Source organism: Ornithodoros turicata, chromosome 1 (assembly GCF_037126465.1).
Source record: "Ornithodoros turicata isolate Travis chromosome 1, ASM3712646v1, whole genome shotgun sequence".
In the NCBI taxonomy this organism is placed as follows: domain Eukaryota; kingdom Metazoa; phylum Arthropoda; class Arachnida; order Ixodida; family Argasidae; genus Ornithodoros; species Ornithodoros turicata.
This window is the reverse complement of record NC_088201.1, coordinates 206341789-206411857: the sequence shown is the minus strand read 5'-3', so window position 1 is coordinate 206411857 and position 70069 is coordinate 206341789. Positions and strand designations below refer to the sequence as shown.

Below are 70069 nucleotides of genomic sequence, written 5' to 3'. Positions count from 1 at the left end.
AAACAACAACTTTATTTGAAAATATATTCCAGAAGCCGGGTGACAACCTCATAATGTAGCGTCCTTTACTGCAAACACCGCTCAACACAACGAATAAAAACAGAGCGTAAACGTTTTGTCGCCTATCCGGGTGGCATCATCAGTACAACAGAGGCCAAAGATGAGCACATCAGCCTATCTAAGAGGGAATCTTACACATCCGATAGGGGGCCACGGTATGTACAGGTATTACAGGCTGAAGCATCACGCCTGATAAAGCAGGATTCTAAGAACTTTCTAGGGTCCCATCGCTAGTCATGAGCAAAGGTTACTGCACCATCAAAATATATGTCCCTTAGGACAGCAGTGGTAGACTGATTCGGTCCTGTTTAGTTAAGCTAAGCATTAGTAGCCCTGGCTCTTTTAGTCTTGTCCCACGTCTTTTGTCTATCTCGCCAATGTAGGTTGTATCAGATTCTATGCACTCAACTTGATATGCACAGTCAAAATGCCTGATGGGCACAGTGCCCTCCAAATAGCGTATGAAATACATTGGATGAAAGGAATGCGGACCACCGATTTGACTCCTTTGATGTTGTTTTTGATTGTTCTCTGTTGGAGGGATGATGCCACCTGGATAGGCAATGAAACGTTTACCCTCTTTATTCTTAATTGTTGTGTTAAGCCAGTGTTCTGAGTAAAGCATTTTACATTATGAACTTTGTTTGAATGATGATTAGTGGCGAGCTTCATACCCTGGGCCACTACTCTAACAATTGCTTGTGGTAGTGTGGCGAAATGGAATAACGAGCCTTGTAGACAATTTACTTGGCCATATATTTATTTCTCTCTCATAGGTTGAAGAACCCAGTGTGGTGTTACATAACGGAGGGGCACGTAATTATACAAGACCGATCACCAAAAGGCCTTGCTTTTGACTAGATTAAAATGTGAAGCGATTGTAATATAACAAATGCTGCATGGTGGCGATATGATAGGTTCTCCTCACGAGTTGTCGCCACAGTTACGGTTAGTTGAGAAACTGCATATCCAGGTAGCAGGATCAAATTTTAATTAGGCTACTTTGGCCAACACGCGAGCGTAGAGCACAGTGTCAAAAGCCCTTACAAAATAAAAAGAATACTACATCTACATGGACCCAGAAATCAAGACAGTTTGAAATGCTGTGAACGAATTCCACTACGTTAGTTTTGCATAAATTCCCTTTTCTAAAGCCATGCTGGAATTTAAAAAAAAGAAATTGACAGAGTCATCTTGGTTGACAACGTGGTAGTACATGATGTGCTCCATTAGTTTACAGGGAACCCTAAAAAGTGGAGCTCGTTAATAGATAGAAGGAAGTCACCTCTTCTGGAGACAGGAATAAGCTTGAGACCTATGTCCTCGACTCGCACACATACTAAGAACCTTTGACACAGATTAACGTATCTTCATTCCAGCTCTTTCACTTTCAGATGTTCATCTCTGTTGAGTGGTCTGTCATTCTTGTAATACAGATTGGAATTGAAATGCAGGTGCATAAGGGATGCTCTGAAAGAAAAAGTGTTTGGTTTTAGTCCTCTTAATGTTTCTGAAAACGAAAACAAACTTCACGGTGACTACTCTTCTGAAATTAGCAATTCCAGGATGACAGCAAAAAAAATATCTTGCCATACCATTATATCCACCTGGCACTTCAATTGAATAATGGCAGTTGAAGATGACGATGATTCAATTTAATGACGCATAAGTAACTCGGGCTATAGTGTGCCAAAACCATGGTAAAACTGTGACTTGTTAAATATCAGATGATTATACTAAAATAATATACTTTGTTGGTTGGTAAATTGAGATATAGACAAAAACATGATATGATAAAAATAAGCAATTGAAGAAAAGGCAATTGTTGGCTTCGTGTGACTGATGTCGAGTTTGCCACACTACGTGTTGAATAATAATGTACGCTGATACGCTGTAGCATATAAAGTACAATCATACACACGCTCAATATGTGGTGGATATGTGAAACCAATATACACATACTTACATTTCAAACTTTCTTGAAAAAGGCAGTCCAAGTCTGTCGGATTTGCCGGACTCTATACAAAGCCAGTAAGCACAGTGTGGAATGACTGATTCATCTTTCGAAGGTAGAGGGTGCAGCTACCACGACGCTTCGTCATCTCAATGCTTCGGAGCGGCATAGCCTAGTAAGAAGCCATCAGAAGGATCTCATAACCATATCTTGGTCGAAAAAGTGGAGGGTTCTGTGGGATATGTAAGAAAGCATACGCGTTACACAACAGCTACGAGAATGATCGACTGCACCTGCATGGTTTTCAGTACGTAGACTTGGAACTGAAAAATAAATGTGCTAACCTTGTTGATACTACTTTTCCGTCAGGACCACACGAGAGCACATTTGGTTTTTTTTAGTTGAAGGTATCATCAGGTCCCCATGCTCCTTTGAGATGCAGCAGACAGAAGTTCGCTGAGGCGAGTGACTGCCGTTGCGGTTCGTCGCTTCGCAGCAGATCAAGAACAGTACACCGCAACGATAGGTGAAACGTTCAGAATATGGTGACCAACTCCAACACCAACCCAATGACCGAACAAAGAGGATGAACCGGGAGTCACACAAGTTCGCAGTTAGCAAGCTCGGCATACGGCATCCATTACAGCTGACCGGATACGGTAGCATATATCGAACGCCGTGTACAGATTGAAAAGAAAATCGTAGAAACTGTTGCAGGTGATAAATGCAGGGTATATTTTTCTTCTTGAGGCTCTGTAACAAAAACATATTAACGTAGAAATGCCATTTCACGAAGGAAATTGACAGATATTGCGTGACCACGTGACGCGTTTGAGCCAATTGTGGGTGTTGCGAGTGGCCCCCGTGTTGACGTCATCTTGATGGTGGGCCGGGGTGGATATTCTATATAAACGTATGTTTTCTCGGTTTGACGCTAGGCGTGCTGCACTCGGATGAAGTCGAATGTTTAAAATTCGAGTTTAGAGAAACCGTGGGGTTTTAATGCATGAATTTTTGCATGGAGAGTCCTTGTTGGGTGCTTTATCGACTACAAGTACGAAAGAGCTCCCTCAGTTTCTGGTCAGAGTCCCTTTAAGCTTGTCAGGACACTCTGTGACAAGAAGGTCATAATTGATCCAGCTGGGAGGATGGTTTCTTGGCACTACATAGACAAGCTGCACCAGATCCAGAGGGACCAAGGTCTCCACCTGGCCAACCATCTCCGTGCTGCACACATCAACCGGCGCAAACAGCCAATGAAGGTTAGCTCGGCAGCCCAGGTTTTGAGTACATCCGTCGCAGATGCTCTGGCCGAGTGCCGCTGCAACCATGTACAGGGCTTTGAGGGGTCTCAGGCGACAGAACAGTTTCTAAGACACATCAATGATATCTTTGACGGCTGAATTCCCAGAGTATTCATCAGAAGAACTTGAAATAACCACTAAACAGCAGCAACATTGGAAGGGTGACATGCTTGTTCGAATTAGTGCAACAGTACTTGTCCAACCTCAGAGAGTACCCAAATGGACCTAAGACTCTCAACACAAATCGAAAGACTGGGTTTCTGGGATTTAAAATTGCTATGCATAGCCTGCTGCAGCTATATGAAGAAACAGTTTCAAGAAAGAAGGTCCTAAAGTACATTCCAGCACATAAGATATGCCAAGACCACTTGGAACTCTTTTTTGGCGCTATCAGATCACATGGTCGTCAGAACGATAACCCAAATGCAAGACAGTTCAGCTCTGCTTTGAAACGTCTAATCGTCCAGAACGAGATACAGCAGGTCACCACGGGGAACTGTTGGCCACTAGAGTCAGCATCCATTTTGATTGTCAGTAGCGCAAGTGTACCATCTCCCGAACAAGTCATCAATTCGACAACTCCGCGCAGACAGCTCCTGACATCTTCTGAGGAATCAAACATTGACGACACTACTGACCATGATTATTGCTTGGACCCAGGACGAATAACAGACATTGCTGGAAGGGCAATCACCTACATTGCGGGTTTCGTTGTGCGCCAGTTGCAGAGGTCCTTGATGTGTAGCGCATGCTCAGACGTTCTACCTATAGACGCAAGTGATTCATCAACATACTCCTTAATTCATCGCAAGAGCAGAGGAGGTCTGTTATTTCCTTCAGACGGAGTAGTCAAGATTGCAAGAAAATGTGAGAAAGTTGTCCGTCACGTCATCTCTCGAAACCAATTATCCACGGCAAACCTTTCTCAGGCACTAATTGCAGAGGTTGTTCATGACCTGCACGACCAGAACCTCTTTCCATCTGTCCACGGCCACATGTTTGAAAGTTCACCTCTTGATAACCACCTTATCAAATCAGTAGCACATAGATATATCAAAATAAGGCTGCACCTTGCTGGCAAAGAAGTGTCCCAAAACATGCACGTACAGAGGGTCCGGCAAATGTACACAAAGTTAACACAGTTTAAGGGACAGTTTGATACGTTCAGTAGTGGGAGTGCAGGCTGTGCAGCTAACCGTACCATAAACGGTGCGGAATGTGTCCACAAAAGCGGCGCCCTGCCAGCTGTGCCAGATTTCTCGCTTCCCTTCTGTAACCACGGTACGCTCAGCGCCCGGATACCTATGTACAGGGTGTGTGCTATAAAAGATCAGTCACATTTTCGCGCGTGACGCTATATCTACTTGACAGACAGACTTCTGCTGCCACACACTGAATAATTTATGCCAGAGAAACGTACGAAAAAATCGTGGTTACCAGCCACTGCGCAACAAAAGAAATACGACCACGCAAACTTCATGTTTTTCCTATGCGCAGTACCCATGGATGGAGGCGAATGTTTGTGTGGTCATATTTATTTTGTTACACAGTGCTAGGTAACCACAAATTTTTCGTAGGTTCCTCTAGCATAGGTTCTTTAAGCCTGTGCGTAATAGAAGTACTCGTCAAGGAGGTATCATTCTTGCACAAAAATGTGACTGACCTTTTACAGCACACACCCTATATCTTACATTTCAAATATACGTTCTTAGATTTCTTTGTGTACTCGTATGTATATATTTACATGACCACGACTTGAGCAGACTACTTTATTTTATTGACATCTTTCATCGCATTAAACAGTAATCGTGTTGTTCACTTACATCACACGAACTGAGGAAGATGAAATCCTTGTTTAATCACCGTCTTCTTCAAAGACTGTCCACAATGTTCCTTTGCGGTATGCTCGGGGTAAGTAATCTACTTTTGAGCAGCTTCAACGTCCGTCTTGTGTTTCCCTCGTGATAGCAATTTGCTTGCCCACAACAAATGGCGGCACTAAAGACCCGCAAATTTACATTGGCTGGCCGGCCGAGTCACGTGATAACCTCTGACGTCACTTCTGCCACACCCTTAGTCGGCGAGAAAAGCACGCTGCGCACCCTCCTTAGCTTTCCTTCCTCCATGCCTCTAATCATAGCTCAAGGTCAGGCAGCAACCCCCTTGCTCTCGACGGCTCCGCGGTTTCGAGGAGGAAACCGTCACTTCCATAAAGGAGAGCAAGGAGGGCGAAAAAAAAAAAAGCGAGCATAAAAATTTCTCCCGCTCGCCAAACAGGCGTCACAGATCGGGAGCGCTTCGCCTTTACACATTCCGCAAGATCGTGTACAAAACATGAAAGAGGAACAGCCCGAGTAGAACCTTGAGGTACACCAGACGTAGGCACATAAATATCCCGAAGCACACTGGAAACAGAAACATAAGAGGAACCCAGCAGTAAGTAGCAATCAAAAAACCATACCGGAGAGTCGCAAATCTGCGCATAAGCAGGTCATATGGTTCATCAAAGGGAGCGCCTTCGACACACCAACATAGATTACATCAGCCAGACAACGAGAGTGAGGGACAGGTGCAACAGTGGTCATTAACTGGACCACGTCAGTCTACTTGGTGATTGTATGCTATTCTACGTTTGAAAAATTTAATAAATTTGAACAAATTTTGAATGAAAATAGTTCATTCAAAAACCTTCCAAAATTACACGATATGCTGTCAGCCCTGGAATTCTTTACAAGCCACACACTTTTAAAAATGAGCTTCACCGCATAGCGCGCTCCTAGCCAACCATAATCTCGAATGATATCGCTATCTGCCCTGATTTGTTGAAAACGGGGGATGTACGCCTTTTCTGTAGCAATTATGAATAGCATAAGCGTCACAAAAATGGCGTACGCCTCCCGTTTTCAACAAATCGGGGCAGATACCAATATCATTCGAGATTATGGTTGGCTAGGAGCGCGCTATGCGGTGAAGTTCATTTTTAATACTGCACACTCGCAGACTTGTGGATAGTGACAACTAATGAAGACTTGCACTGATTTGGGAATCTAATGCACTTGAGCTACAAGTTGAATAGACGGTCGCGCACAATAACTACAGAATAATTTTTATATCAGAAGAAATCATTTTGAAAAGCGATCATCACCGTTAAAAGCGATCATGACATGTCCTACGCAAACAGCGTTACCTTAAAGGGGCACTAAAATGCAAAAACAACTTGTTCTCAAATGCAAGTCCGTGTTTCAATTAGTATAATACAAGCAAAATTAGTTCACACAGCGCTACCGTTCAGGAGAAAAACGCAGTGAAAACAGAGCTGTCACTGGCGGCAACGAATGGTATCCAGAGGAAGCGACGATTGGCGGCATCCAATGAGACAGCAGGACAAGCGCGCGCTTACCTATCGACGCCATGCGGATATGGAACGGGTCCGATCGTAGTGTTCCTATACATGTGCGGCATGATGCGCACTGCATCATTTGTCAACACCGACTCACTGAAGTGTAGCTTACATCAGTACGCGTTAGTAATGGAATCAAAGTTTTCAATTATGATAACAAGTACCAAATTAGCATACCGTGGAACGTGGTTCGAAGTGAACCTGTTTTTGCATTTTAGTGCCCCATTAGGAGGGCAGCAGCAACCATCTTAGTTTGTGTACTAATGTACTTTGTTGATTAAGTTTTAATTATTGAATAGCTAAGTCGTCTGTACTTAGCGCCGGCACCATATATATACGTAAGTACGGTTGAAAAAGTCCGCAGTATGCTTCAAGGAAGGCTGCAGAAGCGCCATCAGGGTTGCGTGCAGTCGTTGGATTAAACTCGAATTGCAGCGCGGATACTCTACTCAGTGATCAGGAGTAGAAGGAAATTTTCAGCGAAGTACGAGTACGTAAAAGCGGCAGGTTGACTTAAGCAAGCAGGGTTACGATACACAGATGCAAAGTGAGTCGCAAAAAATTCGACACAGTTAAGGGATCGGACTGCACCATGTTGCCGTCATGAAATGAAAGCATAGCACGATACGAATAGATTGGAGCTGTAAGGACAAGGGACATAAAGAACACACCACAATTCTTCGTATATAGATATGTACCAACAGGCCCACTCAGCCCTTCTAATAAAGCATAGTACCACGGTCACGTTCACCATGTTTATGTCGCTTTCATAATTTCCATGGGTTATAACATACGTCATCCTTCCCACTGTGCCGGCAAACCCCAAGTGGGTGGGCAAACTTAAGGAATTGCAACAAAGCGCCACGGTTTATTGGTGGTTATTATTAATAGTATTATAAATATAGAAGTCCTGCCTGCACAATCGCGGGCTGAGCTCGAATACGACATGTTGAGAACCAATTGGTGAGCTGACGTCTGAGGAACACTTGTGAGCGCCGTCGCATCTTCAAATGCAGTCACAACGGAGACAGGATTCGGTGTCCACGTGACAAGCATTTCCCACTTCGTTGTAACCTTCGCAATACAACCAACGAAAGGGGATGCTCACCGTGAAATCGCATGCACTCGTGTGAGCGTCGCGTCGCTCGCTTCTAGGAGCAAACTGTGTGTATATGTTTTACGAGTTCGAACTTGGTCAGCGAGCTCAACAATTTGGACTCTGTACGCACGGTGAATATTTGTGTCAGACTATTGAGCCAGTACGATATTTCAAATAAACATGTATTTTGTACAAAATTTGCCTAGTTGTTCTGGAATACGGAATAACGAGCGTCGGGCATGAAAACCAGTACAAGTAAAAGCCGATGGTAGCCAGTACCGGGCCCAAAGGCGAGCCAAACTGAGAGACTTCTGATTGGTCGAATGGTAGGCATTATAGTTCATTTTCATTGATTGCATGCCCAGTGTTGCCTGAATTATCTCAAACTATGGGCTCTATGGGGAGCTGTGGGAGCCTGGTCCAGCCAGCCCTATCATCTAAGATAATTATTTCATATTGATACTATTGGAAAGCTATCATTTGAAGATCGGAAATCATTGGAAAGATCGTAAGTTAAATCTAATTGAACGCTTACTTATAGATCGACAACTTAGAGATCAGCAATATACTAAAAATAACAATGGAAATATGAGAATTGATAGAAGAATAGCTAAGGGGAGAACCTGGCAATGTTCCTTGGAAATTGAAATATGCTCTTTTTTTCTGTTGCGACATCCATTGGAGACAATGCAAGCAGAGTCAAGGCGGCAGGTGCAGTACGCGCTAGGACTTCTTTTCAAACTCTCTCACTCTTTCTTCGAAATTATTTATAAAACAATAAAGGCACGACACGAGTGGGTAACACATCTTTAAAAAAAAAAGAGACAGATTATCTGAGGTGTATGCTATTATTAATATTCGAACCAATGAACTGAACAAGCACATCACAGGATGGATGGAGCATACCAACCAACGCCTTATATTATTTCAATCAAGTTAGTTATTCCCTATTCATATTAAGGAAAGCTATCAATTCGCATCGATCAATTCAAAGAGCATAACTTCGATGGACATGTCGTTATAGATAAGCAAGGTTAGAGATCAGCATTGTCGTGAAATCCATTGAAGACAATGCACGCTGTGTCAAAGCGATAGATACACAACACACTTGTTTTTGCCAACTCTCTCACGACTTCTTCGAAGCCAATGGGAGAATGTAGACTATAAATTTACAGATCGCGGTCTCATGACATGTTTAGCCATTTTTCCCAATTATACTCGCTATCACCCATATATTAGCCTCATACATATTGGGACACTGGCAGTTTCATTTGACACTTTGTGTTCATATCTGGCGGGATTTGAAAACAACTTCAATGTGAACACCCCCAAAATAGACAAGTATTGTCGTCTGACCATGATATGTTGTAAGCATAACTACGCTACACATCACGACGAGAAAAAAAGAAGACATATAACGATTTAGTTAATTAATTATTTAACTAAATAAATTTAACTAAATTAATTAAATTAATTTAGATGGCATGGCACGAGTGGGTGACGTTTGCAAAAAAGGGAGCGAGAGCCAATTTTTAATGTCTCTTCTCCCTGGAAGAAAGATACCAGGTGTCTCTTCTGCTTTTCATTTCTTTTCAAAGGGATGACCTTGTTTGCCACGGAAACGACAGCGTACGATAGACGCACACCAAGAAAGAGATAAGAAAATGAAACAAACTGAAACTTCTTCAATGTGACTAGTGTGTACATATTTCTATTCGCCAACAAATTCGCGCAAATGAAACTACTGATTCTCCGATTATATATTTTTACTGGGTGACTCCAACAACGATATAACTGCTTCCCTTCGACAGTGGGACACCATATACAGAATGATTTCGACCAATTGTTCGATCGAGGCTGTATATATTTTTGGCCTGCGAGGAATTGTTAGTTCCCTCTCTACTCGAGAGTGAACTTGTTGCTTGCCGATCGTACATTCTGTGTTATTAATCGCGAACAATTCGATGTGTCAAAAGCTGCATCGAGAAAATAGGTTTATATATTTGACAGCTGAATAAAGTACGTGCTTGATAGTGTATATCAAGCACGTACTATATAGTGTATATGTAGCGGCACCTGCTGACAACGACGAGCCCTGTCTCTGCCCTGCTCGTGCTGACTGTTCGTGCGATAATTCGTTAGTTGAGATCCGGCACTCACACAGTAAAGTGGTTGTTGCCTTTGTCTCCTTTATTGTCGTGCGTGTAGCTTCTCGACAATCTGGTGACCCGAACACTGAATGCCGATGCCTGATCCTCCTGCCTCTATGCCACTGCTCCGATCTGGTACCGACACCTCAGCGGCAGCCACAGCTGCGGCGCAGATTGCTCAACGCAGCACCACAGAAGCTCTCGGGGGTCCCGAAGATTCTATTCGTCTCCGTTTTCCGCCGTTCTGGACCCAAGACTCCGTGCTCTGGTTTGCCCAAATCGAGCGGCAGTTCGACGCCCGCCGCGTCACTTCCCATGCCGCCAGGTTCGGACATGTCGTCAGCGCTCTGCCCATGGATGCCACTGCCGAAATTCGTGATATCATTCTCCGTCCGCCGGCAGAAGCGCCGTATGATACCCTGAAACGGGAATTGCTTGCCCGTACTCTCTCTACTCATCGACGTCTTCAACAGCTCCTTAGCGCTGAGGAGTTGGGCGACCAGAAGCCGTCTCAGTTACTCCGCCGCATGGGCCATCTCACAGGTGACACACCTCTCGACTCTACTATCCTGCAAGAACTCTTTCTCCACCGCTTGCCATCCGACATTCGAGTGGTCTTAACCGCAGCCGGCGAGATGACGATGGGCGACATGGCGCTGCTGGCGGATCGTATCCTCGACTTACGCTCAGACTCCGTTGCAAGCGTTACCCGGAGCGGGTAACGCATGCATAACGGTTCATGCATACGGCAATCCGGACCCCGTACCTCCCCCGGCTCACACGGTGCCACCCATTCCGGCCATCACACCTTTTGCCGAGTATCCTGATGGTCAGCGCTCTATCTCAAGTCTTTCCGTCACTGTCAACACCCTACAATCCAGCGTTGATCGGCTCACACAGCTTGTAACTGGATTGACCACTCTGGTTGCCTTTACAACCGCGTGACAACATCGATCGCCTTCACCGCACTACCGGGATCACCGTCGCCGACACGCTCGCTGGCCGGACGATACCGCTCTCCATCTCCAGCTCAGTCTTCACCTTACTGTTGGTGCCATGCCAAGTTCGGTCCCCGGGCCCGTAACTGTCAACCACCATGTACGTGGCCGGGAAACCACAGCCCCGGCAACTGAACGCGGCCGAAGTCGCTGGGCCTGATAACAGCCGCCTCTTTTACGTCAACGACACCATCAATCCTCTTCGCTTTCTCATCGACACTGGCGCTGAAGTCAGTATCATTCCACCCCATCCTTCGGACCGTCATCGCACTTCTCAGCATTCATTGCAAGCTGTAAATTCTTCACCAATTAGATGTTTCAGTGAGCGATCCCTCACCCTGAACTTGAGCCTGCGTCGGAACTTTCAATGGATCTTCATCATAGCCGACGTCTCTGATGCCATCATCGGTGCGGACTTCCTCAAGCACTTCGATTTCATGGTCGATGTGAAGGGACGACGCCTCATTGATAACGGCATGCGCCTATCTGTCCGCGGACTTCGTGCCTTCTGTAACCCCATTGGCCCTCTCTTCACCCGCCCATCGGCACCTGTGCAGTTCCGTGACATCCTTAAGGATTTCCCCGACATCGCCCGTTTGCCACCTACAGATGCACCCCCTCTCCATACCACCACGCACCACGTCCTCACCAGAGGCCCCCGGTGCATGCAAAGCCTCGCCGTCTTCCGCCTGATCGCCTTGCGATCGCCCGTCGCGAGTTCGACCATCTCCTCGCCTTGGGGTACATTCGTCCGTCCAGCAGCCCATGGGCTTCGGCATTGCATATGGTGCCCAAAAAGGACCCGGGAGATTGGTGACCGTGTGGGGATTACCTGGCGCTGAACGCTGTCACCATACCCGACCGTTACCCTTTACCACATCTTCACGACTTCGCCGCAAATCTCCACGGTGCATCACACTTTTCCAAGATCGATCTTATAAAGGCTTACCATCAGATCCCCATGGAGCCCAGTGACATTCCGAAGACCGCAATCACGACCCCGTTCGGGCTCTTCGAATACGTTCGAATGCCCTTCGGTCTTCGCAACGCCGCGCAAACTTTCCAAAGATTCATTGACGAGATCCTTGGCGGTCTGCTTTATTGTTTCGCCTACCTCGACGATATTCTGGTGGCTAGTTCCACTCCTGAGGACCACGCCGAACACCTTCGCCAATTGTTCCAGCGTCTACATCAGCATGGCATCAATCCGGCTAAATGCGAACTCGGTGTTCCTTCCCTCGCCTTCCTCGGCCATCGCATTGACAGTTCCGGCATCACCCCTCTGCGGCAGAAGGTTGACGCCATTGACCGCTTTCCCCGTCCTACCACACGGCGGAAGCTTCGTGAATTTCTGGGCTTGGTGAATTTTTATCGCCGCTTCATACCGCACTGCGCACACGCCATCAAGCCGCTCTGTCATTTGCTGGGTGGCCTTGGCGGTCCGTCGAAAACCATCGAGTGGATGCCATCCGCTGACCAAGCTTTCTGGAAGATAAAGGAGGATATCGCCTCCGCTTCATTCTTGGCTCATCCCATCCCAGACACTTCACTCGCACTCTTCGTGGATGCCTCTTCAGAAGCCGTTGGGGCTGCTCTGCACCAGCTCGGCCCGCACGACCAGTTACAGCCGCTGGGTTTCTTTTCAAAACCCCTCAAGCCCGCCGAAGCACGGTACAGCACTTTCGGGCGCGAGCTGTTGGCGGTGGACCTGGCTATCAAACATTTTCGCCACCTTCTCGAGGGACGCCAGTTCATTGTTTATACCGATCGCAAACCTCTCACCTACGCAATCACATCTGCATCTGCTTCTCACTCGCCCCGAGAGATCCGTCACCTGACCTACATCGCCGAGTTTACGACCGACATCAGGCACGTTCCTGGTCATGCTAACGTCGTTGCGGACGCTCTCTCTCGAGCTCACATTGCTGGCCTGGCCCACCATCTGTCACCAGACATTGACTATGTTGAGCTTGCAGAAGCGCAAGCGAACGACCCCGACATGCCTGCCATGGTTCAGTCATCCCCGTTCCTCGACATCCACAAGCTTCCCTATCCTGGAACCTCGAGCCTCTTGTTATGCGACACCTCTACGGCTACCCCACGTCCTCTGGTTCCCCACGACTTCCGTCTCCACATCTTCAACCGCTACCACTCTCTGCATCACCCCGGCATCAAGTCGACGCAGAGGCTCATTGGCACCCGCTTCGTCTGGCCGTCCATGATTCGGGACATCCGCCAGTGGGCTCCGAATTGTTTGGCCTGTCAGCGTTCCAAGATCCAGCGCCATACGACATCCCCGTCGATGCCCTTTCCCACCCCTGATGCCCGCTTTCGCCATGTACACTTAGATCTGGTGGGTCCTCTTCATCCGTCGGCCGTCTACGCCTACCTCTTCACCTGAATTGACAGGTACACCCGGTGGCCTGAAGCGGTACCTATCAATGATATCACGGCTGAGACAACCGCTCTCGCGTTCCTGTCCTCCTGGGTGGTGCGTTTTGGAGCTCCCGCCGTTATCACGACCGATCGCGGACGCCAATTCACGTCCCGCCTCTTCGCCGACGTCTACAGATTCCTTGGCGCTCGCCATCACTTCACCACGGCCTACCATCCAAGAGCCAACGGACTGGTCGAACGGTTCCATGGCACGCTCAAGACCGCTTTACGTGCCGCTGAAGACCCGACCCATTGGGTCGAGCGCTTGCCTTTAACGCTCCTTGGTATTCGACCAACCTCCAAGGCAGACTGTGGCGTTGCACCATCCACCCTGGTCTTCGGGTCTGCCTTGCGTCTCCCAGGGCAGTTCTTCGACGCAGCGACTCTAGCCCAGACCGCACACGACCCTCTTCACTTCGCCACACGCCTCGAAGAACATGTGGCTGAGTTTCGCTCGCCAGTCCCACGCCATTCATCTTCTCGTCCGATATTCGTGCACCCAGACCTTTCCACCGCCACCCATGTCTTCCTTCGCCACGACGCCATCCGCCGTCCACTCCAGCCTCCTTACGACGGCCCCTTCCTGGTGCACTCAAGGCAAGACAAGGCCCTTACCCTCATATTTCCGGTTCGTCTCGAGGTCGTATCCATAGACCGCGTCAAGCCGGCATTCCTGGACACTTCTCCAGCACCGACCCCTGGGCTCCTGTCCCCTCGCCCTTTACCCCCGCAAGCTGCCCTGACAGCTCCGCGGTGCGTCCATTGGGCTCCAGACTCCTCGCAAATTCACACCTTTCCCGCTTCGTACCCATCCGGGAATCTGCGGTGACGACCCAGCCGTCCGCGGCCTTCCCGACTTCCGCCACGTCTTCCGGCCTTGCCTTTGTCAACCTCCTGTCTAAGCGGGGGACCCTTGTAGCGGCACCTGCTGACAACGACGAGCCCTGTCTCTGCCCTGCTCGTGCTGACTGTTCGTGCGATACTTCGTTAGTTGAGATCCGGCACTCACACAGTAAAGTGGCTGTTGCCTTTGTCTCGTTTATTGTCGTGCCTATAGACTTCGCGACATATATCAAGCACGTGTATATTGCTTTGCAGCAAGTTGTATCGTCTCGAAGCGAGTGGAATACTCAAACAGTTTCACTCGTTTTTCCGTGTCCGTCCGATTAGTAAAATGAAGGATGTACCTTAAAACAAAATAAAATAAAATAAGAATCGACTGTATGAAGCGCGGAATATAGTTCCTTTGGAGTTCCCCAGATGACTTGATTTGGACGATTATTCACTAGAGGTTCAAACAGCACAATATTCGTCTCAACTTGAAATGGTTGTTCCACTAAATGTGTCCGCTTGACTGGTGTTAAGCTAACTTTGATAGGTTCTTTCCAGCAAGGTATGCTTTCTGATTAGATGGAGTTATCCGGTCTGGCGCTCTCTTTTAACCATAAATTCATTATTTTGATGTCGAACACTTTTTTCTTGAAGTGATCTTGCAACTGACGAATCCTTCGTTTGCTGTCCTTGTCCTGAGTAGTATGGAATAATTAACTCGAACGAAATAATATCAGCCGTTGGTTGGTATGCTCCTTCTATCCTGTGAAATGCTGTTCAGTTCGTCGGTTCGAATATTAATAATAGCATACACCTCAGATAACCTGTTTTTAATTTAAAGATGTGTTACTAACTCGAGTGTCTATTTTTTTAGAAGTAATTTCGAAGAAAGCTGGGAAATAAGTTCTAGCGTGCAGTACGTCTGTCGCTTTGACACTGCTTGCATTGTCTCCAATGGATGTCGTAACAGAAAGAAAAAAAAGAGCATATTTCAATTCCCAAGAAAAAATAGCAGGTTCTCCAATCTTCTATCCTTCTATCAATTATCTGATTTTTATTGTTATTTTAGTAGATTGCTGATCTCTATGTTGTCGATCTATAAGTAAGCATTCCGTTAGATCTGAATTACCATCTTTCATCTGATAGATTCGAATGATAGCTTCCCAATAATATCGATATGGAATAATTATCTTGGATGATATAATATAAGGCATTGGTTGGTGTGATTTATCCATCCTGTGGTGTGCTGTTCACGTAATCGATTTCTAATAAAAATAGCATAGAATAATGAATTCCTTACACATACCGGCTTTGCGAATCGTTCACATGTTCCTACATGTTGGTACATGTAACTACATTCGATTATTATGAATATGAAATAATTAATTCTCTTGTGAGTATCTGTATAGCTTGAAATGGGATTTTATTTACACGTGTTGTCTAGAATGATTGGAATGCTTTGTCTGCGTGTGGACATTAAGTCTATCCACTTGTTCTCCTGTTAATGTATGATTTCTATCTTTGACTATTTATAATCATTGCTAAGATTGGTTGCAGGTCCATCTATCGGTGTCTCTCGTCAAAAGCATAGAGGATACATATTTGAATATTCGATGTCCTCTATTAAAAAAATGCAATTTGTTTGTCATCGTACGGATTGAAAACCTCTTAATTTAACTAAAAGCTATGTTCTTGACGTAAAACAATTGTCGCTAGCTTTGATTTCATTCTTGAGATAGCAAAACAGTGGTGGTGGTGGTGGTGGTGGTTCGTTTCGATAGATTGCTTGAGTCTCACTCCTCTGTAGTTGCTTGAGTCTCACTCCTCTGTAGATTTCTTGATGACTGCCTAATATACTGTGATGGACTTGTTGTGGGTGGTCGGTTTCTATAATAAAGAATCATTATTGCTAGCATGTATTTTGATTTTTGAGATTGTAAAAATGGTTGGCGTATAGAAAAATAAGTGATTGGTTTGCAGGACACATCGCTGGGGATTGGTTCCTCTGTCGCTGAATAATTACAGTTAGCTCTGATTTTATTCCCTATATGTGATAGAAAGTGTGGTGTGTGGTGTGGTGTGGTGTGCTTGCCTGCATGTCATACGATGCCAATTAAAGTTTCACTTCATACATTCGAATTGGTAACTGATTCTAAATAGTTAACCTGGATGAAATAACGTCATGTATTGTTTGGACTGCTTTAATCCATCCTGTGCTGTGTTGCTCTGTTGATTGATTAGATTAACATGAACAACGTATTATGACAAATGATTGTCATCGTATTGCTTGAGAATGTCTTATTGAAACTAAAAGCTGTGTCCTTGACATAGTGGTTGTCGTCGTTTCTTTTCATAGATTGCATGCGTATAACTTCTGTGCCATCTTGAGTCCCTGACATTATTCTTTAGATGCTATACAAATTGTGTGTCGATAGGACAACATTTTACTTTGTGGGAATCCTACTGCCTCTTCTAGGCAGGCGAAACCCACAACCAGGACCCGCCGTCCGTTTACCGGCGAAAGGAGGTACTACACGAACAACACGTAATACAAAGGCAACGATTTATTACATACTAGCGAACGCAGGAAAGAACACGAGCGATACTAACAGTTCCCTGCCAGTTCCTCAAACAGCCGTCTGCCTGGTCCGGGGAAAAAGGAGCCTCTCCCTAAGCTAGGCCATGAGCCTCGTTTTTAACCGTTTTGGCCCCGCCCCCTGTATGCCCTTGCCTAGAACTTCGGCACATTTCACGCCAGCCACCTCCGTTCGCGACAGTTATCAGTCCTTTGATAACAAGAGTTCCACAACTTGTACAGTTGTGCTTGTCGACACATCGTACGACCCCACGTGAAGTTTCAGTCGATAGATTCGAATTGGTAGCTGAATATCGAATAATTAGCCTCGATAAAAATATATAATGTGTTGTATATTCTGCTTTATTCATCCTGTGCTGTGTTGTTCAGTCGATCGTTTGGAATAATATTAGCAACATACCATAATAATTAATTGCCAACATGTTGATTGAGAATCGCTTATTTGAACTAAAAGTTGCGCTTTTCACATATTATAATTATACCTTGCTATGATTTTTATTCCTCACATAGTAACTAGCGTTGGTGGTTGTTCGTTTGATAGACCGCTTCAGTCTCACCTGTGTCAATTCTTTGATGACTGAAATAATATGATACAGGAGATTGACTGTATCTGGTCAGCTATTCTGATAAAGAATAATTAGTGCCAGCATTGATTTTCATTAAAGAATAATTAGTGCCAGCATTGATTTTCATTCTTAGATATTAAAAAAATAGTTGTAATATAGAAAAGTGAGTGTTCGGTGATGACCTATTGCTGGGGCGGTTGACATAGAAAAATTATTGCTAGTTCCGACTTTATTCTCTAGATATTATAGAAATTGTAGAGGTATGTACGTTGCACGCTGCCAATATTCCTTACAATGTCGATTCGATGCTGTGTCAGGTTGACAGTGTCATGTAACATCAATTGAAGAAATACAGGGTGTCTCACGTAACGCGTCAAAAATTATATTTAAAAATCTACGTGCCAGAAAATTACGGGGTCAACGGCATTCACCTTCAGACAGTTTTTGCCGTCGTGTGAGATCACTTTTATGAATTTTTCGCTATGGGAAATTTAATTTCCCGAATTAAAGTCCGGAAATTGCCTAGTCAACCTAACATTTTTTCAACAGATTCGAGAAGCAGGGATCGCGTTTAGCCTACTACCGAAAAATTCATTGCGTGGTACAAAAGTAAGCAGCGAAAAAAAAAAAATGGAAAATCCGCTTTTTCTGACGCGCGTATTTCGACGGCGCACGAAATCGGTGGCACAGATGCGATGAGAGGAGGATATGCCCCTGCCCAGATGATAAACAGAACACTGAAAAAAATGAAAAAAAGAAAATAAGAGGAAAGGGAAAAGAAGTGCAAATATTTGTGCCTATGTTCCCAATGTGTCATAGGTTAATGCCACATAAGTCTCATTTCCACACAAATGAGTGTGTCTGTGCCTGATGACGTACGCAAGAGCACGAAGTTTGGGTAATTGGTATCTTGACACATTGTGCTGTCTGTGCAGGAGATAGCACATCTGCATACGATATAGACTCCGGAAGCGGAACAATATGCACGGTACCTTGTCAAGCACGTGTGACGGTGTTTGATTGTGGCGTGTTTATGTGTTAAGTATGTGGCAGAAACAGTGGCGGGAGCAGTGCAGCTGATTCTTTCTTTCTGTTTTTTTTTTTTTTTTCAAACCTGTTCATTAAAGGTGACATTGTTTTCCTCGTCTGGTCTGAATGAAATATTCTGTTAGTTGTGAGTAAGCAGCCGTGACGTCTACTTCGTGTGTTCCCTGTGCTGTCTATTGCCGCATTCAACAATATCTCTGTTGTCCCATATGCGTTTGATTCTCCTGTCATATTTTCTTTCACAACATCCCGTGATTTTTCGGAAGGGCTCCCGGGACATTCGGACGTGCAAAATTGGCCGAGATCGTAGGATTTCACGATTTGGGACATCCTGATCGACAGCCCCAGTCACGATGCAGTGGAACTCATGCATGCACTCCCCGTTTTTATTATGCACTTACCATATCCTTTGAAGGAGAGGTTTTTCTTTGCGGTATGTGGAAGGGCGAGAACCGCAAGCGGAAATTATTGGTTTTCAGGAAAAGGCACACAGAGCTCGATTTGAAGAAAAGGGTTGTTCAGAAACGTGGGAATCCCTACTCTGCAATCTCAGAGAAAACGGTAACAGACGGGAACAAAATGAGGATTTGATACCCTCGTGAATAAAGATGGTGTATTGGCGACTGACTCCCCAGAACGACATTGATTGCACAATATACGTTGGTAGAAGTCGCAAGGGCTCACTGGAGCTTCATTGATGATTAGACACGTCTGGTGAATATCAGTTGTAGACGAGCGTGATCGAGCAAGCGCGTCGTTCATAAAGTTCGCACCTCCGTCATTCAAGCTCCAAAGTCCCTGCCGTGTTACTCGACCAATGTCAATTTCCGAGAAACGATTTATGATGTCGGGACATGCGTGGACTAGAAAAAAAAGGATTTTTTTCTCTAAAGGCAGAGTAGAACACCCGTAACGCGAGATCAAATGCTGGCTCTCGCCAAAAAACCCAGGCGCGCTTCGGCGCTTGTAGAGGCGACGCGTCAGTAAATAAATAAAAAAAAAATTGTCGTTTTGAGGAAGCATAATGTAATCTCTGACAGCTTCCGCACCTCACCATCTGCTCATTAAAACATACTCGACAAGCAAATTTAGCACACATTGTGGGATGTTCGCAGATTTTTCTCAGAGAGTAAAGTACCAGAAACTTCCTTTTTAAACCTGGACATGTACATACGTGCGGTTTAGAAGGATATCATTAACGCCTACAATGAATCATCCAACCGGAAATCGAAACCAAATCTAACGCCAGCAGAACAGCGCAGCCTTTCTGATCTTCAGAATCGTAGCAACTTAGTTATCAAAAAAGCTGATAAAGGCGGCGCAATCGTGGTAATGGACAAAAACAATTATGTTAACGAAGGTCTTCGACAACTATCGTGCACATCATTTTACAAACTCGGGACACTTTACAAAAACGGGAAGGTTGCCAAATTTGGGATGGTAAAAGACCTAATTGTTTACCGAACTGAGGTGTTCGTAGTTCGGGTCACCAAATGTAGAGGACGGTGGCCTATCTCCATGGCCGCGCCTGTGTAACTGAAGCGGGTGCTCCATGCGCGTGGCCATCCTTGTCGTTGCCCAGCGTCCGCTACAATACTAAACTTGCCATCCCTTACAACCAGGCACTTCGGTACAGGCGTATCTGTTCCAGTGACGACGACCTGAGCAGCGATCTAGCTGAACTTAAACAAACATTCCTCGATCGCCAATTCCCACCTAATTTGGTTGACGACGCTCTAAACAGAGCCCGCAAAGTAGATCGCAAAGCCCTGTTCCGAAACCAGAAACGCATGATTGATAATAGTTCCGTAAACCTCATTTTAACATTTAGCAGCAATATTCCAAGCGTTAACAGTATACTAAACCGTCACCACAGCATCCTTCTCCAATCAGAGCGCATGGGACAAATTTTCCCTCAGCCACCGCGGGTTACGTACAGATGCCCACGCAACCTGCACGATAATCTAGTTAGCTCTAAGGTTAGCCAGCCAGCACATCCAGGAACCGGTTGCCGCCCGTGCGATGGTCGCAGGTGTCAAATATGCAAATTAATGCAAAGCGCCCAAGTACTTAAAAGCACTAATTCTAATTTTTCCGTCAAAATTAATGGTGACTTTGACTGTAATTCATCTAACGTCATTTATGTCATTCAGTGCGACATGTGACAAGCACAATACGTAGGTCAGACCAAAACATCATTTCGGATCAGGTTCAACAACCACCGGTCTGACGTTACAAAAAAGCCAAACCTCCCGGTCTCTCGTCATTTCAAACAACCAGGTCATTCCCTAAATAATGTCTCACTTTTCATTCTCCAGTCAAATTTTAGCTCACATCGGTGCAGAGAACAATGCGAATCCTGTCTCATTCACAAATTCCAATCAACCATTAACGAAGATCTCGGAGCACTGTCAACGGTAAGACTGGCCGCCTAGTTGAGCTTGTTTCTTTTTCGCTCTTTTTTTTTCAGCAAAGTCCGAAGCAGCACTCACCCTGCCTAGGAATGTTTTCCCCGAATACGGAGAGGGACCAAAGGAGAATGACCTCACAACCCGGACTTGACCTTCTGGAATATTCCCATACCTGACTCACCGACAACCGCCTGTGGCGTGCCTTGTACCGATGATGACGTCACACAACAACCCTATTTAAGCAATCTGTAGCCCCCTGCGCATCTTTTGTCCTGACGAAGACAGTGCCACTGTCGAAACGTCGACGCCGTTTCTCATTCAACTTTTAATTTCTGCCCATTAAATGAAGTAGTGTTTCTAACTTCCCTAAAATCTGTTGTCAGCGTCTTTTCCCTTCCACAACTGTAAAACTTCGTGGCCCTTTGACTTTTGTACTTCCCTCGACCTATATATATATATAACTAATGACGGGTCTCCAAAGATGCGCAATGAACAAAAAAAAAATGGTGTTCCTTCACGGCTACGATATGAGGTCACCGAAAGGAACAGATGTTCTCATTGGGACAACTTCGTAGCTTTAATCATTAAAAATGTAATTAACTATTTTTACGTAATTAGGCATTTGGCGGTTGAGCAACATATGGTCAAGAACGTCCGCCTGCCCAGCGATGATAGAAGTTGTGTTGGATTTGATTGAGGTTTACTGGCGCATGAACAACTAAGGCTAGTGCGCCAACACTGTGAGGTATGATGATAGAAGTGGAAACAGCATATCTATAGCCCTTATAGTTTTCTTAATGAAAAATCTGTATCGAAAATAGGACAACCTGTGTATATGTACATGGTGTTTCACGAAAATCCCCCGGCTCAATATTTCGTGAACAGGTGGCGCTCCCTAATAAATTTCTTTTTGGTATAGATCCATGGAACACCGGCCATCGACTGAGTACCGAGTGGCACATTTGCATACGCTCACTAATTAGGAAAACATCTTGACTTTGAACTTTTACTTCGCACGCTTACGGAACGTTTGTTTTACGCAACGGGACCTTCAGCGAAGAATATTGCAAGAAAAAAACGAAAAAAAAAACGCATCGACACTCAGTGATTTTATCGAGTAATCAATCGGTTTCGGTTTACATATTTCTTGCGCGCAGTTGTTCACCAATGCGCGCTTTGGATGCGCTATCCGGCTGCAGTACAGAGAACGGGTTGTAATCTCCATATAAAGCTCAGCGGCGATCGCGATAGCAAATCCTCTAACGTCGCATCTTTAATACAGTGTACACTTTGTAACGCTCAGTACATTGGCCAAACGACAACAACTTTGGGAATTCCATCCAATAATCATTAATCTCAAGTGACAGAGATACCAAATATTCCGGTCACCCGCCACTTACGCGTGCCCGACCATTCCTTCGAGGGCATAACTGCATGTATTCTCTATATATAGTTATCTCCCATAATTAGCTGTAATACATTATTTACATATTAACTAATTATTGAATTTTAATAATTCATTATCCATTTACCTCAAGTGAGTATGTGGGCGTGTTGTGCGCAGTTCATGTGCCGTTTTTCAATTCTGCCTCTTCCTTAAGGAAAGCACTGGGAAATTCACAGTGTAACGGTATTGGCAAAATAGTGACGGCGAAACGGTTGCTTTTATTTTTTGCTATGATAATGCCACTTTTTTTATAGTGATCTGCATTTCACTGTTGCAGTTGAAAAGAAGGTCAGTCCCGCTACACTTAACAGGAACAGGAAATATTGCTTGGAAAAACGGTTTACAACACCGTGTCTCCGTGCTTACCACATTGCACAGTGATTGAAACGCGACCTGAGCAAGCATAGAGTGTTGAGGGTGCTGTCCCCAAGGCGGGAGCAGACTTTTGCGCAAATACTGGCTGCCAACCCGAAGGTCCCTTCAGTTTCTGCGCTAAAAGAAACGAAAGTCAGCATATATCTGAACGCAGGTGTGGGCAGTGGTCGTCAGCCACCTCCAGTAATGAAAAATATTTGTGCCTATGTTCCCAATGTGTCATAGGTTAATGCCACATAAGTCTCATTTCCACATAAATGAGTGTGTCTGTGCCTGATGACGTACGCAAGAGCACGAAGTTTGGGTAATTGGTATCTTGACATATTGTCCTGTCTTTGCAGGAGATAGCACATCTCCCTACGATATAGTCTCCGGAAGCGGAACAATATGCACGGTACCTTGTCAAGCACGTGTGACGGTGTTTGATTGTGGCGTGTTTATGTGTTAAGTATGTGGCAGAAACAGTGGCGGGAGCAGTGCAGCTGATTCTTTCTTTCTGTATTTTTTTCCAAACCTGTTCATTAAAGGTGACATTGTTTTCCTCGTCTGGTCTGAACAAAATATTCCGTTAGTTGTGAGTAAGCAGCCGTGACGTCTACTTCGTGTGTTTCCTGTGCTGTCTATTGCCGCATTCAACAATATCTCTGTTGACCCACATGCGTTTGATTCTCCTGTCATGTTTTCTTTCACAACATCCTGTGATTTTTCGGAAGGGCTCCCGTGACATTCGGACGTGCAAAATTGACCGGGATCGTAGGATTTCACGATTTGGGACACCCCGATGGACAGCCCCAGTCACGATGCGGTGGAACTCATGCATGCACTCCCCGTTTTTATTATGCACTTACCATATCCTTTGAAGGAGAGGTTTTTCTTTGTGGTGTGTGGAAGGGCGAGAACCGCAAGCGGAAAATATTGGTTTTCAGGAAAAGGCACACAGAGCTCGATTTGAAGAAAAGGGTTGTTCAGAAACGTGGGAATCCCTACTCCGCAATCTCAGAGAAAACGGTAACAGAAGGGAACAAAATGAGGATTTGATACCCTCGTGAATAAAGATGGTGTATTGGCGACTGACTCCCCAGAACGACATTGATTGCACAATATACGTTGGTAGAAGTCGCAAGGGCTCACTGGAGCCTCATTGACGACTAGACACGTCTGGTGAATATCAGTTGTAGACGAGCGTGATCGAGCAAGCGCGTCGTTCATAAAGTTCGCACCTGCGTCATTCAAGATCCAAAGTCCCTGCCGTGTTACTCGACCAAGGTCAATTTCCGAGAAACCATTTATGATGTCGGGACATGCGTGGATTGCCATCGAGACATATGATAGAACTATTCGACAATATCTTAACCTGAACCATGCAGAACGGGTAAACCCTTCGTCCCTCGTCTCTCAAGCATATTACATGCCCCACCATGCCGTAATACGCGAAGATCGGGAGACTACAAGAGTGAGGATTGTCTTTGACATCAGCTCAAAGGGACCAGGATCCCAATCCTTAAATGGTCTCCTCGCCTCAGGACCCAACCTCAATCCGGACATGTTGCGGCTTCTCCTCAGCTTCCGCTCTAAAGGAGTCGCCATCGTTGCGGACATAAGAAGGCTTTCCTCAAGATTTTCCTCGACAATCAAGACCGGGATTATCTTGGCTTCTTCTGGTATAAGGTGGCACCTACAGTAGACAGAGATCTCCCTCCCCTTGAAGTATGGCGCATGACAAGAGTGCCGTTCGGCGCCACATACAGCACTTTCCTTCTGGCCGCCACAGTTCAACATCACCTACAGTCTCTTGCCTTGGAGTCCCTTGGACAACCTGCAAGCTGAGAGATAACTTCTATGTCGACGATCTTGTTACTGGCCCAGACCACTATCCTCAAGCTCTGCAGTTGTTCAAAGAAACTATTCAAATTTTCGATAGGGCAGGTCTACCAGTTCGCAAGTGGCTCACCAACGAACCTGCACTTCAGAAACAGTTCAAAGAGCATGGTTTAAGCCGTGCTACGACACTTTATGTTAACGTCTTAGGAGTTACTTGGCGCACCACGACCGATGACCTATGCTGTGCTCTGTCTTCCGTATCCGAGCTCCTGAAGTCTAGCCCATGCACAAAGCGACAAGTCTTGCGCGCCGTATCTCGCATATTTGACCCATTTGGATTCTTGGTGCCATTCACTATATCTGCCAAGATTCTTTTCCACCGCCTATGGGAGGAAAAGGCCTCATGGGATACACATCTTGGACCGGAACACTCAACCGCATGGCAAGGGTGGTGTTCAGAATTCCCGAAGCTTCAAAACTATCCCGCCTTTTGGATCCTGATGTCTCTACGAACTTCGAAAGTTTTGACCTTCATACATTTTGCGATGCAAGCCCCTTGGCTTACAGAGCAGTCGTCTACCTCCGTAACCCGGACAGAACACGCACCTCGTTCGTCGTTGCCAAATCTAGAGTGGCACCTTTAAAGCGTCAGGCTCTTCCGAGACTAGAACTTCTCGCCGCCTTACTCTCCTCAAGGCTAATCTAGGCTACGTCAGCAGTTTTTAACATCCCCCGCTCTCAATGTCACGCCTGGACCGATTCCATGATTGCTCTATCGTGGATTCGGACAACGCCAACAAATCTCCCACCATTTGTCAGCAATCGCGTCATAGAGATCCAGCGTTATGTACCTCCAGACCTTTGGAGGCATTGTCCCGGGCATCAGAACCCTGCTGGTTTGCTATCGCGAGGAATTACAGCCACCCAGCTTCTGCGAAACCATGCGTGGCTCTCTGGACCTCAATGGCTTCATGAACCTCCTGCCCTCTGGCTTCCGGAGCCTTCCTCACTCGGCTCATCAACTCAGAGTTTAGAGCCTCTTTGCTCATGTCCTGAAAAGATCTCGGTCCTGCACACTCACGTATCCTCTCAGCCTTTACTAACTCTCCTTGGCTACAGTAGCTAGATGCGTGTAATAACCGTAACGGCGTGGATTTTCCGTTTTGTTCGACGTTGCCAAAGTTCGCCTAGCGCCCCAGACCGACGATCTCTCTCCCTATCACTTGACGAACAACAAATAGCGGAACACTATTGGTATAAGGGCGTGCAACTAGAAGCTTTCGGTCTGCTTCATGAAAGACACGACTCTCTCAAGACTTTCGAGATTTTCTCGGTTCTGACGGTCTTCTTCGACTGAAAACCCGACTGGTCTTCAGCGACCTGGACAAGTCTTCGATATATCCCATAATTCTACCTGGCAGGCACCATTTTACTAGGCTCCTGGTGACACATATCCACATTCAACAGCACCATGTTGGGGTGTAGGGAACTCTAGCTCAACTACGAGAGCGGTTCTGGGTACTAAGGGGACGTCAAACAATGAAGAGAGTCATCTATACGTGTGTCACGTGTCGACGATTTGGCAGCTCCGATTTCCACCAACGAACGGCGCCTCTTCCATCTGATCGTGCCTCCCAGACTGCGCCTTTCTACGTTACTGGTATTGATTTTGCCGGTCCCATCTACTACTGCACGGATCAGCCAAGTTCGAGTCTGAAATCGTACATAGCCTTGTTCACCCGTGCTACTACACGCGCCGTACATTTGGAACTGACTTCATCCATGGGTGCTGCCGACTTCCTCCAGGCATTTAGACGCTTCGTTGCACGAAGATCAATTCCGTGTACTCGGACAACTTCTGAACATTCAAATGGGCTTCACAAGACATTGCAGAGCCTCACCGCCTCGTTGACGCTGCGCCCCTCCAAAGCTACTGTGTCGACCATCACATTCAATGGATCTTTATTGCTGAACGCGCACCCTGGTGGGGCGGGTTCTGGGAGCGCCTCGTGAGGTTGGTGAAGGACGCTTTGCGCAAGTCGCTCGGTCGAACGTGCCTATCCTTCGAGCAGATTACCACCGTCCTCACCGAAATCGAAGCCATAATCAACTCTAGGCCTCTAACGTACATATCCGACGACCCCAGGGATTTTTCTCCTCTGTGTCCCTCCCACTTTCTTGTCGGAAAACGATTAACTGTTCTACTGGACTGTTCAGACACAGGCAGCGTGGCCAATGATACGCGCTCCTCGCTCCTTGAAAGGATGCAGCTTCGACAAACCTTGCTCGACGAATTTTGGCGCAGATGGGCTCGCGAATAGATCTCCGAGCTACCGTCTGCCCATCGCTTCCAGTACAGTTCCACCGTGCCATTCCAGGTGGGCGAATTGGTAGTCCTTTCTTCTAAACCTCTTAGTAGAGCCTTGTGAACTCTTGCACGCGTCACAGAGATTCAGCCAGGTCGTGACGGCGTCATCCGTGCATGTAAAGTCATGCTCCCTAGTGGATCTGTCCTACGGCGACCAGTACAGCTTCTGCACAAACTGCAGATCTTGCCAGATGCTCGCCATATCTCCGCCGCGGGAATATAAGAAATTGCGAAGAGGATAAGGATCACCTGACCCCACCTGCGTACAGCTTCGTTAATCGTCAGAGCTCCAGCTCGTGTACAGTTGCTCGTTCGTGTTGGATTAAACACTTGTTCTCCATTGGAGTCATCCTTTCCTACATTTAATGACGATTCGCTGTTCGATGTGCGCGCTCACCTCGTTGTCGGCCATCTTGTCCAGGACGTGTCTTCTGTTTTGCATAAACTTTGGACCACCACGTGACGAACGCAGAGGCCTGTCGCGTGTGAAAATGACGAAAAAGAAGTAGCGCGAGCCATTTGTACACTCAGGAGTCAGAAAGTCCCGGTTTGACTTGAACACCCCTCGTAGTTACGTTCGCTCCCGTCAAGAGATGGTTGCATCCTCGAAAAACCATTCTCTTGCTTTTGCCTTCCTTACGCGCTGCGAGGAAGTAATGTAACCGGCGCCTGCGCGTCTGTTCCCCGTCGTCACGGCGCTCAAGAAAATTCGTTCCTTCTGTTGCTGAAGGCGGCTTCCGGTCGCGCGTGGAGGTTTCGCTCTTCCGAGATTCACAGGCTGATGCCCGATTGAATGCGCAGCACATACGAGTGCGCGTTCGTACGAGGGTGGTTCCATAAGTTTCCGGCCCGACCTACTTGTAATAGTCATACAGACGAAACAACTGTATCACTTTTCGACATAGTCACCCTTAACTTCGATGCACTTTTGACACCTTTCAACCAGCATTCTTATACCCTTGAAGAAATAGTCCCAAGTTTTGTCCGCAAAATGCTGGACAACTGCCTTTTGCACTTCACTATCGTTTTTCGTTTATCGCCCCACTCTGCCAGGAGCGCGCGCTGGAAGTGTTTCTTCCGCGTTCCTCCTCTCCCGCGCACTTCTGTGCCCCCTTACGTCACCGGTGTTGCGCAATGGCAAGTAATGCTGCGAACCCGCTGTGGCTCTCGCCCATGCCTTCCAGTTAGTGATGGGCGATAGTCATCCAAACACTATCGATAGTACTATCGATGGTTCTGACGATTACTCATTTGACTATCGATAGTTTTGCTCAGAACTATCGATATGTTGAGCTATCGATAGTAAACTGGACACGGGCCAAACCCGCTTGCTACAAAAATGTAAAAGTCACTGCTCCCAATTGTGTTATCAATCTAATGAAATACCACGTAGGAAGCATCCAAAATTTAGAGATTTATTACGACCTTTCAGGCAGAGACTGCCCTTCTTCACCTGAAGAAGGGCAGTCAGTCTCTGCCTGAAAGCTCCTCGTCTTCCATTCTCAAGCATACCTTTGTGACTTCGACATTCTTCATTGGTGTCTTCGCCAAAATACCTTTACTTATAGTCGCACAGTAGTTGATATTTTTGAAATAGTTTCGGACCGCTAGCATGAAAAAAAAAAGACTACATAAAACAGTTCCGAAAAGTAGTCGGAAACCAGAACAATCGGGAAATAGAAAAGGAGATTTTGTGGATTGTTGTGCGCCATGCGTATGGTTAACATTAATCAGAGCAGTCGCATACGCCGTCAAGCTATCAGTAGTTTAAGTTACTGTCACTTTAATTTGTCCCAAGAAATGCACACTTAAAAAAGCGCAAATGTATATACTCTGGTATTTTATGAACTTCACAATTTGTTACCCATTATGATTTCTTTCCTCTTTTTTCTGAGAGGTAACAACTAATCAAGAGCGAAACGCCATCGTCGAGCTGCATGCGAAAAACGAGAATTCAGGAGGTTTTATTTCCGATGGAAATGTGTTCAACTCTCAAATTGTGAGTTACTAAACTATCCACAGTTCGCATGAGCGAAATGCAAATTCAGACGGTTTCGTTTTTATAAGGAACAAAATGAATCATGAGTAAATTTTTCAATTCGTAGCAAACTATTGAGAATTTGCAGGAGCAAAAGGAGAATCCAGGTTTCGTTTCAAATGAAACCTGCGCAAATTTTAAATTTGAAAGAGTGTATTGGCATCAAATGATGATTTAAATTTGATGTGCGCAAACTATTGATAGTTTCCTGGAGCGAAAAGCGAATTCAGAAGGCTTCGTTTTCAAAAGAAACATGTTAACATTTGAAGTTAGCGGTGAGCGAAGTATTGATAGTTTGCAGTAGCGAGACCCCAATTCAGAAGGTTTCACTTTCAAAAGAAGCCTGCTGAATTTATAAATCCGGAGTGAATAAACTATGGATAGTATGCAGAGGCGAAACGCGAAGTTTTGCTTTGAAACGAAACCTGCTCAAATTTTAAATTCGGAGTTAAGAAACTGTTGATAGTTTGCAGGAGCAAAACGGAAGTCTAATTTCGGATTGAGTAAACTATTGACATTTGAAGGAGCGATACGCGAATTCAAAATGTTTCGTCTTCAAAAGAAACACGCTAAAATGTTTAAGTTTTAGTGCACAAACTATTGGTCGTTTGCAGGAGCAAATTTCGCAGAAAGTTTGGTTTTCAAAAGCAAGAAGCTAAAATTTTAAATTGATCGGAGTGAATAACGTACTGATAGTTTGCAGGAGCGAAAGCTTGACTCAAGCGACGTGAAGCTATGGGTGAAGTGCATGTCCTGATACTATTGATACTATGATAGTACACGAAAACTATTGCGATTCTATCGAAATCCTTTTTCACTCGATAGTTGTACTGTCGATAGTATCGAATGTTTCGATAGTATCGCCCATCACTACTTCCAGTCGCGCATAGAAGATCACAAGGTCTCTCGTCGCGTCTGAGGGTTGAAGTTGAAGCATTACGTTTTCTTGGTTGGAGGCGTTCGGATAACACGCTATAATGGACAGCTTTTTGCGTGTGAATCCTTTGTTACGCTTGAGCTGGCAAGTATGACACGTGAGCTGTACTTTTTCATCGAATGTATTCGTCCTCTGCTTTGCGGCCGTTCACAACAAGGACCTCAAGCACCTCCGTGGCGTTTAGAGTTTTGCTGACGAGTTACGTGGGGCTGTAGCGATTCACCGCAATGTGTATTGGTTGTATCGCCGTCACCAATGGAAAGTGTCTGGTGGTTGCTTGGCGTTGCAGTTATATTTCCGTCAGTTGCAGTTACGTTTACGTTTTGGCAATCTCCAACAAAGCAAGTGCATTGTGAAGTGCGACTGTGATATTTGGAAGATGCCCCCTTTGTTGCTCGATTTGTTTGCACGAATTATCGTAAAAGACAGGGTGGTCTAATGTTTTGTGTTACTTTGTTTCAACTCAAGCTCTTCGTCATCATTCCTGTTATTATTCAAAGCAGCTTTGCGCCTTCAGGCGAATCTGATTTACTCTGCATTTATTGTTCTACGGATGGCTGTATTTCCTTCCGTCGAAGGACTTGTTTGCCTAAGAATATGTTTCATGCAAGAATTTATTTATGAGCATGTCACGTATTCTGTATTCAATGTTGAGCACGCCGTAAATCTGAACACTTAGCATTGCCAACCACCACGCCTACAGAAACTCAATTGCAGCGTATTGTGTAAGAGTATTCTGCACATCGTATTTATTTCTGAAAGCTGTTTGTCGTTTAACAAATTTATTGTTCAACCGGTTTCGAATACTGTGTAATACATCCATAACACTAAGACTGAGGGACACAATCTAACGACACCAATTCGCCTGCTTCATTGCCATCTTTTATTATTGTGTTACATAAGCTTGAAGTCAACAGTTGAGGTAACTGGAAAGAAGCAAAAACCCCCAGTAGTCACGTAGCATACCCAACATTTGGCAATAAAAAAAACGACAAGCAATTGGTACTATTTCAAGTAAACTGCTTGTTGGTCTTCTGACGGAAATTTGCTTTCTTTGTGAAAGAACTGTTCCATTTGCCACCGGCACCGAGTCCTCAGCTGTGCAGGCTCCTCCGAGGGTGTGGGCGCTCTTGTATGTGCGTCAAGGACGAGGGCATCAGGCTCAAACAGCTGAATGTCGACATTTAGCTCAAATAGTACAATAACTAAGGCCTAACATCTACATATACACATTATATGCTATACATGTATAATTTTTATTTTTAATAGAAACACAGTGGTACCAGCAAATAAGTGCTGAAGTAGCTGCACAGCCTTGAAGGATGCCCACAGCAAGTTGAACTGGTTGAACACAGCAGTACACCACTATTATGATAATGGTTGGTAGGGTTATTTTTTGGTAATGTGAAAGAAAGCTCAGTGTTGTAGCAGGAACAAAATGTCACGACGACATAGTGCATCAAACGTAGGTTCCTTTAATTTAGAGGTGACCTGCAGAGCACTTGCTGGAGTTGTTCTGGCATGTTACCCTGGTGAAAGACTTCAGCTGCTATACACATGGGCTGCCCTGGTTTAAGAGAAGAAAATAACACAGTATACAACTCCAGTTCCGGTGAATGCAAATGATGTAATCCAACCCCTAGTGAAAAGAGCCCTCAGGTCTAATGTGTTATGGGACTGAGAGGTCCTCTCAGCCTGAAAGGGCCTCTCAGGCTGACCTCTCAGGCTGAGAGGACCTATCAGATTGACAGGACCTCTCAGGATCTCTCAGAAGCTAATGCCCAGATCTGACATGGGAACATCAATATTCGATTTCGCCGTCTACGCTGCACCTGTCGTTGTAGCGGTACAATCATACGGTGCACTGATACACGAGAGATAGATAGAGACAAGTACATGTCACAAAACTTCACATATATTGAGTTCCTTCGATTGTACATGTACACTCAAGGCATGCACACTGCTATCAGATTATCTAACAGTTATTTCAAATGTCTTGCAGAATTGTGAATATCTAATATTTGTTCAAGGATCGCTCGCAAGGAACTACACGAAACGGTAAATAGCAGCAAAGGAAACTAGATTTAGTACTTACATGTCTACGAAAGCATACAGTCATCATCAGCACATACTGTCGTTTTGCAGAAAGCGTGAGCTCAATGTACACATATTCGCAATGTCCGTACAGCGGCGATGAAAAATATTCTTGAGGAACTCTGCTTCTCGGTGATCAAGTTCGTCTGTTTTACGTATATTTGGGGACTCGCGATGCACCGTCTAGTTTCCCTTGCTTGCGTAAGACGTCATCTAACTGGCGAGATTGGGTTCTCACCACCTTGGGTTCTCACCACCTGTAGATTCGTACAAGATTCATCTGTAAGAAATACAATTTCAAAATGTTAGTGTAAGTCAGTGTGTAGGCATCGAAATATATAACATACCGTTTGGCACAAAGCGCCGTTGGTAACCTAACGTGGTTGGTGATCTTCCTATCGGCGCTCATAATGCGTGTCTGCGAACAGTGGTAAAAGCGTAAAGTGAACAGGAATGCCTGTCACTGACAAAAGCATATTTGACACATCCTCTACATACCTCAAAAACAGTTGGAATCTCGAAGACAAAACGCAAATTCCTTGACATCCGCGGCCGACGTCCTCACACTTCAACGTTTTAAAACAGACTGATTGAAGCGCTGGCGACTGGCCGAAACGTTTCCACTTACGTGCAGTGCAATACATCCTTACAACCTTATCACGGCACGTGTTCCTTGGAGGAATAATGCACAAACATGTGAAATCTTGCGAACTATTTTTCAAAGCTGTGAGAGCCAAACTGTTCAATTCGGCCTCACCGTCATCGTCATAAGCCAGCAGTACAAGGACAAGGTATTCAAAGTTATTTCCACTCATCCCCATGACATTTGTACTGTTCAAAGTCTGGATGAAGGAATAACAAAAACAGTTCATGTTTCACAAATGAAACTGTTCAAGGATCAGCCAGATTGGGATCCTAACATTACGTTTCATCATGCAGACAGTGACGAGAATGTCTCTGTTAATCAAGACAGTTCTTCAGAATCCGAAGAAACACTTAGTCCACCTTACACGACAAGGTATGGACGCGTCACCAAACAAAGGGTACCATTACATGCGTACGACCTTGTTTGACTGTTTCAAAGTACACACATTCCATAGGGACGCCTTGGTGAATGTCGTTCATTCATGGACAGGGGACGCTCTGGTCCATAAATGACTTTGTACTACATTGCTTTAAATGTATCCAGTGTCTGCAATATGAATTTTTGCGGTCATTTTTGTGCTTTTCGCTTTGGGTTACTTCCACATTTCTTAGTTACTCACGCACACAGCCACACTCAAACACACGCTTACATTGTTGCTGTTTAGCATTTCCCTTCTACTGACCTCTTCAGATCAACTTTCTGCATTTCGAATTTAGTGTTTCGAATTTAGTGTTTCGAATTTAGTCACTACTTCACACTAGTTCTCTTCATTTTCGTATCACTGCATGTACTGTGTATGTACTGCATGTCACAATGCTACTCATGCTATGCTGTGCTATATCATGTACTACGAACTTTGAACTACGAACTTTCTTCTTCAATGTTATCAAATTCACAATGTGTTTAGAATCAGGAGATTCTACTACTTCGTTTGAGGGTGGATTATCAAACTCTCTTACATCTAGGTTGTTCTGCATTTCAGGACAAAAGATGCTGCATGCTTCTGCCAAGGGCCCTGGCATGAATCATGTTCTCTTTTGTTTTTTTTTATCCTGTTTCAGAACAGCTTCGATGTTCAACTTCTGCATTAACGCTATTGTAACGTTTCATTTTTCTTCAGTGTAATAACGAAATGAGGACATTTCATTTTTTCGTTAGAGGTGGGCGTGTGAGAGCCAAACTGTTCAATTCGGCCTCACCGTCATCGTCATAAGCCAGCAGTGGCGCCGCTACATGCTTATAAGCGCGCGCCACGTGCTGTTCTGAGTTCTTTCATTGTACGACGTTCATCACCATACGTCGTTAGTCTGTTGGATCCTCGCTTTAGCTCATTCGGCCCTTCATCACCCAAATTGCTAGGTATATCTTTATTGTATTTCATTGTATGTATCATACCAGAGTGTTAGTAAACTGTCTGTGTGTTATCCAAATGCCGTATTCCTGAATCTTATTTTTGAGTTTGGCAGATAGCCAGGGACATCGGGTCCGTCACCAGCGTTAACACCTTTCTTTACCCCTTTCCCTTGGTCTATCTTGCCTCACAAAGCGGACGAGGTAGCATGTCCCGCGGCGCGGAAAACATGTAGCAACTTGCTCTGGGAAGTGTTGCGCGACGCACTGTCGAAAAAGTGTCTGAGAGGTCCCTCCAGATCCCTCAGGGCTACATGAATGATTCTACAACGTCGTCCAGATTTTCTCTAAAAGGTCCTCTCAGATCCCTCTGTTCTGCCTGAAAGGTCCTACCAAACCTTTCAAGGTTTCTTGAAAGGTCCTCTTAGACCTCTCAGGAAATTTTGAGAGGTCTCTTAGACACATTGTCGATAGGGACTGAGCAATGACGATAAGATAAGAAGTGTAAACAAGAAAATGTCCCCCTCAATATCATATTTTTGCACATGATAAAGCAAACTATAATCAAATAACAAAAAAGGTAAAAGAACGTGTGAACAATATACAGAGCACGAATAGTAGGCAAGACACTGCATCAAAGAGGACTCTGGAAAGAGGGTGCACACCATTTGTCTGGTCTGAATAGTGGGGCAATGATCATGCTGTCTTACCTAACCGGTTTCAGGCTCTGCTGAGGAAGTCACCTGTAAACATGAAAGCAGATAAGTGAGAAAAGAACGGATACGTATGTTCAACATATTACGTAAATATTCTGTTTAAGTACGGTTTCTAAGATCACGCTAAACGAAGTGTACTTTTATCAACAGTGCACCGCCTGAGTTTAGGGACTAGATTCGTTAACTTCTATTTTGTCTTTTTTTTTTACTCTCTCTGTGCCGTAAGCAGCCCCAAGGTTCACAGTCACGCAGAAGAGAATTAACCCATTTACGCAATCTGTAATCTGTGATAGCATTTGAACCACACAGATTGGGAGACCTTTGTTAGTCCCAATAACGAAAAATACTCACACTTTTGCGCCGTTTCGGTGGATGTTCTTTCCCCGGTGTGGACAGGTATTGTGATGGTGCTACACCTTGATTCAGACGACACTGAGCTCGTTATCCAGTACGTTGAAGAGATTAAGCGTACCCTTCGTGCATTCAATCATGCAAATGTCCACTACAAACACGAGCAGTCGATGGCACCGCATCGTCTCTCCATTCCTGCGGTCCGATTGCTTCGTGGCATCAAAAGCTGTCCGTCTCGTCACTGGGAAGCATATGACATATGACATGATGCTAGGCGAATATTGACGTAAATTAGGACAACCAACTATCCAACATCGTCTCGGCATGTCGAAGAAAACCACAGGATGCGGCTACGGGACTGCGATAGACTGCGACCATCGCGCGGAAGCTACCGTCATGGAGGTTTCCATTCCCGATGAATCATGGAGGAAGGAAACACAGGAGCGGCCGTTTCGAGCAGATTTCCGTGGGACCCCTCTGGCGGTCGCTCCTGTCAAAACCGCCATTACTTCCTGTCCACCACGTGATCCTCTCCAAAGTTTCGGTTTGGCAACGCTTTGTTCCTCGCGCTGCTTTTCGTGCTTTTATGCCTTTCCAAAGTTACTTACTCTTAAAATGTGAGCACCACTGCGGAAACAACGTTTTGTTAACGTGTTCTCACCGCGGTTGCGGCTGTCGTTCAACAGAAAGCAGCTCTGTCACGGGAATAACGTTTCCTTCGTAAGCACGTACTTGACGGGTTGTTTCGTACCCCTGTCTGTGAGAGAGTCATCTTGAATCGTTTCTTTCCAAGCTGTCGTTGTGCCACAGCTGCAGATTCAATTGACTTCCTCCATCGTTGTACAAATTTGATTACTGGCATGCTTTACCACTTCAGCAACAAACACATAAAACGCGGCCACGTCGTCACACAAACATCGCTGCCGCGAATGATGTTTCTAGTCCTGCGTGCTTGTCCTGCAGACCCTGACCGGTCTTGTAGTAAAAGGGTAAACCAAGAGTAAACCTCCGAACACACACAAATAAAGCTGGACGCGCGGCGTTCATCACAATGCAGATATCTGAACTGCAAGCTGCAAGGCAACCACGACTCCTGTCGTCTGCTTTGGGAGCTGGCCTGCGCATGCTCTTGGGGTCACGTGAGCGGTCACATGGTAGACAGGAGCATCCCAGAATGCAGTGCGAAGCTGGCACGCCCGTCCCAATGGCAAAAAGTTCGAGGGGCCGCTCCTGTGTTTCCTTCCTCCATGCGATGAATGCATACGCGGGATCCTACGGCGCATGCTCGTGGCCGGACCACGACACGTCACGATGACGTGTAGCCGAGCCGGCTGCGGTCCCGTCAAGTTGCTCGCTGTGTCTCCGCTCGGCAGCTCGCCACGGCGCGGCGCCAGCTGTCCTCCCTTCACCGCTCCGTTTAAACTCGCTCCCGAGAATACTCCTCGCATGACGAAGGTAAAATTTTGGTTCTAGACTCGGAAAAAGGTTTACTTTGTGATGAAAACGAGAAAAAAATATTTCATTGTCCCTTTAAAGGTGTTCTGTACAGAGAGGCCGAGATATTTGTAATTTTCGGTCTATAATGTTTGCGTGAACTCGAAATTCATAGGCCGCCACTATTGGTTTCTGTGGTTAACACCAGGAATTAACTGCATTTAAAGTCACAGTCCGGTCGAAAACATGTATCTGGGAAACACCGTCTTATGATATCTAACACTGCTCACAAGTACCGTGCAAAATATTTCAGAACGAATCGTATCGCCCGATTTACGATCGATTTTTTCTATGCCGCCGTTGGTCCTGAGTAAAGGCCGCAGCGAGCTCTCGCGTGACCTGCATAAGAGCAAAGCCGCACATGACTCGCGCATGCCTGTGTGCAAGATAGTTTGTTGTTGCGTGCTCCCATTTGCCTATCATAATGAATTTTGAGTAGCAGTCACACTTTACGCAGAGTAAAATGCAGAGTAGTGTCAATATAAACACAGGTATCACGACGCAGCCTACCGTTCAGTACACTCACAGAAACAAACACCTCTCTGCCTACCCAGCAATGTCGCAGTCCTGCGCCCCACTGTGTCCATTTGGGACGTCATGCCCTCGTGACGGCCGGCGTACATACACGGCTGGGGATCATTGGGGCAAAGAGTTCGCGAGAAAAAAAAAAAGAAAACGAAACCGGATGTCTTCAGAGGTGTTGTTTTTATACTGTAACTCGAAAATCACGCCATTTTGTGAGCTGAAGCTTTCCACACATCTTGTACGCCTCCGTGGCAGCTGGAAAAAATCGACTTCCGGTCTTCCCGGACGCGTAATTCCAAAACACTACCCTGTACAACGGATCGCGCTGTGTCTAGCTTTAGCGGGCGATGGCTAATCGTCCTGCAACCTGCGTTACCATGGCCACGCAGAGACGCTACTTCATTTCGACTGGTTTTATATATCGATGGAGGTAAAGAAAGCAGTTATCATTTCCAGTTGATGTCTCGTCAGCGACACTTTTCGTATCTGTTTTGTTTTTGTTTCGTTTTTATTTAGTGCGTACGATTACATCAATAACATCAGAAACACAAAGCGGAGCACCCAGTGGCAAAAATTTCATATAATTTGTAATTTCGCGGCTCGGTTTCCTGTCGTACGATACGTTCAACTGTGAACCATGCAAGATATTAGCTCAGACATCGTATCAAAAGACGTCGTGGTGGCGTAAAATGACGAACAATGGTCCACAGCTTCGGGCTTAGAGCTTCTGAACTGTTATGGTCTTCTTATGTACTATATTTTTGCTGTTACGTCAGCGCGAACATCCGCCTTCCGGTTTTCGGTGTTTACTATTTTTGAGGCATCTCGAAGCATGATAAAAATGAACGCCAAACCAAATTACAGTAGCACAAGAGTGAATTGACTTACAACATAATAAAATAACAAGATAACTTATCTTTGTCACTTATCCTTGCTCTATCTCGTAATACCTCGGAAAATATAAACACCGAAACCAAGGAGGCTTACATGATTTTTTTTTCTGTTTAAATACGAATAGATTGGGTGCTATCTCTAGGAAACTGAACCTGTTCGCTGACCGAATTTCAGGTTGCGATACTTATAAATATGCGACGAGCAGTGTGACAGCAGTGGGCGCGTCGTACACAAAAGTGTACCTGAGACGTACTCAGCAATTAGTAGAGCAATACTGAAGCATACGTCGGCGCTTTTCACGGACAGACCAGAGGCGACACCTTTATATGGTGCACCACTCTCAACTGCAACATATATGTGCCCTTTGTGTGATATGAAAGTATTTTCATAACTAAAGAAAGGATCCCCTTTGCGTTCTGATTCCGTCTTCCTGCCCATGTACCCCACATTTACGCTAGCAGTTTGCCTGAATGATATCACGGTCGTATGTGCATTTCACGCCAATAATATCGAGAAATGACTCACGATTCCCGAAATGTCGCTATCATCTCAGTTCCATAGATATCGCCACACTACAAGCACCAGGAGTCTTCGCAGCTCTGCTGGCTCTGCTAGCGTGCCAAACGCACGACGCATTTTTCTCACAGTTCAATTCAAATAATGTACATGAAAGGGGTACCTTCGTCGACGGCCTATGCATGGCTTGTATCCTACCTTAGGAGCCAAGCTTTTAAAACTGGCTGACCACTCTCTTCCCACACCAAGAAGTATCCTTTTTTAATCGTGAATCACAGGTCCTGACTTAACACAATCAGTCCACTTGGAAAGCACCACTCGTCCAACATCTGCAATTTAACACAGCTTATAAAAAGTTCGGCCGCAGAAGGAAAGGTAGGCTGACGAGAGATTTCTGCATTCCTTCCTCCAAACCACTCGGAAGGCAGTGGCGTCTCGGCGTCGCTATGCCAATGTAGGTTGCCAGAGCATCACCTACCATCCGCTAAGAGTAGAGAAAGCACGGTCTGTTGCACTGGTAGTGTTTTGGTATTACGCTTCCCGGACTGTCCCCTCGACGGTTCATAATATCATCATCAAAATAAAAATACTTGAAATACATTCGTACAGATTTTGGCCTCAGAAAGAGGTTGTTTGAATTCGTATCTTGCATTAACTAAGCTAACTTTGTTAATTGAACTCGCGAATTAGTCAAGGAAGGGCAGCATTTTTCTGCATGGATTTGGAAGCCTGTCGCCATAGCACAGTGTTACAATGAATGAATGGCTAGGAAGCAAGCGAGCTGGTGAAGATGATGCATAATGTAAAACCCCGAGACTAGGGAACACGAAGGGTGAAGGGTCGTGTTCCCTAGTCTCGGGGTTTTACACTGTCCACAATATTCGAGTCAAACTCAAAGGTTTTTCACAAGTTGTGTATAGAAATTTGACAGTCGAAGATGCATCGCTTTGCGAAGTATATTGTCGGTGAAATTTGGGGTTGCGGAACTCTCGCCCCCCCCCCCCCCTTTATCAGGACCAAGTGGAAAGAACCACACGTTTTATTCCGATCGAGGGTGTTGTCGCCGTTTTTGTCAGCGAGTGGTGGCTGAGGACGGACTCTCTGAGAAGGGTATACGTGCGATTGTGGCGTGGTTTCTTTTCTTTTCGCACAGGAGGAAGGGTATTCGAACATAGCCAACAATTGGAAAAAGTTAAATACCAGCGATCGCGCTTCATCAAATGACGAATTTGCGACTGTCAAATTAGTGTAGAAACCTTGTGAAAAACCCAGCGATTCTGAGTGCATTTGTATGCTAGTGCGATAGGCTTCCAGATTATTGCAGAAAAATGCTTCCTCTGATGGGCTAGTTTACGACTTCAATTAAGAAAATTGAATTACGAATTCAGTTAACAGAACCCATTGGAAGCGCTCCCGTTTTTGAATGAAGTTTTCTAAACCAGATTTGAGTAAATGAAAACAATGCACCCCAGAGGGACTTTGCCTTGAAGTTTTGCTTTTTTTTTTCAAGTGCACGGTGCACTCAGCACATACTGTGAAACCTGAACACCATGTCTTGTGGCCGATTTGTAAAGGATCAGGGGCACGAAATGAAACAAGTTTGATGTTGTGCTCGGTCTCACTTTTCTCGAAGCTGCATATGTTTCAGTGCGCATCTTACAATTTGTACGCCGTATACTGTTTCTGCACTCTGCCTCTTTCTTGTGTTTCCAGTAGCGGTTCTGGTAGCCTGCCACGGTGATATTTTGTTAATTGTTACATACTTGTTAATTAATATTCACGCACGCCTACGTTTGAGTATTTTCGGTGATTCCGCCGCATTCGCGTGTGGTTTAGGTAAATGTGTCCGTGACGACCCGACTTCGGAAACATTCCTACATACTTCGGTTTAGCAATAGGGTAGTTTCATTTTAAATCGAACAACGTGCGAAAGTCGTATTTTTTAATTCGCCCAGAAAAAATATATGTTAGAAGACATCTCAAACGACGCAAATCGCGCCACGTGCGATGCTCGTACGTGTAGTAGTTTCCGCGTAGGAGAGGGGGAAAGTCTGAGGCTGCTTGAGCACGCTTTCTTCTGGACCGACTTTAACGGGATCTAGCACGGCTAATTTTATGTCTAGGAACTGGAGGTTTTTTTGTGATTATAGGCTGCAATATAGACACTGTCGACAGTCACCCACAGAACTCTGAGAGCCATAAATTTTCTGTTAAAAAATGCCAAACTTCGCGTAAACGTTCAAAAAGGCCAAACTTTGTTACCAATTTGCTTCATGATGGAACCTCTGAGAACATCGAGCTTAGTGCCATTCGATAGGACATTGAAAGAGCTTTCGTGCTGTATAGAGCTCATTTTTCTCAGCCCAGTTATTTCTGTGTTATTAGCTTGAGAATCACACATAGTAGGCGAAAATTGCCAATGTTGCATCTCAATTTTCTCAAAAATGCCATCTTCGATTTCCTTGATTATTTTTGAAAAGGTGGCGTCATGTCTCTACTTTAGACGCCAAGTGAGACAATCTTTTATTTTTGCCTGAGAGACACGCAGCGATTTTTTTTTGTCAGGCAGGGTGCACGAGGCTGCGGCCTTGCGCGCCCCACCCACGAGCACGCGACTTTCAACCTCTTCTTTGCTACAGGTGTCCCGCTGACGGAGAAATCAATGACCACACTGCGTGAGCTTGTTGTGGTGTCCCCAGAGCATCACTTTACGTTTACCCTATGGCCTCCCAGTTCCGTCAGGCTCATTCAAACCGTGGGAGAGCACATGGGTAGCCTGTGCGCCCTTGACGAGAAGCCCCAGTTCGACGAACATACCGACAAAGCAGTGAGAAGAAACGAAGCGCTTCGTAGAGATCTTTATCCACTGGTAACATCTTAGCTTTTGTTTCAGGCTGCCACCAGTCCCCCAGGAAGTGTGAAAGTCACATCCTTTTCATTGGTAAAAGAACGAAAAACGGAAGTTTCGAACAACGTAAAATGTGCCCATTGCGAGGTCCCTGCAGGTGGTGGCTGCCACCATTGGATGGGCACATTTTACGTTTTTCGAAACTTTCGGTTTTCGTTCTTATACCAATGAAAAGGATGTGCCTTTCACACTGCCTGACCTGACCCAACCTGCACCCAACTCTGACGCGGAACTTCTCAATCTATGCCGAAAAGTAGGTCTCGCGATAGGATACCGCCCGGGGGAATGCGATAAGGAGAGCGTGACGTGAAAAACGGGTCCCGGATTTCTGCTTCCATGCGTGTCACTGCTAATCGTCAGGTCGCTGCTCCAACCTGGTAAATCAACTGACGTCACCAAGTCACAACTAGGAATTCTTTATTTCTTATCGAAAAGGGAAACGTGCATGAAAAAAATAATAAAACACTAGAACAATTTCTACCAGGTGTTGCGAGAACGATCCGCTTCTCGAACGGAGCACGATTTTTTTTTTAAATTCCATGTTAGCACTGCGGAACAACTATATCTATTAGCGGTGTACAGACGTGTACAGGTGGAGAGAGGACAAAAGGAAGAAGTGGCCCAGTCGAAAAATACGACAAGAGGAATACGACAGATGACAAGGCTGTCGTATTTTGGGACCCTGTCGTCTGTCGTGGCTTGTCGTCTGTATTTTGTCGTGGCTTGTCGTCTGTATTTTGTCGTGGCTTGTCGCCTGTATTTTGTCGTGGCTTGTCGTCTGTATTTTGTCGTTCGTACTGTGTCGTGCCTTGTCGTCTGTACTGTGTCGTGGTTTGTCGTCTTTCCGTGGTAACTGTGACTGTTGTGTGCTTCTGCATGGGCCCTGTCCAACAATCTTGTAAATTTGTAAAAATCATTGCTCGTTGTGTCTGTTTTCGCTGGTTGCGACTGCATTTGTGTTGTTTCAGATAACGTACGTATAGCGTGAGTCATGCACAGCGTATGCGGCAGAGCAGACACAAAAACGAGTTTTGGTATGCCGTTCTGCTATGCTTTATTATCCTTCAGCTCCAGGATCTTCATTCAGGAACGGTTTTTTACCTGAAAAAAGGAACAAAGAAGGCAAGTTAGAAATGAGGCCTGCCAGTAACCAGCATAAACCAAATAGCATTTGGTGAACTCCACTCAAGCTAAACCTTGTTAACTTGTTATATGCAGTCTACACTGGAAGGAAAAAGACGGCTCGGTGGTTCAATTTGTGGTTCATCAACATATTGTAACCATGCGTTACCATTTTACGATCATGTGGTAAAATACATTTTAAAAAAAAAACTCGCTTAAACCCGTGTTTTGATCCCTGACTCTTCATGAAATGCTTGGTGTGCAAATGTTTTCCACTTTAAGTGCCATGAATCCTGAATAGGTTTTTAAATTGAAAATTTTAACCCCCTGAACTGTAAAAGAAAAGTTCATGCTTCAGGGAGTATCGAAACACTGACAAGCTATGGCACACAAGCACTAAACAGGAAAATGGCAGCAACAGCAAACACATAACATTTGCTGGGGCAACGTAGCATTTCAAAGAGAAGTGCAATGCTTCCACAGTAACAAAAATGTGTGCAAGTTTTACATACTCCTTACCATTTTAACGTCGGAGATCCGCATACTTCTGCGCAAGGTAGCGTACCAGTTGTTTGTGCCGCTTTGGTGCTTCTTCTGTGCTGCACCCCTTTGACAGCAGGTGATGCGATAAGGCAGCTAGAAGAAACATTGCAAAATTTGAATTTCAATTTCATTTCACTACTCAAATGTAGTGAGAACAGTGCAACAGGAAATGTGATGTCCAACTCACTTTAAAAATCTCTGACATACTCCAAAAGTAAATTAGCAAGCCATGCATAGCAAAGTGTAAAAACAAGGGAACTGCATGTACTCACATGACATGCAGGTCACCTTTAGTGGTGACAATTGTGGGTAGACTGCTGTCTTTCCTTTCGAAACATCTTTATTGGATTGCTTCCCTGTGACACTGCGTTGTGCAAGTGTCTCGTTTCCCCACAGTGCAACAGCGAGACGCTTGCAAAACGCAGCGTCTGCTGGCTGCTGCATCAGGTGTGTCCATGTGTCGGAGCTCACAAAGATGCCCTCGCCAAGTTGTACCTATGCCATATCAGAGGAACAGGTATTACCAAAGTGATAAAAGAAGTTAAAACAAGAGACTCATGTGCTGCCAGAACAGCGAAAGAGTAACATACGCGTACAAATAGAAGATGCTGAGATAACCATTAAGACAGCACAAACACATGCCTCATAAATGTCCAAGCAAATTCATGATATTATTTAAAGTTGACAAAGACCCAGTGAGTGCTAGTAGGAGCTTGAATCCACAGATTCAGTTTCTGGTCAAGTGTGTTACTGATTACAACATACTCATATTGTGCTCTCGTCAACCTGCCAACGCCTTGTTAAGATAGTCAGGCAAAGCCATTCCCATGTTGGTGTTGAGTAATTGGTAGCACACATGACCAGAAATCAGAGAGCTGTCAGTTCAAGTCTCCATCACAACTCAACCGCTCTCCCAATGCCCTAATTAATAGCAGTGCTGCTTGGGACAGAGGTTTACAAAACACCAGGTTGGCATATACCCTTATTGAACCGACGTCATACTAGTGAAAATAGGCAGACTCCATTACAAACAGCAGCCTGGGCTTCTTATGCACCCGCGGTTGTCAGCTGCCATCGGCCTCGTGGTTGTCCGACAGATGAAAAAATATGTCAACCTGAAGCTCCGCAAACTTTTGTCCCAAGCTGTACATAACCTTACCCAAGACTGAAGTGTGCTGTAGGTACTGTAGATACAGTGAAAATTTGGAGTTAAAAGAGATACATAAATAAATTATAAAATAGCGTAGATGCAGGGAAGCTGGTGGACAGAATCCACGAAGAACGAAGCCTGAGCATAAATAAGCATTCAGTAAGTAATTCTGTTATCAAAGCCGAGACACAATGAAAGGCACTGCACCCAATGAACTCAATGCATACCAGGCCATCCTCTGTGGTTGTCGGCTGAAATCGCTCCTGAGGGACGAAAAGACCTGAAAGAATAATGTGTAGCACTTCACGTATGACTTGAAAACATACATGCATTTCACCAGAATATGGCCACATGCAAGTGCTTTGATTAAAAGGCATAATTATCACAATAGTGCACCTTTGGTGGGACGGATGCTTGTCTGTTGATCACGCGCACCTGACAAAAAAAGTTCTGTCATTGAAATTGAAAATATGTGCCAGCAACCTGCGGTTGTCAGTTGCCATCGGCCTCATGGTTGTCACACAGATGGAAAAATATGTCAACCTGAAGCTCCGCAAGCTTTTGTCTCAAGCTGAACATAACCTTACCCATGACTGAAGTATAGCATATGAGACTAATACGGTGAAAGTTGTGTTAGGCGTGCAGTCTTACCAGTTGTCACGGAGGGGACACTAATAACATGCGGAGCTGGGGCCGGTTGCACCTCGGTTGCACTGCGTACACTCTGGCTCACCCCATCCACTGTTGTTCACAAAGGGATATTTTTAAACGTGTACAAGTCATTATCGCACTTAGCTATTCACTACCAAGCAGCTTAAAGCAAACTCAAAGTAGGCTATTCTTCATACATTTCATTGTGCTTTGTGTACAATTCGTCATCCTGCCTAATAAACATATGGTAACCAAAAAAAAAAGAAAGGTTCGTATCTACAAGCTTACTAGTTATCACAGCTGGGCTGCTGTTGGAACTGGAAGCTGGGGCTGGCAGCGTCGCGGTCGCGTTGTGCCTGTCATGACTAGCGTCTGGCACTGTTATTTGTAAAGGAACTTTTTAGATAAATAATTACAGTTTGCAGAGAAAGTTGACCAGTATGAATGTGGCCTTTGACTGCATGACTACACCCCTACTGGGGTAATAAGTCTGGCATGAACCATTACCAGTCATTGCATTTGAAGCTCCTACGAGGGATATCGGGGCAGACTGTACCACTGCTGTCCGGCACGCTTGTTCACATGGAGGGGACACTGCTGATAATAAGGAAGCCGTTTAAACATATGTATCAATACAATAACACGGAGCTACGAAGTTACAGAATTGTACTACTAATCAGAGCTAGGTGTATCAGCTTAAGAATTTTTTGGCACTGCTTTTGTCTGCATGCAAAAGCAACTTAGCAGACTTGTTCAAACATTAACAAGATCATCTTACTCTGTGCCACAGGATGTGGGGTTGTCGTGTATGGTTGCAACCGTGCAGGGCTGACACAGCCCTTCTTCGAGTTCTCCACTGCTTCTTGCAAATGAAAATGTTTTGTTAGGCGTAATTCCTTTACATTATGAACCAATATAGGTAGTAATTAATTATTTGTGATACTAATTAGTTGTATTCACGATGGACCACAAATTCTGAATTTTTACAGGTCGTGAGTGTATGAAGTTTCACAAATAAAAACGTCATTTTCCTCACCAGCTTCAAATATCTTTGAGCAGAGTGCCTTTTGTAGTTTCCTGTTGAGATCAGTCAATGTGGCGACTTCTCCCTGCAAGCGTTGAACTTCCTTTTCCAGTTCTTGAACTTTATTCTGCTTTGAGGGCCTGTTCTCCAAACCAGCAGAACAAAGCATGTGTGCTTCTGCTGACCTTTTTGCGTGACTCCTCGCCTGTTTGTCAATCTTTGCCTGAAACGTGCAAAACTTTTGTTAGCGTACACAGCGCACGAACGCCGCGCGCACACAACAGCCACCGCTCCTAGCCAACTTAAATGTGCAAAAGCAGCGCAGCATACGTTTAAACAACAAAGAAAAAGTTTTTCACTCCTACCTTCTTCCTCACTTGGACGTCAACTGCCGAACGTGGCTTCTGAGGTGCTTTACACCTGTTCTTGTGCAAGGTGCTCATCTCCTCTTCTGTTTCTGCAATGTACGTATTTCGAAAGATGTACGCGATGATGTGTCTAACCAAAAAAAGTTCCGTAAAATCTACTGCTCTTCCCCAAGAACACACATGGTCCTCGGGATGTCCCCACAGTGTCATCGTGTCCTCGTCCTTCGAGGTGTATGCCCATAACGTCCTGAGGATAACACTCGCGGACCGTCCGTGAAGAGTCATTCAGGTACGTCCTGTGCCCGTCCCTGCGGGTAGCTAGGGGGACGAGAAATAGTATTTTGTTTAGTTTACGTGCTCAGACTCCCTAAACACATTTGTTTTGTTTTTGGGCAGATCCTGGGACCTGACTGAGATTTTTCTTAAATAAAGGGTGGCCCAGCGGAAAATTCCCTGCCGCCAAAAAGAATGACTGTCTATGATACATGAACGATTTCTCGTGGAAAGAACAGAAACGCACGATGCTGTCGCACTACTTTTGACTTTCAAAGTTCCTACCTGAATGTCTCAAACCAACGTGAGTAAGAAACATAGATTTTGGAATGAGGCAAACCTAATATTTCAATCCATTCCTCGCTTTGAGTATTTCTTCTTTGCGTAATCGAAAGAAGCATTGAGAGCTCACCCTTCGTTTTGCGTAGCAGGCTAGCAGGACTCCCGTATTTACGGAGTGACGCGTTATAAGCCACAAATGGTATCTGTTTCGGCTTCGGAAGAGAATTCTAGTACTTTTCGCAGTGGGTTTCCGAGTGGGCAAGCTTAAAGGGAGGGTCCGCAACGGTTGTGCCCAAAATTAAGTGAAAGTTGATTTCAGCAGAGGCCACCCCCCAGATGCTGACAACAGCCCCCGTTTCGTATAAATGTGCGCGTATAATTTATAAACAGCGAAAACGATAAAGCGAAACCGAAACTATGAGAGCAGGCGGTGGCATCGGAATCGAGGAGCGCCACGCCGTGACGTCAGTCGCGAGATTCGTCTGCCGTGATTCCCATGTGTTGTATTGCATTGAAGACGCCAGGAAGCAAGTTACGGTCAACGTGCAGTCATGGAAACCGACTCCGCATCAGAATAGAACTCCACGGGACTTCAGCCCGATTCAGACGTGTATTCTAATGAGGAGAATGACTTGACCGCCACCATAAACCACAACGACTCGCCGTATTCGACGGACCCTGTACCAGTGCGCGCGTCGCTTGAAACCGAGGCCTCGGACCCATACACTGAAGACTGTCGAACTCGGAGTAACTAATGATGAGTTTCTAATAGGTTGTCGCACATTCTTATACAGGGTGTCCCAGAAAACGTGTCATTGAATTATAATAAAAAAACTACACCAACTAGAGTCATGCGGTCAATGGCATTTGTTCTTACTGGGTTTTTGCCACCTCCTCATATGAATGTCGTGTAACGTAAGTTTAATTATGTAAATTTTTGCGAGCTTAAGTCGGAAATTTGCCTAGTAAAGGTAACTTTGTAACCCCGCCAATGTGAAGAGCGTGTCTAATTTAGTCAAATTAATGATAATTGACAGGGATATTCAGGAGCTATCCCATCGGAGAAAATAGCCGAACATCATACTCTACGGAGGTCGCACAGAATAGCGCACGATGAATTTTTCAGCGCAATCTTTGTCAGTCCGACGAAAGGAGGTTGGAAACCCAGCCCTCCCCGTCATCGCAGAAACAGATAAAACAGGCACGGCTTATCATGTCCGACTTTCGCTGGGATTTTGCTTTCCCTCTCCCAATTTTAGGAACTGTTACTTTTTCTACTATCACTCTGTGGGCTGGCTTCGGAACCTCCTTTCGTCGCACTGAGAGCGATTGCACTCAAAAAGTCATCGCGCGCTATGGTCCGGTGCTCCGAAAAGCATGATATTCGACTATTTTTTCCGATGGAATAGCTCGTGAATATCACTGTGAATTATCATGAATTTGAGTGTATTCGGCACGCTCTTCATATTGGTGGGGTAAAAAAGTGCCCTTTACTTGGCAAATTTCCGAGTTCAGTTCGCAAATATTTACATAATTAAACTTGGAGTAATGACATTCACATTAGGAGGTGGCAAAAACTAATAAGAACAAATGCTGTTGACCGCATGATTCTAGGTGGCGTAGTTTTTTTATTATAATTCAATGACACGTTTTCTGGGACACCCTGTACAAGTGCCACGGGTGCACGCGTAATATGAAACATGTTGCAGGTGCACGTGCGGTCGGTGCATCCCGCAGGTGCCCGCAGGTGCCACTCCGAGTTCCCGCATGAGCCGTCTTTTCGTGTCGACCATTCCTGGCTCAAAATGATGAGAACATATCGTTCTCAATCTGGTCTTCCTCCACTTGATTTTGCGCAGCGCCATTTCCCACTCCAAACGACGTTGTTTGGCCTTCGGAAACTGGAAAGATGCTACGTCTGTTCTTGTATCCGACCTGTTGCCACAACTGATTATACAGCATGTCTTACCGGCCATCGTGGTGGGTGTAAGATCAGTGTGCGACGTAACGAACACAATTGCTACGGAAAATTTCCTTCGTCAAAACTGCCAAAACACACAGCAAAGCAAGGCGGACAGCGCGGGATATCTCGCGACTTACATCACGCTCGGTGTTTCTTGCAGAAAAGCGCTCGTGGCTCGCACTACCCTGTCACCGAGCGCGTCATAGAAGAAAATCATTTTTATCAAGTTTGACTCAGTTTTCGAAGGAGATATTTTACAGGCATGGTCGTTGATGGCTAAAGGTGACGAATATTCGAAAATCTCGGAAGGGACCTTATGCGGATTCTCCCTTTAAGGCTTGTCCCACCCTTATGAGGATTTCTCAGACTTGGTGTCCTTCACAAGATTCTGTTTCCCACAGGAACAACAAAAACGCTCCCATAACTTTGGTGTCATTGCAATTTGGTGCAACTTGTGTAAGCACTTGGCGGATGTGCGTGCCAGAAAACACAAAATACATAAAACAAATCAAAGCAGAGAATTGACGGAAAGCATTGTCCTTCATGTGTACTTAAACTGTCCTAAACTGGTCCCTGATGATGGGCGAGGGACAGCCTCGGGGACGTCATCTCATATGCCAAAGTGGCAGTATTATGACATTCTGAGGATCAGATTTTGACATCCTAGGGATGCCATACCTGTCCCCATCTGACAACCTTAGGATAGTCCTGGGATGACAGTGTGTTCTTGGGGTTACCTGTCATATGTAAGATATAAGCCTTGTAGAAACCAGGACACGTCGAATCGTCCCCTTCCCAATAAGCATCATAAAGTTTACGCTTGTCAAAATCGTCGATGTCCACTGGATCGAAGTTGACAATCGCGTCATGCGTAACCACATGCTTCTTTTGTTCGTCTTCATATTGAATTAAAAGAAACATAGCGGCAGGTGACAACAAAAAACCGAGAAAGAAGAAAAGCACGTGTAGCTCAGCCGGGCAGAACTATGGAGGAAGTGGAAACTGCCGCTATGGGACCGTCCAGGCTTGGCCACACTTGGCTAGAGCTGTTACTATAGAGGGCGCAAAATTTGAGCCGCGAAAAAAGTAGTAACTCAAAAGCCGCAGAAATAAATAATACATGTACCCATGGAGTCTTGCAACCTTTTTTATTAAATTGTGCAGTTACCCAGACGTCCGAGACATTATAAACCGTCTCTTTCGCTAAATGCACAATGCTGTACAAGAACCAAGATCAGTGTACTGCGTAACACTTCCAAAAAAGAGAGAAAAAAAAACTCAATTATATTAATTTCCAAATAACCTAACTCAGCTTCCGTTATCGTTCACAGCTTCGTTTCGCTATAGCCAAACAATTTTACATATTATTCTATGTATATGATGACATTTTACTTCCCGTCCGTCGTTTCTGCATCGGCTAATTTCTTTGGTCTACTACTTGGTCTACTTGGAACGTTTCTTTTTGTCAGTTCTCATTTGTTATAGAAATTACTCGAAGTTTATGGCATGGAAATATATGGGGCCAAAGAACATCTTTTTCGCTATTTTGCCATTTTGCCATGAAAATGAACAAAGTTGTCAAGTCGCACACGTCAGTTTTCTTTTCTCGTCCACGCCGCCTTCCTTACAAGCCCAGGAGAGAACTGGTGGAACTGGCAACACTGGTGATTACCATTCATTGTGGGTGCACCAACAATCCATCCACCCATCCATCATCATTACAATAATAAGATCGTAGAGTTGTTGTAGTTGTTGTGTGCATTTGGCCATCTATCCGAAGAATATGAGTCATCTTGCCACTCCGTCTGGTTATAATACATAGAGAAAATCTCTGCTCGTACGACAGTACAGTGACTCTCTTGCTCTGCAACAGAGCGCCGGAACTGCAGCCCATATTTCTTTGTTCGACCTGTCACCTTCGCAAAACAATGACCACGCAACCAACAAAGCGGTACCGCCGGTATCTGGAACCCGGAGTGTCGTGTCATATTCCCAAGCAGACTCTGCACAACCAACGCGTCAGACAACCTAAGGAAAGGGGTACAAACAGTGGTAGCAGACCGTGCGACGAGAGCGAGCGTCAGATAGACGTGCTAAACGATGTCAACGAAAGTGATGTTCACCCATCGACTGACAGTGAAACGCGGCCAGGTAATGACAGCCAAGCGCGAGAAAGTGACGCAGCGAATGTTGAATATTCCGATTTTCAACCTTATGTGAGTGGCAATGACGGCGAGAATTTATCGCCCTCGGACGAGGAAAGCGATGCTAGCTCTTCCTTAGATGACAGTGAGGTGAAAAGCTTTTTTGAAAAGTGCTCAAACGAAACCTTGCCAAACCAGGCCATAACAAAGGCCCAAGCACTGCTGCTTATTCTGTCTTACGTTGTGCATGCTGGATTGTCATGGTCGCAAGTCGAAGGCCTCTTGAAGCTGATAAATACCCTGTGCGGTGCAGACGTGGTCCCAGACACGAAATACCTCTTTCGAAAGCTCTGGCAGGACCGCATGAAATCTCTTAACAGGCACTTCTTCTGTCCCACTTGCATGGGCTACCTCGGTCTAAAAACAACAAACAGCAAGTCCCAAAGGTTCACGTGCACTGAGTGTTAGGCATCACACAGAATGCAGCAACTGATCAGCAAAGGGAACTTCTTCCTAATTTTTGACTTGAAACGTCAGTTGTACGATGTTATAGGACGTCACAGTCGGTATTTGTACGAGACACTCACGAAACTTCGGCCAACTGCCTACGGGGTGTACAGAGACATCACCGATGGACGCCTCTATAAAAGCATCAGACATCGGCTGTGCATGAAGTGGTGTGATATTACACTCACTCTGAACACTGATGGGTCCCCAGTGTTTCAGTCCGGGAAATCCAGCATGTGGCCAATCCAGCTGCTTCTTAACGAACTTCCCTTTGACATACGCTTTCACGAACTCATCGTTGGAGCACTGTGGTTTGGGAGACAGCACCCTCCAGCACACCTGTTCATAAAGACTTTTGTTGACGCATTCAACAACATCGGCAGCATACCCTGGCAGCACGCTGGCAGAACAATGATGTCACATGTTTATGCTGTCTGTTGCTGTGTGGACTCACCAGCCAGAGCAGCCTTATTAAACATGAAACAATTTAATGGGTACTTTGGGTGCTCCTGGTGCCTTGAAGAAGGAACTGTTGTTGACGGTAAGTTACCTACTGCCTTACTGATCTCTTCCTCTGAAACAAATTATGTACTTTAGGTTCTAGAAAGTATCTTGATCACTATTCCCTCTGTTTGTGATTTCCTCCATTTTGCTTCAGTGGCTTATGAATAGGGTTCCTCGTCTTCAGGCTTTATGATATTTCCAATTCGGGAGACAAGAATCTCGTGATATTTTCACACATGAATTGGGTAGAAAGTGGGTGCTTCCTCCCCCTTCCACAAATCATTGGGTTTTACCGAGTGAAACTAAATTCGTCGGATTCAGGCTACTATTGTGACAACCAGTCGCAGAGCTGCAATTTTTGTTGTTTCGTGATTACAGCATACAAGCTTTGCAGCGTACAAAAGCTAAGATGCCACGTACCTGTTACACATACCAGCACTGTATTCTTCATTTACCTATCTGCTTACATAATAGTTTGCATCTGAAGCAATCATTGGTGCATGCCATTTGCGCATAATGACAGTTCCCACGTGTACTCATAAAACTTCATGTTGGAGTGTGAGTTTTTCTCTTTGTAGTGAGGATTCTAATCAGCACTTTTTTTAGGGGTTCTTCGTTACATTCCAAGCAGGAGCCCAGCCCCAGCACGCACACACAGGAGCCTACTGAACGACATGCAGGAAGCATTCCAACGAGGAGTGCCATCTCACGGAGTAAAAGGGCCATCACCACTGATTCAGTTGCCAGGATTTAATCTTGTATGGTGCGTGCCTCCTGATGTCATGCACTGTGTGCTTGAAGGTGTGACAGGGCAGCTAACAGAATTATGGCTGTCTGCTGTTGGGCAGGCATATTACATTGGACGGCATATCCGTGAGTTGGATGACAGCATTTTGAAGATAAGGCCTCCAATGTCGTTTTGTCGGCTCCCACGACGGCTGAGTGACAGGGCGCACTGGAAGGCAACTGAATGGATGTACTGGCTGCTCTTCTATTCGTTGCCATGTTTGAGGGGAGTACTTCCCACTGCGTACTTCAACCACTTTACAATGCTTTGCCAGGCAGTGTTTACTCTCCTGCAAGCATCTGTAACAGATGCCAACCTCGAGGAGGCGGAGGAGCTCCTCTCGTCGTTCGTTGCCAGGGTATACACATTATATGGAGCCAGCGCTGCAACCTTCAATGTGCACCGGCTTCTTCATATCACACAGAGTGTAGAGATGCTGGGCCCATTGTGGGGTACCTCGACCTTCCCATTTGAGAACGGAAATGGGCAACTTGTAAAGCTAGTGAAGGCTGCGCAAGGTGTGCCCCTCCAGATTGCGGAGCGCTGCATTATGAAATCATGGCTCAGCACAGCAGCTAAGTTTGTGGAACTGTCGCCTTCACTGCAGTCGCGGAAAAGCGATATTGTCAATGCGCAGACAATTGTGCAAATACAAGCCTGTGTCCTTGGTGCGCTATTGCTGTCAATGCAAGTCAGCAGTTCAGTAGAGGAACTCTTCATTGAGAAGTACGGAAGAGTGCCAAGCATGACCCACAATTCTCGTCTTGTTGTCCACGCTGTGAAGTTTCATACGACATCGTACGCGCGAGCCACGAAAACATGCTCTTCCTGCGTGAAGATGAGATACGGCAGCTACTGTCTGCTTTCTGACATTTGCTCAGCACTATTGGAGACTCGGAAGATTCTTCTTGTCTGCGAAGAGATCATCTTGTCAGAATGCAGATTCCCAAATGTGAAATATATGCATCAGTGCTATCGCCCTCCTCCGGGAAGAAACCTCAAGTTGTATTCGCAAGATGATGTGTCTGCTCAGTGCGTGTTCTTTGAAGGAGCAGACACCTGTTATGTGTGCGAGATTCCAAACACATACAGGGTTAACTGACTAGCACAGTGGTGGTGCAATTGATGCGATACATGTGTGTGTATGTGTTTGTGTCAATAAGAACCTGATGAGTGGGAAGCAGAATCGGTTATCTTTTTGCCACACTCGCTTGTGCTGAACATTTCTTTTTGCCCATTTTTTTTATTTGTTTCATCAACTACTTCTGTGGCATATCAAAGTGCTTTTTCTTGAATGTGCAGTTATATTCAGCTGTATTACAGAGCACCCTAGTATACTTCTTTGTATTGCATGCATTGTACCATTGCCTTTCTTGCAAGTTGTTTCGCTCCTTGATGTGCCCATTCTTTATGCTTGCATTACTTGGCTTCCTAGCATGCACTGTCAATTTCGTTATGCGATGGTAGGAATGTCCTCTACTGCTGCTACTGATGCGGCGCCTCCTTTCTGCCTTTCTGGGGTGGGCGGCGTAGTAATTGGAACTGTAACTGTGCCGGAACCACAAGTTACTACCTACTGTTGTTTCCTGGGACATAATTGAATAAGCCAAAGTTGTTTTTAAACCGCTGATTAAAAAAAAAAGAAAACTGAAGCAGGTACCTATTAACCAGGGCAGGTGTAAGCCCTGCAGTTTCCTGCTTTTGCGCTAATTATTGTGCACTAAATTTAACACGGTGTCCCCCGACATAGAAGCCGCCAGGGAAAGGAGACGAGTGGCATGGCAGCACGTGGTGTGTCGTGGGCACAGGATGCCAGATTTTTGCAGTAGGTGGCAATCTATGCCTGAAGCAATCTTCCTGGAAAATCTTGACTCTTTTTTTCCCTATCGTAAAGTGCTAAAAGCCTTACTTCATTAAAAGCAAATTCACATTCGTGTATTGCAGTACAAGTCGTGTTTCGTCCCTGATGTCACCACCTTGAAGATAGTGAACTGATTTTAGCTGATTTGAAAGCTTTATTTTCACTGTTCGCCAGTGCCAGATTTAGACGGGGCACTTGCCCCGGGGCCCCACCAGTAATGATCTTGTCCAAGCGAAATGTGGTTTGCATGCCTTAAACGTATCCCTGAAACGGAAACTTGGCAAAAATGTGTCCTCCGGCAACGCATATCGACCCCGCATAACACATTGGATAGACATAGAATACACGACGGAGCCTCCACAACACAGTGCCCCGGGGCCGCCACCACTGTAAATCTGGCACTGCTGTTTGTTCTCGACCAAAACCGAACTTTAAAAAAGGGTATTGTTTCCAGTCATTGATAAGAGGTGTAGAAAAATCAGTCTGTACAATTGAAACATGGACTTTCATCTAAACACAAGTTTTTTTGGCATTTTAGTGCTTTTATTCGCACAAACGACTAGTATGGTTTTAATACGAGGCTACTAGCTGTTATCGTGTACTTGTAGGTGTATGCGCTGGCATTGCGTAGCACAGACGCAGCATCTATTTCAACACATTGTCAATAAATTGACTGCGTTTACGATTATCAAACAACTCAAAGCAGATGCCAAATCAATGGAGGGTCATGTTTAGCAAGTACCCATGGCAGGAGTGTCTGTCATGACTGGAAGTATATATGGCGATGAAAGTTTTTGTAGTGATGATGAAAATTTTTTCATAATGAGAGCAAGACTTAACCACAGCACAGGAAGCTTTGTCGTCACGACAAAGATGTTTGTGGTAGAACAGATGTCCTGTCGCTGAAACATATGACACGAGGTCCTGTCGTACTACAAAACTTTTTGTCACAGCGACAGGACCTCCTGTCGTACAACAAAAAAAATTGTAGTAGGACAGGAGGTCCTAGCTGTCCCTGCAACAACAATTTTGGAATTGACGACAAGGCTATTTGCCGCAACTACAGAAAGTTTTGTAGTACGACAGGAGGTCCTGTTACTGCGACAGACTTTATTGTAGTACGACAGGAGATCCTGCAGCTGCAACAGAAGATGTTGTAGTGACGACAAGGTTTTTATAGACAAGTACAGAAAGTTTTGTTGTAACGACAAAGTGGGTGTCAAAATCTGCGGAAAGTTTTCTCGTCACGACAAAGCTGTCTGTCGTACGACAGGTCACCCTGTTGTTACTACAGAGGTCTGTGTCGTAATGACAAAAACTTCTGTTGTAACTGCAGGAATTTCTGTTGTATCTTTCGACTGAGTCTGAAAGTTATCAATACTTGGTAGTCGCTCGAAAGGCCGCACAGAAATTGCACTTCCTTCCATCCACAAAAGCACTCAGACGACAAACAAGCCTTTGAGACAACAAAAATTTGACATTTTTGTCAGAGACGACAAACTTTTGTAGTGACGACAGCCCTGTCTGTCATGACGACAAAATTTTTAATAGCGACAACATAATGACAGACCTGTCTGTCGTAACGACAAAAAAATTTTGTAGCGACGACATAACGACAGACCTCTCTGTCATGACGACAAAAAAAAAATTTGTAGCGACGACAGACCTGTGTGTCGTGACGACAGAAATTTTTCAGTTACGACAGAAATTTTTGTAATGACGACAGACTTTTCTGTTGTGACGACAGAAATCTTTGTGGTGACGACAGACTAGTCTGTCGTGACGACAGAAATTTTTGTAGTAACGACAGAATTGCTGTCGTTACAACAGAAATGTTTGTCGTGACGACAAAGATTTCTGTTGTGTTTTTCGACTGGGGGGGGGGAGGGGAAACGTAGTGGCGCAAGTCGTTTGCACATGTAAGTAATTGTAACTAAATATTTTGTGCAGCTCAATCTCACAATCAGTGCAACGGTCCACACCTTTGAGATACGCCCCTTTGCATGTGTCCACAAAGCAGCACGTCAAACAAACAAAGAGGCAATCATTTCATTTGCTCTCCAAGGGAAGACTTTCCAAGACGCAGAATATCCAGGTGGTAGCCTTGGACTGCCGAATAAAAAGGCAGTTAAATCCAGAGTTCGAGGTAACTACGTTCTTTTTTTTTTTTTGTAACTTGTAACTGAACTCGGTACTATGGCGTCGTGGTAAGTTTCAGAGGAACTCGTTCCTATTACCAGGTAGCTTTCGCGAAATAAGTTAAGTCACGTTCCAAATTACTTTTAATTTGCTTTTCACTCACGTGCACATATTGTCTTGCTTTCTGTCCGGTTCCTTCACGGCATCTTTTGCCATAAATATATCATATTATATATCAGCCATACATATTCAATCAATGACAGTATTTTATTCGGGTAATATGAACCGCTGCCATTGCAATGAAGCTGAACCATTGTGCGCCCAGAGGGGTAAGATGCAAAGCGTTTCAGTAGATCTCTACCAAAGAAACGTCATTATGACGCTTGTAGGTACACTGAAACCGAAATAAATCGGAAGGAGGGGGCTGGGTTCCACGAACGCGCACCTGTTCGCTACCTCGTATTGAACGAAAAGCAGGGATCATCGTAATCCCCTCAAGACCGTGGCTTTCGGCGCGACCTTGTTCACATCCAGCTTTCAGCGTAGTTCAACTCTACCAAATTTGTGGCTCTGTCGAACGCTGTGACGTTATATGTTTACACACAGAAAGAGGTACATTGCTGGATATAAATGAAGACGATCTAAGCGTGTTGCATTCCTCCGCAGGTAACTCAAGGTTTAACTCAGCCGCTCACGGCGGGCTGCGCCTGTGTAGTGTTACTTCGTGTCCGAAGTAACTTGGAAGCAATTCGTCCTTTTTTTAAGTCACTCAATAACTGCGAGTTATATTTTAGGCCGAAGAACTTCGTTATTAACTTAGTTACATTTTACACGCGGTAACTTAACTCGTAACAAGTTCTTTTCGACGGGAAACTTCTCAAACTCTCAAACTCTGATTAAATCCCATTGAGAGAAGTTTCAAGACGCACAATATCCACGGGACAACATGAAAACTAATATATATATATAGCTACCCAGAGCTGATGAGCCGCAAACACGGCGAAACACGTGTCCCCTGTGCTGTCGCATCGTTCCATGAGTATCTGTTTCTCTGCGCGCAGCCATTGAACCCATCTTAATCTGTAATTTTGAATTTCAGACACGTCTAGTGTCATTTATTTGTTTCTGTATTGGCTTTTTTTTCTACATTATATATATATATATTGTCACGGAAGCTAGCAAAAACGGTGTAGCAGGAACTTTCATGTCGTAGTGAGGGACGGCAGTCGGGGACGTTTTCAGGGGACATTTTGTCAGGGTCCCTATTGAAAGACCGTCTCGGAGGCACATTTAAGGAGGACATCCAACTGGTCAACAGTCACATGAAATGGACTGCATCCAAACGTGACAATTACGTGAGAGATACCCAGAACGAAAACGCACGAACATTCACCAAGCAGCAGAAGACCACATTTTACACGATTGCGTAGCGGCGAGTACCACAGCGGGATTCATAGCGGAGACTGCAATCCTACTAGGCCTTTGTTTTGTACCAAATTTTCCTGCTGTATTAAGTGCATTTGCAATAAGAATGAACACGAAGTTGAAGTGACCACTGTTTCCCTAAACGATAGCCTGCAAGTAATCGACATGTGCCCATTAAAAGGCAAAATCAGCACGGCGAGAAAACTGAAGAGCGGGAAGGGGGGGTAAACATGCACGGGCACATGATCTTATAACGTGTCTGTGCATGTTTTTAGCCCATTTAGTCCTGTCTCCTCGGTGCATTTTGATATAAAATATTACCAACTTCCCCGCATGAAAATTCAGCGCAGTTTAGCCGAATGCGTCAGGTTGAGTGTTGATGGGATAATGACTGTAAGATACATAGCGCGGACTGTCTCAAGGAGCACCTAAACAACAGATACACGCAACATATGACGATTATTTCCTCTGTTTAGTGCAGGCACAAGACGTAATCGGACATAGCGCATCTCTTCATGGCTGGACTGCCTAAATGCACACGGATGTAAGCGAGATCCCGCGAACACGCGAATTGGCTGAACACCAGGACGCATGGCACTACACTGTGGGACAGAGCCCTCTGTTGGCGGGCTTCCCGTTTAAAAATAGGTGAAAGCGAATCTTTAGTTCACACCTTGAAGGAGCACCCAGAGGGCCATACAAAGACAAAAAAGGAAGAATTCAGATTAAGACGTCTGATGAAAGTGGTTGTAAATTTACCGAATTCTGCGAAATGTTTTGACGTGTGCAATCTCTTTCCCAGAGAGAAAGATAGGGAGAAAAAAAAGGTCTCACATAAACATGGCTCCGTGCGTTCACCCTTAACTGGCCACTCCAGGTACAACGAGGAGGGTAGGTTTTGATGCCACGCCACCGATGACGTTATAAGGAGAACTCGTTCTGGTTCGCCGGTCAGTGGGAGTCAGCGCCTTGTGCCTTTGTCGCCGTAAACCAATTTTCGACAGTACTCCCGGAGAATTGGGGATAGCAGGTGCTGCCGAATCATTTCAGAGCCCCGAACAGCCGAGTAGCAGACGACAGAGCAGTAGCAGACGACATTTCTGTTGACCAATCAGCGAGCGTTCTCCGTATAGCGTCAGCGCGAGGTTCCAAGCGGATCACAGGCTGGTAGGGCCTGTTCTCACTTGGCGAAGCCCGACGCGGCGTCGTGAGCGGGCGTCGGAAGTAGAGGCGCACTTCCGCCGCCCCGTCAGCGCGCACGATTTGCATGTTCCCACCACAGCGGCCTTCCGTCGTCTACAGCAGACGAAAAATCAGAGGGCGTGGCCTTTCTGTGCCACCTAATTGGTCGCCAGCTGCCGTTCTCGGCAGCTGTCGCTGACGTCATGAAAGAAATTCGGCATGGCAGTTTCTTTTTTTTTTGGCTCGACGTTTCTCCTTTCCCGACTCCGGAAGTATGTGTCTATTTCCGCCGCCCGCTCACGACGCCGCGTCGGGCGTCGCCAAGTGAGAACTGGCCCTTACTGCTCTCCACCGCCATTGCACCCGGTCGCTCTTTACAGCGAACCTTAAATTCAATTTCTGCGTTAATTATGGCTCTGTGGTGTGAATTACTTCGCGTAGTGCGTCTTACTTGCCTTTTTTATTGAAAGAAAACAGGGAAAGAGAGGAAATGCCTTTTGCGCTGCTGTAAGGACAGCCAAAGAAGGAGAGCTGCCACCTGCATGGAATTCCTGCTATGTAGCCCTGTAGCCTGTACCCTTTCCGAATGTCGTTCTATCCTCCTGCGGGCTTTTGTGACACAACATGTTCTCTTCTTGATTTGAATTCCTCAAATTATGCGCGTCGCAGGCGTATGTAGACCAGGTCATATCCATCCTTACAAAACAAAAGTTCAATTGCCGTATAGGCAGAAAAAATAAATAAATAAATAACTCGGGAGTTGTTCTATAGGAGCATTACGTGGCGGGAAAGCATTTCATATTCGTTGCCCATTCCCTAATGCATAACGAAAGGTGCTATTTCAGTGGCTTTGGATCCCTCCGTCCTTTGTGGCTTGCAATGTCTGATGACGACTCCTGTAGACCTGGAGCACAGGGGGGAACAAGCCACAGAAGGATGAGGGGTACGCAGAAAATACGCTGAAGACCTGCCGGTGATACCTCTCGTTGGTGGCAGCCAAGACCTTGCTGAAGACCGGGAGGCGGTGTGTTGGAATCCCACCAAAAGCTGTGATGTCTGAGGTTTTCCGTGTGTTTTCTGACTCTCTCCCGACGAATGTTGGCACAGTTCCCTCTGAAATCGGCCGAGAATGAATACTAACCTCCCCTTCCCACTCTGCTTAATCTCTCTCTCTCTCGATCCAGGGCTCTCTCTCCGTCTCTTGACATCTGTCCTCTGCTCATAACCACAGTTGTTTTGGCTGCACTAACACGATATGAAAATGACCAGAAATGAATATGACATCTGCTCCTTTGCAGGAACTGTTAGGTTCTAAGGCATGTCCGGTCGTCGTGCGTCCCCACAAACACGCCAATAGCTTTGAACTCCGGAATGGCAACTTGACACGTCTTCTCACCAACAGCCATGTTGCAGAACTTCCTGTGGTGGTATTGTCAGTCGCAGGAGGATTCAGGCTTGGAAAGTCCTTCCTTCTCGGCTTCTGTATCAGGTACCTACATGTTGATATGGTTAGATGGAGTTATCAATAGTGCAGAAGGAGAGGGGTGAGCGGCAGGACCTTTGCATGGAAGGCTGATGTCACTTTCAGGAACATGGCTGGTATAGAGGGCCTCTGATTGATTCAGATAACCTTTTATGCCGCTTAGTCAGGGGTGACGACATGGAAACGAAAATGGCATCCAACTGAAGGCCACAAAGCCGTTGCCCAGCCTAGCTAGAGTCACTAAATAAGTCGCGCTTCGGAGTATCTACAGCGTGATCCAGATGTGAGCATGCGCCATCTTGTCTCCGTGCCCTTTATCGTGCGCGGGTGAAATATTCCTTTCTCTAGCAAGCAGTCGTCAAGGTTGATGGTCTCGAAGCTTATTTAGTGACTCTAAGCCTACGATGCCAAAAGGATGGTAGTGGTGGTGGTGGTGGTGATAGGGCTTGCCAAAAGGATGGGCCGCCCCAGCCGCCTCCGTAGCGAATCGAGCAAGTGGCAGTGCCTTGCGATGTCGATAGTATATTATGCTGTTCAGTATCACGCCAGGTAACCCAGACACACAGGGGCACGCATAGATAGAAAGCTGAAAAAAGAGGAAATGCGCAACTGTTCCAACAAAAAATATACGATCTAGTGTATGAAGAGTTGTGTATCGATTGGACGGTCCGCACAATGAGTTGGCTGAAGCCATATTCATTCTATTCACATACTGTGAAGTAACATTTGGTTGTCGATCCCTGAACAAGTGACTGTTTCGGATGATATCGAGAATAGCATATAATGAAGAATGTTTATATGTAAATTAGTTACTGTGTAATTCGAGACTATACAACAATTCCATCACTCTCGCAAGCTATATGGCGGCTTTAGCCGGTTTCATTCCCGTCCGTTTCATTTTTCCCCTTGAACAGTGATTGATACTGTGGGAGACAAACCGTTTATCTGTGTAACATAAGTGGTTACTCTGTGTTTCTTGTCACTCGTAATACTGTGCGACAGCACTGTTATGCATATTATCTAAACATAGGAACAATACAAATTTTCAATATGCGAATACGTGCATATTGTGTGTTGTTCTTAAATTTGCATCCGTTTTTGTTCCACAGAAGTTCAGAAATTGTTAGCTAGGAATCGACACGTTTCCCCCGCCTAATTATTTGGGCGAGCTGGAAATTTCGAAAACTGCACACTTAGAGAGGATGGCGATCTTTTTTCGGAGATATCGTCTGTCACAACTTACTGACCCACATTCTTGTATCGTGGCTCGTATGACCGACCTCAGCTTACGCGGTTATTACACCACTCCGTACTTATTGCCGTAATATTCTGCCCAGAAGAAGAACAGTCTCTGTTCGAAATATCGGCGGCTTCTGTCCTTAGGCAAATCCCTTCCTCCGTACTTATTAGTTTTCTTTCACGGGGCAGGTACCTGGAACACCTAGGGATGTCGTCAGACCCATCAGATTGGATGGACGAGGAGAATATACCCTTGACGGGCTTTTCTTGGAGGTACGGCAGCGAAAGAGAGACAACTGGTATTCAGCTTTGGGGAAAAGTGTTTAAGGTAAAGACGCCACAATACGGGCTCGTGGCAGTCGTTCTCATGAACACAGAGGGCTCATTCGACAACAGGTCCACGATGGAAGGAAATGTCACAGTTTTCTCAATGAGCATGCTACTCAGCTCCATCCAAGTGTACAACCTCACCAAACACATAACTCAATCCGATTTGGAGCACCTCAAGGTGGGTAGCACTCAAGGATGTGGTTGTTTAGGGCTTGTCAAATGTCCAGAAAAATTGGACATAACCGTGGAATGTCGCGTCAAAACCGAGCGGCCGGACTATTAGGACCGAAAATAAATATATAAATAAACGTTGGGGGGTCTCAGGCACCTACAAAAGGTGACAGAGATCACGACTGAGGCACTCATAGCGGCATTAAAGGACCGTAATATGTCGATTTTGTCATCTGTAGCCCTAGAAAACAGGAAGACGAAGAAGAAAGAAGAAAAGAAAGTGAACAAGTCACTTTTACCCGAATGAACAATAGTGTAAGTTGGTATGTGACCCTTTTTTTTTCTTATCGTTTTGCTTAACGAAGTTCTAAACTTATTGATCCTACTATGGACAGAAGGCCTCGAGCCACGCAGCCACTGCCACTGGTTCCACGTCACTTCTAAGAAGGATTTGTCGCGAGCAGGGGATCGATTTTGAAATTTTCGCTATCCCGTAACGATTGCTAAACGCTCGTGCTCCCCGGGTCACGGCCAGTGCGCGTGACGGAATGAGCCCGCAAATATTGAAAAATAGCTATAACGATCGCTATGTGCAGATCAAGATTGAGTCCCAGCAGACTGGTGATACGGATACGGGGTGGGTCAGTGAACAAAACGTTCTAATTTGAACGTCGAAATTACAGGGGAAATTTAGAAAATGAACGCAGGGTTGATGGCAACAAAGAATGCAAAATCAACATACACACTATTCACTTTCTTGTAAGGTTAAAATCTGGTTTCCTAAACAAGTATCGACCTTCCAAATTTCGTTTTCAGCATCACCACGAGGTTCGAAATAGTAGCGAATAACGAGGATCAGGTCTGCTCACACTGAGCGTGATGTCGGTTTCGCAGTGTACCTGAGGCCCTGACAGCACTAGGGCCTCAGAACCTTGTTAAGATTTCAGAAATGTAGGGATTGTACCGAACTTGTCACCACCTTCGTCCGTCCAACACCCCTCACCAGCACTTCACGGTCTCTCAAATTCGTAGAAAAAAAAGTGCGGAAGAAATTAATAAAAGCTTCGGGACGTCCTCTGAATAAAAACGAGCCTATAGCGCTGCGTGCTCTATAGGTTGCGACAAAACCGTTACGAAGCCGGGGCATATATATATATATATTTTGAATTACAACCCACGGGACAACACGATCCCAAGCACGAAAATGTACTGAAAGCCGAGTGCAATAGAGGGGTGGACGGTATGTAACTTCACGAGGTCGTTCAAGACCCACTGTGACGTCCCTCGCCGTAGCCTAAGGGGACGGAGAACAAAATTCACTATGAAAAGGGGATACACTCAACGTAGTCATCCGCAGGAGCGAGAAGGAATGACAGCAAGCACTTCCTTAACAATAAAGAACATGATTTAGTGAAAGTTCAAATCTACCGGTATTATTCATTTTGCATGATAGATGACAGAAATTGCGACAATATTACGCATGAGATACAGATGACCCAACTTAACTATAGGGCATGATATATACTTTAAATGAACAATTATACAAAACGTGCGGGAAATGAACATGTGGCGCAGGAAAGGGCTGACAACCGAACCCAGTGACTGGCGGAGAACACCTGGTTTAATCACGTTCAAAATGAGCTGCCATCATTCGATGGCACTAGTGCTGCCACAAACACATGAATCATGTACAAACGAGGGAGACAGAACAAGCTGCAAGAGTGACTGACCCTGACTTTGCGCACCCCGTCGACATCACGCCTTCACCTGGCCATAAACGATGGCGTGGGAACGAGCTTCGGCAGTTACCTACGCGGCCAGTTTTCCATGCTGTGGCTTTGGATTGCTGCTTCAGTCGATCTTCATCCGTTATAGTCCGTCGATCTTCATCCATAGTCGTGACGACACCCACTTCTGTGTGGCCAATAACGGCGAGCTTATCCCGCCATCACCCCCCCTCCCTACCGACGTACTGATCATTATCGCGGGTACCAATACAGAAAGTATCTCCTGGGCGTTTTTTCTTTTTATATCCGCGTGAAGAATTTTTTAATGTTGCTATAGTAGGAGAAAGATGCCATAGCTGCGTTACAAGTGATCTTTTGGACTGTTCCTTTTTAGACTAGCGAAAACTTAAAAGCACCAAACAATCACTTTCTGCAGGCAACTTTTTCAGATTACTAGTCCACTATTGCATGCGGCATGGCAATGATTTGCTCCATATGACTTCATTTATGGTTCGAAGCATAAGCGGCTTAGATTTTTTTCGTGATGTTTGCGTGGGGTCAAGTGTGTCCTTCTGGTAATTGCACTGTAATGCGCAATGAACCAAAAATGGTAACGGTGCCGCGATGTTAAACTTAAGGTGTGTCAGCCTCTTCTCGCGGCGACATGTTGCACCTGCCGCAGGGTAGGACTGCGGATAAGTTCGACCACTTGGGGTTCTTTTGACGTTGGTCGGAAGTCTCCGACACGTAGTGCCGGAAGCAACGTTTTCCTCTCCCACGTTGCTAACGTCCTCAGCCGGGATCGCACCCGCGACCTTAAGCTCAGCAAGCGAAGAGGTTACCGTTACAACCTCGCTGAATTGTTTTGTTTGGAATGCAAGGTAGGACAGGAGATGGTGCGAACCCTCACTGATGTGTTAGGGGCCACACATGTGCGACTAACTCACACGAAAGTGCGTGGTAGCGCTTTCCAGATCTGTGGATAGCTTGGTTCCGCTTTGTACGTGGTGCCTATGGCAAGCTGGTCCAAAGACGCCGCTGCCCTCCCATCAGGCATTGCGGCTCCTGCATTTTCACGTTCGGGCCGGAAAAGAGCACATCAACGTCTGTCGCGTTCATTGATATTTCTACCGTGCAACCCGAAAGACAATTCCTTATATCATGAAGTACTCGGCCAGACACGAAAGGCATCACCAGATTTTGTTTTTTGGCCAGCGTTCCACAAACGGTGCCTCAGATTTAAAGAGGCGGGGGGGGGGGGGGGGGGGGGCATTGGCCGTGCAACCTGTACATGAAATGAGCCGCTGACGCTGCTGAACGCTTCACCCCAGCTACGGGGCAAAACGCGATTGTGACGAAAGAGACCGATGGCGCAACGGGATAAAAAAATCAAATTTTTCGATTTTTTCGATTTTTCCATTTTTTTGGGTTTCGAATTTTTCGCCTACCCTTTTTGATAGTGCAAAGTGAGAAGCTTTTATTTTAGAATACGGGGAAGCCGCCGTGAAGAGGGCTTCCGTTGGCTTGAAGGCTTGAATGTCTCAGTAAGCGTGGTGCTCTCGCAGTCAACAAGCAGTTCTCTCTTTTTTCTTTTTTTTTTTTTTTAGATTAAACACGACAACCGAAGAAGCACAAAGGTTGTTGTCCGACATCGTACAGGGTGGTACGGGTATTTACATCACCGGTAACGCACGATCACGGGATGGATGGTTTGAATTGATGACTATTAGTTCCCGCGAACGCCTCGCAGCGTAGGGAAATGATGTCGTTGGGCCCGTTAATCCACATTTGCATTCCAGCTGTCGCACGAGAGCTTTGTCGCGCGTGCTTCTACCAGCTGCTTCGTATGCACAAAGCTTTGGGAAACAGGAGCCTTTTGTCGTAGTTGTGATGCATCACAATTAGGACATCACAATTACGAGGACAGAGAGGATAGAGTTAGATTTCGCATGCCATCATACGCGAATTCAATACCCAGGTACCAGAACGCATTTCTGTCGCAGGTTTCCACACGCGTGGTACAGGATTCAGTGCGTGCACTTTCTGTTTAACGAAGGGATCTCGAAGACGATTTTCATCTTCATGTCCCGGGGGGGAGGGGGTGAATCCAATATCTACTTTTTAGCTCTTCTGGCAGGCATATGTTGGTGGTGTTACAATAGTGTTCCCTCTTTGGGTGGTGGTGGTAAAGTCCATTGTGCAACGCTTTGAGCAGCATGCTTGTGCTGAAGTAACTTGAAACTGAACACCAAAGCGATAGTACATAATGAAGAAGTCAGTGTTGTTCAAGTTGTCAGTGTTTGCCAACATACATTTCAAACTAGATCGCGACTTTCTTTCGCACTTCCCAAAATCGAGCGATTGGCATGCATGACAAGAAATAAGAAACTATGTGCCAGAACCTTTGGAACCTCACCATGTCCTATCAGCAGAGCGTCCCGCCCCTCCTTGCACTCTCACACACAAAGGTTTGTTTAACTGCTTGACACTTACGGAAGTGAAACTTTCTCAGCCCCAGCATATGCGACAACCCACATAACGATAGGCACAGAAGTAACAACATAACAGAAATTACTCGCCAGTATATCACTACTGTAAGCCTAGAAAACTTTCGAGATGCTTTAGCAAACACGAACTGGAGTAACGTATACGCTCAACAGCACCCTGAACAGGCTTATGAGACATTTTTTACTACGTTCAAGAACGTGTATCAAAGTTGCTTTCCTAATCAAACAATACGTGTGCCTAAGAAAGCACGAAAACCATGAGTTACACAAAGGCTACTGAGCATGATTCGGAAAAAAAATCGCTTATATCGCAAATTTCTGAAAGATAGGAGTCACGACACCCTGAAAGCTTTTAAAGTATTTCGAAATCACTTAAATACTGAACTGAGGCACTCCAAAATGTTATACTATAACACAATTTTTAATGAAACTTGCCTCAAAACACCAGATATTTTGTGGCAAAAATTAAATGATGTTGCCGGGAAAAAGACGTCTAAGTATGCAGTGCAAGTGCTTGAGATTGATGGAGCACGCCTTTCAGGAGACGCGCTAACAAATTGCTTTAATGACTTTTTATCTAGAATATCTTCGAGCATGTTGAACCCGGACAGTTTTACGCTGAACAACAGATGCAAGGATTCTGTATGTTTCGCTCCTACCGACGTAGGTGAAGTCCTGTCGGTATTCAGGAACCTTCGAAACAGTAAGAGCTGTGACATTGACGGCTTGCAGATCGGACCTATAAAATACACTATTGACATCCTTGCCGTACCGCTGGAACACATATACAATCTTTGTCTTTCATGCGGCATATTCCCTTCTAGAATGCAGTCAGCCAAGGTTTCACTGATACATAAAGGTGGCGAGAAAAACTGTCTGGAAAATTATAGACCCATATCAGTGCTGCCTGTATTTTCTAAAGGTTTAGAAAAAATTATATTTACGAGACTTGACAAATTCTTTGCTACACAATCACTCATTACGAACTCGCACTTTGGCTTTCGCCAAGGCAGATCTACGGAACTGGCATTGCTTACAATGAAAGAAATAATCTTCCGAAACGTCGAGAACAAGTCACTGACATTGGGCATTTTGTGGATTTTACGAAAGCATTCGATTTGTTAAACCATGGTTTACTTCTTCTTAAGCTTTTTGCATATGGTGTCCGCGGCTTGGCCTTGAACCTAATGAAGTCCTACTTACAACACCGCTCTCAAAGTGTTGTTATAGACAATCATGTATCAAGCAAAGTTCCGGTTACACGTGGAGTGCCTCAGGGCATCATATTGGGTCCACTTCTTTTTAATATCTTCATAAATGACATAGTTGACATTGACAAGCACGTTAAATTTGTAATTTATGCCGACGATACTAGCATATTTATTTCCGCTCCCAACACTGACGAACTAGTAACCAGTGCAAATGATGTATTAAGTAGTTTAAATTTATGGTCGTGCAAAAATGGTCTGCGAATAAATACGAACAAGACTAAAGTTGTTATATTTCGCCCTAAAAACAAAAAAAATACGTGTGGAACAACCAATTTACTTGGCTGGAACACCGATTCAGTTAGTTGAATATGTGAAAATTCTGGGAGTCCATCTCACGTGTGACGTGAGCTGGAACACTCATGTGCAATACCTATGTACAACGTTGAGTCGCGTAGTAGGGCTGATGTGTAGATGTCGTTCAATTCTACCAAAAAGTGTCAAATTACTTATATATAATAGCCTTTTTTACTCACATATATGTTATTGTCATCTGGTTTGGGGAAACACAACTGCATCAAATATTGAACGTCTAACACTGCTACAAAAAAAGGTTATTCGTTGTGTTGCGAATGTTGCTTACACTGCGCATACAGAACCACTTTATAATGAATTCAGACTAGTACGTGTTCGCGACCTTTATAATTTTCTTCTTACTAAAAAAATTCGCTTCTCGGGCGATGTATTTATTTCTTATGTCAATAGGTTAGCAGATGTACGAGAAACATCTACAACATATAACACGCGACAAGAATGCAGGTGGGTTACCCCAACAGTCAGAACTGAATACGGAAAACAGATGTTACTTTATAATATTCCGCGCATATTAAATACATACCTTTACGCCGGGTCAGCCATATCTGTAATGCCACCGAGAGAACTAAAGAAATACTTTGCCACAGGGGTGAAGTAGGTCAGGATATTACGCTTAAACATTTCTCTTTTTTTATTTATTACAGATGCAGTTCTGTTTCAATAAGACTGTGTACAAAATGTGCGCGCGCAGCGTGTGGTGCATTGCCATTATATTTTTAATGCTTGTTGCGTAGATTGACATGCTCTTGATTTGTACAGAGTGTTTTCTGTTGCTGTTACCCTGGTATCTGGGGGTACGGTTGCTGTCAAGCTGCCTCTGCAGCTTTTTTGCTGTACCTCCCTTTTCCTTTGGAAATAAATACGAAAGTAAAAAAAAAACGCGCGATTCCGGAAAGATCGCATCCGACGACTTTCGATTACAGAGCTTGTAACGTACTCTGTCATTCATACCATTCAAATGTGGCTTTTTAGAAAAACGTTTGTTTCCTTTGGGGTATGTTAGCGTGTTAGCGCAGCATTCATAGTACGCGCGCACCAGAGAAACAAGAGCACGACACCCAAGACGGGCGAGACGGCCGGGGAGAAGTGACAGATGATTCCGTCGGAGGCATTCGACACTACACCTTTGCCAATGTCAGACGTTTGTTTTACGTATTAAAGTTCCTTTTTGTTTTTCTTCCTATTTCCAATTCCATTTTTATCCGACGGCTAGCTTCCACATATGAGACAAAAACAAGGTAGCACATACTGACAAAAAAAAAAAAAAATTGTAGCTAAGCAGAAAATATTAACGCGTTACTGGAGACACCGTTGTATATGCTTATCAAAGAAACATTCGTTTTGAAGGTTTTTGGTAGAGTATTCGAACACAAATGGCGCATTGTCGTGCAGGCGGTTTCGCGGAGCTCGTACAGGAGGGGACGGGAGCGCCGCTGCGCGGGCAGCAGCTGACTCGAGGAATTGGAACTTCGTTTTCCAGCCGGCTTCGGTCTCCTTACTTCTCCTCCGTGATCCTGCTCTTCGTTTTTGGGGCGAGAGGAGTTTTTACTTTGTTTTTTTAGGCGCGATGTGGACAAGCTTTCAGTTGTCCCACCCTACAGTTGGCAATACAAGTGCCTGTGTCCTTCAGCGAGGCGGGCGTAACCTATTCTTCGTTATTGGGTTGCAGGTGCAGTGCGTATTGGGTTGCTTCGATGCAGGTGGCTTTTGTAACTGCATGCAACGTGGATCAATGAGGTATGCAGAAATGAAAAAGCAAAAAGAAGAGAGAA

General features: G+C 45.2%; 2 protein-coding genes and 1 long non-coding RNA gene across 3 annotated transcripts; 1 reads left to right on the top strand and 2 right to left on the bottom strand.

Annotated features, from left to right (window-relative positions):
* Positions 1–1335: 1335 nt before the first annotated feature.
* LOC135375757 (uncharacterized) lies at positions 1336–2579 on the bottom strand. Its single transcript, XR_010417379.1, has 3 exons — positions 2359–2579; positions 2027–2246; positions 1336–1530 (listed from the first exon to the last, which is right to left on the bottom strand). It is a non-coding gene; the product is annotated as an uncharacterized LOC135375757 (long non-coding RNA).
* Positions 2580–10056: 7477 nt separating this feature from the next.
* Positions 10057–10689, top strand: LOC135393943 (uncharacterized). Its single transcript, XM_064624312.1, has one exon. The coding sequence runs from the start codon at positions 10057–10059 to the stop codon at positions 10687–10689; it is 633 nt and encodes a 210-aa protein (XP_064480382.1).
* A 3371-nt stretch (positions 10690–14060) lies between these two features.
* Positions 14061–48721, bottom strand: LOC135393930 (uncharacterized). Its single transcript, XM_064624287.1, has 12 exons — positions 48715–48721; positions 46188–46279; positions 45835–46045; positions 45577–45660; positions 45306–45395; positions 45087–45176; positions 44799–44888; positions 44544–44582; positions 44375–44427; positions 43270–43492; positions 43020–43090; positions 14061–14369 (listed from the first exon to the last, which is right to left on the bottom strand). The coding sequence occupies exons 1-12, from the start codon at positions 48719–48721 to the stop codon at positions 14061–14063; spliced, it is 1359 nt and encodes a 452-aa protein (XP_064480357.1).
* Positions 48722–70069: the final 21348 nt, after the last annotated feature.

Bases quoted from the DNA above. Each gene is read 5' to 3' on its own strand.
- LOC135393943 (XM_064624312.1), top strand. From the start codon at position 10,057: ATGCCGATGCCTGATCCTCCTGCCTCTATGCCACTGCTCCGATCTGGT.
- LOC135393930 (XM_064624287.1), bottom strand. The intron at 45,396-45,576 runs GTAAGATGATCT...CCTTATTATCAG, and splicing joins CCCACATCCTGTGGCACAGA to CAGTGTCCCCTCCATGTGAA. The intron at 14,370-43,019 runs GTACGCTACCTT...TCGCACGAACAG, and splicing joins CAAAGCGGCACAAACAACTG to TCAGCACGAGCAGGGCAGAG.